General features: G+C 31.0%; 4 protein-coding genes, 1 long non-coding RNA gene and 2 pseudogenes across 6 annotated transcripts; 2 read left to right on the top strand and 5 right to left on the bottom strand.

The window, feature by feature from the left end:
• Positions 1-6,754, bottom strand: part of LOC149511689 (putative disease resistance protein At3g15700) — a 7,937-nt pseudogene extending 1,183 nt beyond the window's left edge.
• A 14,988-nt stretch (positions 6,755-21,742) lies between these two features.
• Positions 21,743-23,402, bottom strand: LOC111275815 (uncharacterized). The gene is made up of 3 exons (XR_016333769.1): positions 23,101-23,402; positions 22,261-22,311; positions 21,743-21,794 (listed from the first exon to the last, which is right to left on the bottom strand). It is a non-coding gene; the product is annotated as an uncharacterized LOC111275815 (long non-coding RNA).
• A 7,298-nt stretch (positions 23,403-30,700) lies between these two features.
• LOC149511690 (putative disease resistance protein At1g15890) lies at positions 30,701-33,618 on the bottom strand. The gene is made up of 3 exons (XM_022861333.2): positions 33,392-33,618; positions 32,859-32,960; positions 30,701-32,492 (listed from the first exon to the last, which is right to left on the bottom strand). The coding sequence occupies exons 2-3, from the start codon at positions 32,882-32,884 to the stop codon at positions 31,049-31,051; spliced, it is 1,470 nt and encodes a 489-aa protein (XP_022717068.2). The 5' UTR covers positions 32,885-32,960; positions 33,392-33,618; the 3' UTR covers positions 30,701-31,048.
• Positions 33,619-38,606: 4,988 nt separating this feature from the next.
• Positions 38,607-41,294, bottom strand: LOC111275809 (uncharacterized; annotated as a pseudogene). The gene is made up of 5 exons (XR_016333833.1): positions 41,174-41,294; positions 40,987-41,111; positions 40,006-40,056; positions 39,493-39,544; positions 38,607-38,803 (listed from the first exon to the last, which is right to left on the bottom strand). The product of XR_016333833.1 is annotated as an uncharacterized LOC111275809 (transcript).
• Positions 41,295-41,524: 230 nt separating this feature from the next.
• LOC111275808 (ultraviolet-B receptor UVR8-like) lies at positions 41,525-47,112 on the top strand. Its single transcript, XM_022861317.2, has 6 exons — positions 41,525-42,391; positions 43,208-43,417; positions 44,630-44,740; positions 45,455-45,823; positions 45,913-46,020; positions 46,595-47,112. The coding sequence occupies exons 1-6, from the start codon at positions 42,050-42,052 to the stop codon at positions 46,934-46,936; spliced, it is 1,482 nt and encodes a 493-aa protein (XP_022717052.2). The 5' UTR covers positions 41,525-42,049; the 3' UTR covers positions 46,937-47,112.
• Positions 47,113-50,172: 3,060 nt separating this feature from the next.
• On the bottom strand, positions 50,173-52,192 carry LOC111275807 (CBS domain-containing protein CBSX5-like). The gene is made up of 2 exons (XM_022861316.2): positions 51,613-52,192; positions 50,173-51,312 (listed from the first exon to the last, which is right to left on the bottom strand). Exons 1-2 carry the CDS (start codon positions 51,990-51,992, stop codon positions 50,466-50,468), a joined length of 1,227 nt encoding a protein of 408 aa, XP_022717051.2. The 5' UTR covers positions 51,993-52,192; the 3' UTR covers positions 50,173-50,465.
• A 16,794-nt stretch (positions 52,193-68,986) lies between these two features.
• On the top strand, positions 68,987-70,401 carry LOC111276509 (stem-specific protein TSJT1-like). The gene is made up of 4 exons (XM_022862254.2): positions 68,987-69,288; positions 69,371-69,611; positions 69,744-69,864; positions 70,015-70,401. Exons 1-4 carry the CDS (start codon positions 69,077-69,079, stop codon positions 70,206-70,208), a joined length of 768 nt encoding a protein of 255 aa, XP_022717989.1. The 5' UTR covers positions 68,987-69,076; the 3' UTR covers positions 70,209-70,401.
• Positions 70,402-72,089: the final 1,688 nt, after the last annotated feature.

The following is a 72,089-nucleotide window of genomic DNA, read 5'->3' on the forward strand; positions in this document are numbered from 1 at the left end:
CTTTTAAGTGCTGCTGTTTCTCCAACTAAACTTGGTATCGGCAACACCTGTCCAATTAGCGAAGGATCATCAACAACCAAACCATCAGAAAATCTACCCTTTACAAAATGTTCTTCAACTTCTTCTATCTTCTTACAAACATTGTTTCTAAGGAATCCACGGGAGTAAAAGCTGCTAGGTCCAAGTGCTTCTGATTCTAGATTCTGTATTTCAACATTTACCCTTTAACATTTTCCAACCACAGTTTAACTTCTTTCTTGACTTTCTTTCTTGGATACAGTTCGGCTTTAATTCTTGATACCGTGTCTTCTTTCTGACCACTTAGTTGCTCTCTTTTTCTCTTCAGATTATTTACATTCTGATCAAGACCTGTAGGGAATTTCCAGTGCTTTCCTATAAAACCCCATACAGTATTTCCAGCTTCAAAAACTTTTCCTACTCGTTCAGTAAAGTCCCTGCATAACACCCAATAAATGGCATTAGAATGCTTTGTCGTAAGAAATAAACTTTAAAATAACTTAGTTATGTAAAAAGATATTTTAAGAAGCCTACTATCGGAAAAAACAAAAAAAAGTTGGCCATTTGCTCAAAAATTTAGTATGATTTCTGATTATTACCTCAATCTTTTGTTACTTTTGGGAACAAATGCTTCATTTCTTATTACTAGTTAAAAATAATTTTTCATAACGTAATTTAAAGAGTACCACTCATAAACCCCAGGCCAACGGTGCAAAAAATAGTAAAAAGAACAAAAAGAACAGTGTCAAAGAAGTCTATAATAGTCAACATTCATAACCTAAATTTCCACATTTCCACAAGATATTTTTTAATGATATACCCATTTTAAGAATCTGATTTTGGATAGAGAATAGAGGTATGCCTGGTTTCTTGAGGAGAATTCCGGATACTTGCAAAAGAATTTGAAATTTACACATCAATCTTCATTTTTAAACTGATTGTAACAACAAATTCCCAAAGTAGAACCCTTTTCAATAATGTTCCAGCAACTTCAGTTTATACTGCATCTTTTTGTTGACTTAAGTTCCCCATCTAAACATTTAATTCTAAAAGATTACATGGGTTTTTCGGTTCATAATTAATCGTTTGATCAAAATATTCATGCATCACGAGCATGAAGAGACCAAAAAATTAAAGCATATGAATAATATAAAAACAAGTTAATAACCCAATCAAGAACAATCAATGTCAAGACTCAAGTCAACATGTAAGTAAAAGGAAGCAAGTAATAACACAGCAGAGCAGAAAAACATTTCATGAACAAGCATGAATGTTCTCACAATTCACAACAGTATAAAAAAAAAAAAAAAACACGTAGAATTGGAAATTAAAATTACCTGATACTTGAAGAAAAGCCTGGCTAATAAAAAGAAGCAAATTCCCTTGCCAACAATAGAACCTAGATAGAAGAGGTATGTATATTGTGGAGCAAAGAAATGGGAAAGAAGAAACACCGAGGAGGAGGGAAGATGCCATGGAAAGCTCAAATGAAAAGAAGAGATAGGACCTTTTTTATACCAGTCAACTTCATGGAAACTGTCATGAAGAAAAATTAAAGCAAATTGAAGTGCTGGGATGGATTCCACATTCCTTATTTGTTGATTTTTATGATATACTACAAATTTTGGCTCTTGCAGGGTCAAAGGTCAACTTTTTTTGTTCTCTTTTATTTTCTCTATCATGTCCATGTTTTAGTTTGTTTTTTTTTCTTTCTTCCCTATGGTTAGGAGTGTTTCATGGGGGAAAGCCCAAGTTGCTTAAGGTCAGTACAAAGGCCAGCCAATCTGCAACTTCCAAATTAAGTTTCATATAGTAATTTCCTTATAGTAATTCCTAGGCTGTATATCATTTATATATAAAAGTATAAATTCTTAAATTATTAATAGTAATCGATCTAAATATTTGTATAAATTTTTAGATTAATAAATTTACCCTTAAATATATATAACTTTTACTAATATATTTAAATTTAATTTAAATCAATTAAAAATAAAAATAAAGTTCATGTAAAATTAAACTATTTAAAATTTTAAAATTTTAATTCTAAAAGTGTTAAAAATAATTGCCTAAAATATCCTTGGTAAATGTTTTTATAATATTTTGTTTAAATGATTTTTTTATTATTAAACTATTTTTTTATAATTAAACTAAAAAAACGTTTAAAGTGATTGATTAAAATGTTCTTAATAAAATTTTAATTTAAAATTTATTTATATTCAATTTAAGTTTTAAATTATTTCAAGTTTAAGTTGATTAATAAATGTTTTTTTAGTTATACTTTGGTAACACCAATAATAAATTTCAAAATAGAATGAAAACATAACACAATAAAAATTTAAGTGCAAAAATAATGAAGGCATTGATGATAATTTTAGATGAAAATCCTTATGCCTAGGTTTGGCAAAAATTAAAAGATATTCTTTTTTTAAGGATTTTGAAATTCGAATTGTAATAATGTTAATATAAATCAATGAGTTTATAATTGGCAATTTGTTAATCAAGTTATTGCTATATAGGTTGAAAGAAATAATTCAAATATTTTATTTGAAAGAAATCATATCATAGTTCTAACTCATTTAGGAAAACATCATAATGTTAAACATTATTTTAATTGTTATAACCTTTTACAATATTCTTTACTCTTTTCAAATGAAGAAATTGATTGGCATTAAAATATCAAAAAAGCCATTTTGAATGATGGTAATAAAAATGAAGCAACAATTAAACATATACCATCTTTTCATTTACTAAAATAAATTTTTATGGAGAATGCAAAATATTCTTTACTTTTTTCCGAATGGAGAAGTTGATTGATATGAAAATATAAAAAAAATTATTTTGAATTACGGTAATAAGAATGAAATAATAATTAAAAATATTTAATGTTTTCGTTTAGTAGAAATTTTTTTCATGGAGAATGTGAAAGTAATTATTATGAATTTAATATTTTTAAAATTATTGTCTATTTAATTTTTATAAATTTTATTTAGTAAATATGTTCTTATTACTTTTATCATATATATATAACAAAATTGTTATTCATAATTGTATATTTAAAATAGAAATATAAGGCAAGGTTTATTACTTCCACTGATAACAAAATACTTCAAAATTTTCAATCTTTTATATACAATTAAATTTGCTAATAGGTATGAAAATATATACACTAATAATTCAATCAAATCATCAATAATATTTATCTTAATATGTACTATTTTACCATGAACTAAAAAATTTAAGGAAAATCTTAGAAATATTGACTTAATATATATTGTATATTTATTTAATTTAGTTTTAATACTTATATTAGTATAAAAAGTTATAATTTTAACTTCTTGTTACATGTTAAGTTATGGATAGTAAATTAAGAGCATTTACTCATTCTTTTTAAGTCATTTAAATTTGAACTTTTTTTTTCTTTCTTTACCTTACAAATTATATCATTTAACATACATTGTGATTACTTTTATATATATATATATATACACAAATCAATAATAACATAGTAGTACATAATTAATAACTTAGAATTAATAAATGAAAACTTAAATATAGTTAGTATAACATAGTAGTAATCATCAATAACTTAGTACTAAATTAGTAATAACTTAATAGTAAATGAATAATAATTTAGTAATAAATAATTGATAAGTTTTTAGTAAATCAATAATATAATAATAATATATGATAATAGCTTAACGGTAAATCAATTATAATATAATTATAATTATATAATAATATAATACTAAATTAAGGATAACTTAACAAAAAATAAGAAATAACTTAATAGTTAATTATTGATAACTTAATAATAATTCAATTATAACTTAATAGTAAATTAGTAATAATTTAATTGTAAATCAATTTTAATTTAATAGTAATTAATTGACATTTGTAAATCATAAATTATTTAGTAGTAAATCAATGATATATTAATAGTAAATAATGGATAATTTAGTAGTTAATTATTGAAAACTTAAAAGTAAATCAATATAATTTAATAGTAAATCATCTATAATATAGTAGTTAATTAGTCATAATAATAAATCATGCAAATTTAATATAAATAAATAATAACTCAATTGTGAATCATAAATAATTTAGTGGTAAATCAATGATAATTTTGTAATAAATAATAAAAAATTAAGTAATAAATCAATTATGCGAATAGTAAATTATTGATAATTTAATAGTATTAATAATTTAGCAGTAAATCACTAATAACGTAAAAATAAATTACTAATAACATAACTATAAATCAATGATAATTTAGTAGTAAATTAATTAATTATTGATAACATTTTAGTAAATTATTAGTAAATTAATAGTAAATCAATTATAATTTTATAATAAATTATCAATAACTTGATGGTAAATCATTAATAGTTTAATAAAAATCATTCATAACTTAATGATAAATCTATCATGATTTAATGGTAAATCATTCATAAATTAGAAATAAATCATTAATAATTTAATAGTAAATTCTTGATAACTTGGTTGTTAATTGACAACTTAATTGTCAATCATTAATATCTTTTTTATGATTGAAATTATCAAGAACTGAAACTTGGTTAAACAAAAACGAAGTAAAAGCTTTCATTTTGACGAACAAGATAAACTTATTATAAATCTATTCAATAAAAATAATTAGTGAAAAATTCTAAATTTAAATAGAATAATAATGTTATTATAAAAAATTTTATCTCATATATTATTAGTGGACTTTTTAAATTTTTAAATTTTATAATTTTAAATGCATAATAACATATTAGTAAATCAATGATAGGTTCAAAAAAAGAGTAATAATTTAGTTGTTAATCATTGATAACTTAATAATAAATCAATGATAACTTAATAGTAAATTAGTGATAACTTATAAGAAATCAATCTTAGTTTAGTAGTAATTAATTGATAAACTTAGTAGTAAATTGTAAATAATTTAGTAATAAATCAATGATAATTTAATAGTTAATTATTAAAATCTAAAAGAAAATCAATATAATTTAGTAGTTAATCATAAATAATATAATAGTTAAATAATTTAATAGTAAATTATGGATAATTTAAAATAAATTAGCAATAACTTGGTAATAAATCATGGTTAATTTAGTATAGATCTATGATGATTTTATAGTAAATAATAAAAAACTAAGTAGTAAATCTATGATAATATAATAATAAATGCAAATAACATAATAATAAATCATTAATAATTTATATGTAAATTATGGATAATTTAGTAGTAAATTAGTTAATCATTAACAGCTTTATAGTAAATTATTGATAAATTAATAGTATGTCAGTTATAACTTTATAAAAAATCATTAATAATTTAGTAGTAAATCTTTAATAATTTATAGTAAATCATTCATAACTTAGTAATAAATCATTCATAAATTAATATAAATCAATGCTAATTTAATAGTAAATCATTGATAATTTAGTAATATATTGATAGCTTAGTAGTAAATTGCTAATAATATAATAATAAATCAATGATAACTTAACTATCAATCATTGATAAATTTTTTTAAAATTAAAGTTGTTAGGAATTAAATATTGGTTACTAGCTAAAATGAAATTAGAAATTTTATCTTAAGAGATTTGGATAAACTTACCACGAACCTATTCAATAAAAAAATTTAGTGAAAAAAGTTCTAAATTTGAATAACACAATACTATTATTATTTTAAAAATTATTTTATATTAGAATTGAATCTATACTTTCTTACAAGAATCTATTATTAAATATGTAATTACTCAAATTTTATCAACAATTACTGAGAGTATATCATAAGTTACTGAAAGTTAATTGCTAAAATTATATCAAGAGGTTATATCAAAATTTTATCAATGATTACAAAAATTATATCAAAAGTTACTAAAATTTTATTAAAAGTTATCAAAATTTATCAAATTTTACTTATATTATACAAAAATCAAAATTATTAAATTTTACTTACAATATGTCAAAATCAAAATTATACTATTATTATTATTTATCATTATTATCATAATATCAAAAAAATTATTTATTAAAATAAATTTTTAAATACGAGAATTGCCGCACATGTCAAAAACTAGTGTGTGTATATATCTATATATATATATATATATAGATATATATTGCTCCCTCGGTGAAAATTAAAGCTTTACACGAAATAAAATATCTGTACTTCAAAATTTTTGATCAAAGGAAATACAATCAACAACTTTGCAGTAGAATTAAGGGTAACAGAATCTGGCATGTTTTCAATGATTAGTATGGAGAGAAATTCATGACATGTTTTTGTGAACAGACAAGACACAAAGTACAGAGCCAACAAAAGTTTCACTAGAGAACCTAGGCAATTCTAGAGTTGGTGAAGATGATATAAGCGAATTCAGAAGACTGGTGTTCTGCAGAGGAGTGAAATTTACAATTCTACTTTACTTCAGTCTGGACTTTACTTCACTCCCAGAGTGAGCAATTTTTATTTTAGTCTTCTTAGCTGCAGTCTTAAATTTTGGAACAACATGATCTTCGAGGTGGTAAGGTACCTAGGAAAAGATATGACCAGAAAAGACATCAATTATAAAAATGTATAATATGAAGTAAAAAGAAAACTAGGCAAGGAGAGGGTGAAGATAAAGGACTTACAATAACTATGCTTAATCCTTTTATTCTACAGTTTGAATTGGTCTTGCTTCCAAAAGAACCAAAGAAATGGTCACCAGGGTCTTCATCAGGCATGATGACTTGACAGGTAATTTAGGGGAGTGTAGAATGGCCAATGATTACGATTGAGAACGTGAGAAGCCACCAGTTCCTTCTATTTTGGAGCAGCATTAAGATGGTGACAAATAGTCTTTCACCTGGTACAACATCTAGGGAAAGACAGAGAGAAAAAGCTTGAAATTAACAAATAAGAAGGGAAAAATGGCAATAAATTAATATATGAGATTGAGTGGTACCAAAATGATGAAATGAAGGACTTGCAACGGTAAACTCGTACAGCATTTAATCCAACAGCTTGCTTCCGTTTTGCTTCTAGCGAAAAGGCTAGAGCCATGCCCTGAAGTGGGTTACGAAGTAGGTTACTAAATATCAAAGGAGGGTATAAAGCATTATCTTGAATTTCATACACAATAATAATAATAAAAAAAACACTTGTTTTTGAAGAAATTATTTATAGCTTCATCCATAGATCTTCAGGCCTTTCACCATATTTCAAAAAGTGCTTACTTGTTTATATGAATTTCAACAAAGCATTATCTCCACATTAGCCTTTACATTTTTTTTTTTTCATTTAAAAATCTTGAATTTCAAGAAAGCAATATAAAACTGGCCAAACAATTTAAAAAAAAAAAAGCATCATAAGGAATCTCCATACAAAGCTTGATGAATAATTTTCTGAGAAAAAATTATTTTATCAAAGATGGTTCGAAACAGAATTCAATCCAAACACACATGAGGAAAATATTTAGGGAGCTATTTAGGAAAATGCCCATACAACTTATATGAGAACAAAAATGGTTTGATGTGATCTATTTACGGAAGGATAACAACCAATGAAGGCAAATAGCGAAGGAGACCAATTAGCGAGCTCTTCAATAACAATTAACGTAAAAATCTACACAAAGCAAAGCTGCATATGGATTGTGATGCAATCAATTTTTATGTAGGTTCAGTGTAATATCCTATTCATGAAATTGCTATGTGGGTGATATTCAATTCAGTTTTCTGATCAAAATCATTCCATATGAAATTGAAAATTTCTAGCCATACCAAGAGTTGGAATCATAACATTAACAAAAGGTTGAAAACCCCCAATGTTGGCCTTCACCATAATCGTAACAACACCAAGAAAATATATCAAACCAGACTCTAACACAATAATTGCATGAACTCTTAACAAAAGCAGAAAATCAATAGTTGACCTGAACACAAGGTTCAACCAATCAAAGAGTTTGACCAAAATTGTCCATGCTTACCTAAATTCTCAGAAACCTCTAAAACGTCAACAAGAAGGATAGAAACAGAGACTTGAAAAGAACATACATCAAGGGCGTTCTGAACATCAAAGTGTGAGCTGCTGCCATCTGCCGCCAAATAATCCTTGACGTGCTAAGATCTCCAGGAAAACTGGAAAGGCCAAGCATGATATTAACATATAAGAAAGTGAAAATGGAGAGAGATTAAGAAGAAAGAAGGAAAGCAAGTGTTAGAAGTAAGCTACCATTGTGGTCAGGCGTTTGATCAAATAATTTCCTCCTGTTGAACGCTGTAATGTTCAGACTTTTCCAAGACAGTATAACAACAACCAGTCCTTAAGGTAAGGCTTCAACAGAGACTTGGCATTTGGCTGGTCCCACTCAACCAATTCCCACTGCTGCTCTGGATTAATTTCAATTCTTCTAAGAGAAGGAGGGGGAGATGGTTGGCCGTTGTCATGCAGGGGAAGATACAGAGGTATCCTCTTCAATGTTGGACAATTACTTATATAAATATACTCAATAGAATCACAAACCATTACTCCATTTGCTCTACAAATGCTTTTCAATTTTGGTAGCCCTCACAATTTCAATTTCCATAATTTGGGAAGAGTAAAATTGATGGCACTTATTCCTTCTTCCTCCGATTCTGATTCTGGCGCTATTATTTCTTCCATATCCCTGCAATCTATAACACTTAAGCAATTCAAATTTTGGAGGTTCTGCAAGACCCAATTGGACGAGAACAACTTCTTTATTTTTTGACAACAAAGTATGCGAATATCAGAAAGAGAGGAAAAAACGTTATACGGTAGTAAGATAAACCGCGAGGAAAATGCCTCTTCTTCTCACAAATCAACAATGTAGATGCAAATTCCCAAGCATTCAACATCAGGTAGGACCTTAATACCATCTGTGCAGATGTACAATGAAATTCAATTACATTTTTCTCCTCCATTTTAAAGCCAAACCCTGGTCGTCCCACAGAAATGTGGTATTGACGAGGCCCTTCTGTTGGAGCATGCAAAGCTTAGATATAATCGTTCCACTCATTCAAGTCATAAAAACTCCCTTCAAAGAGTTCCAACTTCCTTAATCCACCAATTTCCTCTCCTCTCACGAAGCTCTCAACTCTTACGTAAATAAAATTTAGTATTGCTAGGTGCTGAAGGGATGTGAAATTTGACAATATTCCATCGGCCACCTCTGTTATACGCGTCTCCCTCAAATCAAGATATTTGAGATTTACCAGCCTTTCCAACCCATGAGGGAGATCCTTGATTTTTGTTTCTCGAAGGACTAACTTTTTTAAAGCTTGAAGTTTTGAAAAAGATGGCACCTTCTCTAAATCTTCACACTTACCAAGCAACAATGTAGTGAGAGTTTCCAAATTAGAGATGGAATTTGGCAAACTCTTAATAGAATTCCCAGAAAGATCAAGAATCTTGAGTCCATGCATTTGCTCAAAGAAAAACTCTGGAACACTCTCTATAAAGCAATTGGACAACAATAAGGTTGTGAGCTTTTGAGACCTTGGTGGTGACATTTGGGATGCAATTTTTAATCCCCAATTCTCCATCAGTGATACCTTCTCCAAATCTTCATTCCATTCTTGCACATTTGGTATCTCTTTCAATTGCAATCCAGCTCTCACCAAGAATCGTGCTCTTGTGATACATAATGCCATGTCCCTCACAATGTCATGCAGCTTCACATAAAATCTCCATATCTACCGTTTTCAATCAAGCAACTGTTTTTTAGTAATTCCAATATGGCATGCCCCTTGTCAAACACTTTTTGCTTGCTATACATTTCTTCCACAAATCCCTCTGCAACCCATAGATCTATTAGCTCAAATATATAGATTTCATGATCCTTAGGATATAATGCACAACACAGGAAACAACGCTTCAATTTTTCATTGTGTAAATGTGGGAAAACACTTATTTACAGTTGGTTGTAATATTGTAATATGTATATTTATATTTGTATATCTAGAATTAAGTATTTGTATCCCTAGAATTAAGGACAAAAAATTAGGATAGACAATCCTTCAATTATATGATCAGTTTTTAGGAAGATTTAGTTTCCTAATTTAACCCCTAGTTAGTTGTATATAAACCTAAGGTTCTTGTATAATTCTTTAATGAGCAATTTTTCAATATAAATTCAGTTTTTCTCTTAATTTTTCATACAGTTTTATTTTTTAGTTTTTTTTCACATGGTATCAGAGCTCTAAGCTCTTTTTGGGAAGCAAAATTTTTAGCTTTCAATGCTGACTTCTATTTTAGGCCTTCATTATTAAACCCTGTTTAGGCCTTCATTGTCAAACCTTTTTAAGGCCTTTATAGCCATTCTATTTTTCCCTTCTTTAACCTTCATTGCTAAGAGTCATTTCTAGTTATATCTTAAAACTTATTTCAGTTCAAAGAAAGATATCGCTACCATTCAATTTGAGAAAATGTGAACTGAAAAAATCATCGGAGTGCTACAGATGTCTCAGAAACAATGAGAGTTTGACAGAGAAGAGATTGAAAAGCTGAAAAACCTATTGAAAACCCTTGAAAAGCCTATTGTGGTATATTCATTGGGTAAGGTCTCTAGTTCAGGTAAAGCTTCTGGTTCTCATGGATTAAATGTCACGGTTAAGCCTATTACGAATTCTTGGGTCATTGACTCAAGAGCCACAGACCATATGACACATTCCTCACATAAGTTTAGTACATATACCCTGTGTCCTAGTAATAAAAAAATTATTACTACAGATGGTTCACTTGCTACAGTGGTAGGATTAGGAGATATTGAAGTTAATCCCTCATTTGTTCTCAAAAATGTTCTTCATGTTCTTGGATTATCTACTAATCTGATATCTATATAAAAACTTACTAGAGATATGAATTATAAAATGACTTTTTATCTCTTTTATTGGGAATTTCAGGACTAGAGTTCAGGGAAGAGGATTGGACTTGCTAAGGAGAAGAATGGACTATACTATCTTAAGACATCAAATAACACAAGTAATATCAAGAATAGTTTACCTTTGTCATTTTTTTCTAAAAAATCTTTCAATAAAGATAAAATCTGGCTTTATCATTTTCATCTTGGACATCCTTCTTTTGAAACTTTGAGAAACATGTTTCCTTCTTTGTTCAAAGGATTAAGTGTCGAAGATTTTCATTGTGATGTTTGTGAACTTGCAAAGCACAGACGTGTGTCTTTTTCAATTAGTAACAAAAGAAGTTCTACTCCCTTTTACTTGATTCATAGTGACATTTGGGGTCCCTCTACAATTCCTAATATTTCTAGTGCAAGATGGTTTGTTTCATTCATAGATGATTGTACCAAGGTCTCTTGGACTTTTTTACTTAAATCCAAATCAGATGTGAATAGTATGTTCTTAAACTTCCAAAATATAATCTAAAATCAAGTTTGAGTGATAATGCAAGAGATTTATGTCTGATAATGCAAGAGACTATTTCAACCACAATCTATCCACTTATTTCCAAAAGAAAAAGATTATCAATTAGTCATCTTGTGTTAATATTCCACAACATAATGGAGTGACAGAGAAGAAAAATCGTCATTTACTAGTCACAACCTAAGTCTTCTTTTTTCAAGCAATGTATCCAAATCTTACTAGGAGGAAGCTGTTCTCACTGCCACACATATTATAAATAGGTTACCTTCAAGGGTTTTGAGATTTAAAACTCCTATGAAACTACTCTCACAATTTTATCCTAACCTTAACACCACAAACAACCTCACACCTAGAATATTTAGTTGTACATCATTTGTTCATGTTCACAGTCATAATAGGAGAAAGTTAGATCCAATAGTGATTAAATGTATCTTTATGGGGTACTCATCAACTCAAAAAGGGTACAAATGCTATCATCTTCCTATCAAAAAATTCTATGTGTCTGCAGATGTCACTTTTAAAGAAAGTAAATCATTTTTTACTCAACCTTATCTTCAAGGGGAGACTTCATTCATGGAAGATAAAGATAAAGACTTTTTTTTACTTGATTTGTCCTCTTCTTCAACATTTTCACTCATTAATTCTTCTAAGTCGAAACCTGTTTCTACTAAGCCCAAGTCAAACATTGAATTTGAGTCTGAACCCATTCCAAATACAGAAGATGTGACAAAGGATAATATTATTCTTGATTCTATAAAGGAATTACAGGTATATTCAAGAAGAAAAGTTTCAGATCTTGAACCAGTGCCAGTCCAAGAATCTGATCCTAACTCTAAAAATGAGGCAACTACAGTTTTTGACTCTGTTTCTCAAAATGAGCATGAATCTCCTAAAACTATAACTAGTGATTATGATCTGCTTATTGCCATTAGAAAAGGAACTAAAAAATGCACTAAGCATCCACTATACTCAATCTCTAATTTTATGTCATTTGAAAAATTTTTACCATCCCATAAAAATTTTCTTATGAGCCTAAACATTATTTCTATTCCAACTACATTATTCGAGGCATTATCCAGTGAGAAATGGAGGCAAGCTATGAAAATAAAAATTAAGACCTTAGAGAAAAATAAGACATAGGAACTGATGGAGTTGCTTAAAGAAAAAAATTCAGTAGGGTGTAAATGGGTTTTCACTATAAAATACAAGGCGAATGGTACTATTGAAAGGTATAAAGCCAGGTTAATGGCTAAGGACTACACTCAAACCTATGGAGTGGATTATCAGGAAACCTTTGCTCTAGTTGCCAAGATGAATATAGTTAGGATTTTGTTATCATTGGCTGCAAATTACAATTGGCAGCTTCAATAACTTGATGTAAAGAATGCTTTTCTACATGATGATTTGGAAGAAGAAATATATATGAAGGTTCCACCAGGATTTGAAGGTCATATAGAAGCAAACAAAGTATACAAGTTGAAAAAGGCTTTATATGGCCTTAAACAGTCTCTTACGGCTTGGTTCGGAAGATTTGTCAAAGTGATGCTAGCAATGAGATATAAACTGAGTCAAAGAGATCACATATTGTTTATCAAGCACTCTGATTCAAGGAGAGTCACAGTTTTATTAGTGTATGTTGATGATATAATTGTAACTGGAGATAATGCAAAAAGAAAGAATCTCTAAAACAATATTTGGCTAGAGAATTTGACATAAAAGAGCTAGAAAGATTGAAGTACTTTCTAGGAATTGAAGTAGCTCACTCACAGCATGGTATTTTCATCTCACAATAAAAATATGTGATGGATCTTTTGAAGGAAATTAGGAAGCTAGCATGTAAACCTACAAATATCCCTATAGATCCTAATCATAAAATTGAAGAAGCTAATGAAGATACTACTGTAGATAGAAAGATGTACTAAAGATTAGTTGGAAGACTCATTTATCTCTCACATACTAGATCTGATATAGCATATGCTATGAGTGTGGTAAGTCAATTTATGCATATTCCTAAAGAAGTGCACCTACAGGCTATTTATCGTATATTGCATTATTTGAAGGCCAATCCTGGGAGAGGTATCTTATTCAAAAGAAATTCAAGGCTAGTTTAAGAAGCATATACAAATGCTGATTATGCAGGTTCAGTAACTAATACAAGATCTACTTCAGGCTACTTTACTTTCTTATGTGGTAATCTTATGACTTAAAGGAGTAAAAAATAGAATGTGATGGCAAGATCAAGTGTTGAAGCAGAGTTTAGAGCAATGACTCAAGGAATTTAAAAACTACTATAGTTAAAGATTATCTTAGAAGACTTGAAGATCAAGTGGGATGGACCAATGAGACTCTATTATGATAACAAGTCTGCAATAAGTATTGCATATAATCCTATGCAACATGATAGAACAAAACACATTAAAGTATATCAGCATTTCATAAAAGGAAAACTAGATAGTGGGTTGATTTGTAGACCTTATGTATCAACTAAGGGCAACTTGCAGATGTGTTGACTAAAGGTCTCAGTAATGCAACGTTTCAAGAAATTATTTTCAAGCTAGGAATGAAAACCACCTATTCATTAATTTGAGAGGGTGTGTAGGAAAACACTTATTTATAGCTGGTTGGAAGATTGTAATATGTATATTTATATTTGTATCTCTAGAATTAAGTATTTGTATCCCTAGAATTAAGGGCAAAAAATTAGGATAGACAATCTCTCAATTATAAGATCAGTTTTTAGGAAGATTTAGTTTTCTAATTTAACCCCTAGTTAGTTGTATATAAACTTAAAGTTCTTGTATAATTTTTTAATGAGCAGTTTTTTAATATACATTCAGTTTTTCTCTTAATTTTTCATACAGTTTTATTTTTTAGTTTTTTCCATAGTAAACGATCATAACTGAACTGAAGCTGTTGAAACACCTTCCCTTCCATCCCACTCACACTTTCTGCATTTGTATTTAATTCACGGAGTGCATTCCTCCACTGACGATTGTCCCATACACCCTTCATGCTGCTGGCTATTGTAACAATAGCTAAGGGCAAACCACCACATTCTTTAGCAACAGATTCTACAATGGGTAACAAATCCGGATGGTTCAAAATATCTTGACCTACTTTCTCCAAGAACAACCTCCAAGCATCTGATTTTGAAAGAGTAGACATTGTAACTACTTGACAACCCAAATAGTGACACACATCTAATGACCGGGTTGTTACCACTAGTTTACTCCCAGTAGAAGGCTCGGGGATGCCTACTTCTTCAAGTGAAAGTTTGCCCCATAGATCATCCAAGATTAACACATACTTGCCTCTTTTAGATAACATTTCGTCAATGAACCCTGCTCTTATTGCTTCATCTTCAGCTTTAGGAAGAATTACGTTCATAGCTTCCGCAATTCTATTTTGTAATTTAAAGACGTTCACCTCCTTTGATACGGGGATCCATATCACGTTATTGAACTTTTTAGTCTCTTTTAAAAGTTGGTTATTTATGAGCTTCATGACGGTTGTTTTACCTACACCTCCCATTCCCCAAACTCCAATCTTTGAAACACCATCATCCATCAAATATGCCCAAATTTCTTCCATGCAAATCTTTGCAGCATCACCGACGAAAGGTGTTGTAGATAGCTTTTGTCCAATCCTCCCAAGGTCGTCAACAACCAGACTATCTTGAAAGTTACCCTGTTGAAGGAGTTCGTCAACTTCTCGTATCTTCTTGAGAATTCTTTCTTGAAGGACTCCACGTGGGGCAACACTACTTTCTCCATAATTTTGTTGAAGGTTTTGTATTTCTTCGTTTATTTTATCAACATCTTTCAACCATAACTGAACTTCTTCCTTTAGTTTCTTTCTTGGATTCTGCATCTCTTCGTTCATTTTAGACTCAGTGTCTGCTTTTAGAGCCTTTAGTCTCAGCCGCTTTTTGTTTAGGTCATTCATTTTCTCGTCAAGATTTGGTGGGTGTCCGAGAATTCATCGATCTTTCTATGAAAAAAATTCATTGCTTCAAGTCCCTACATACATAAGAATAAATAAGTATATCATAAACCAAATTGATGAACTTTATAACCATATCAATATATGCAGTAAATTTTTAAAGAGCATAATTTAATTTAATTAGACAAGTTAGCTATTAAGGATGTGAATCAAGATATATTATTTAATAAAAGAACCATTAATTTTTTATCCCTACTAAATTAGGGTTAGTATTTTAAAGACCCCAATTGGAAGAAATCAATCCAAAATTGAAAACCGTTTTGTGTGAAGTGTAATTGTACAAGTCATATTAAACAAAAAATAAAAGGTAGGCCATATTTGCTAATTTAATAGTCATAATTAGATTACTTTAAGTATATTAGAAGCGTTAAGTAATTGGGCTACCCGTCCAAGCCTATAGCTTGGGCCTAAGTTTTTAGGCCCTAGGTTTTGTCCATTTCATTATATTATTTCATAAATAAATAAAATAGTTTTATTTTAAAAATATATTTAACAATATTAAAATTAAAATACTTTTGAATTTAAAATAGGTAGGATTAGCCTATGTGCACATCTAACAGTATATGTAAGAATTTTAATTTCTTTCTAAATTTTTAAAAGAGTCATTCTTAGTATGTAGTAGCATATTGGATTTATTTATCTACTGAAATTCCATAAAAAAAAAGTTCACAATAAGAAACTAGTATCTATCATTTTATTTAAAAAAAAAAAATTGGCTGAGAAAAAATAAATTAAAATACGATATATTATGAAAATTTGTCATAATAAAAATGGGTAACTTCACATTAATAATATAAAATTGGTCCCATTTAATTAATATGATAATGGCCTAATCTTAATTTATTGAATTTACAACCTAATGTCATATATAATAAGATTTAGTTAGCAACTCATTTTTCATGGGCGGATGAGCATGCTGACTAGATATAGTAATTTTTATTTTAAAAAAATAATAATAATCAAATGTATTGTATTTGTAAAATGACTTACCTCTCTTCTGGCATCCAATGTCGTAAGCTTATACAAATCATCCACCCCGAAAGATTGCAACAAATGTTCATCTTCTGTTGTTATGATGATTCTACTCCCTACATCAAACCACTCTCTCCTTCCAACCAAGCATTTTAACTGTTGTATGTCATCTACACCATCGATAACCATAAGAATCTTTTTGTGAGGTCGCCTTTGACTTATAATGTCATTTCCTTGATCAAAAATGAAAATTTCTTTCTGTAAGATTTGAGAAAGAAGCTTTTTGCGTAAAGAAACAAGTCCTCTTCTTAAAACTTCCCCAACATCAGAAAGAAAGCTTTTAGCTTCAAAATGAGGGGACATTTGGGCATAAACAACTCTTGCAAGAGTTTTTACCTATTCCACCTGTACCACAAACTCCTATAATACGGACATCATCTCGCCCTATGTTGAGTTTGGAATACAGCTCTTTTAATTGTGAATATATTTGAGATAATTTTGCTACTATCTCTTTAACAATGTCTTCAATGAAGTTCGATTCATCCTTAGAAAAAAGAAAACAAACATTTATAGTTATAAAAAATATAACTTAGTGAAACTGAAAATAACAATGATATCAAATAAGTGATCAATTAAAATCTATATCTCTATTAAACCTAAAGATTTGTTGACACATTTTTTATTTGATAAATTACAAAAAAAAAAATTATTAAACTTTAGCAAGGAAAGAAAGAGTTATAACTACCAATTCACTGTTAATTTAGTGTTACTGTAGTCTGGTCGAGGATTGAAAGTCTTGAGTTTGAACTCCCAAAAGACAAAAGAAGAAGTTATAACTTACTTATCTTTTAAAGACCATCCACTGATATTAGCCACTTGGGATAAAGCATCTCGCCACCTTTGCGTCTTCTCTTTGTTGTCCTTATATTTTTTTTCATGCATGTCAAAGGCTTCTTGAACCGTATCTCTTTGATATCTTAAATGAGAGACTTCAACATCATAGAAAATTGGAAAAACCTGATATCCCCTTTCCTTCTTCCGTTTCACAATCTCGACAAGCTCATCTAAACACCAACTTGAAAAAGCATATCCTTTCGAAAAAACGATTATTGAACCCCATGATTCTCGGATTGCTTTCAAGATCCTGGGTCTGATGTCCTCCCCTCTTTCAAGGTTGTTATCATCCATGAAAGTGTTAATTCCGTACCGATTTAAAGCAGCATATAGATGGCCCGTGTAGCTCTTTCGGGTATCTTCACCACTAAAACTCAAGAAAATGTGATATTTCCATGGATAAATGGAAGAAGATGATGATGAAGATTGAGTTAACATTGTAAGAAGTAGGAGGAGGATAACACGATAGCTTGCAGGGTTTAAAAAAGTTTTGTTTGTCTCAGCAAATAGCCTAATACACCTACAAACAAACTTAAGAATGTCAATTTTGAACATCAAGAAATTAAGAGAGGAACACATCAATATGGTCCAATAAAGAAAGTGAAATAATTAATGCCATTAGGATATCATTTTGAATTTATTAGTAATTTCTTTTATATAGAATACTGAAGGTAGAAATTTATTTCATTTGAATATATTTAATATGTCCCCTCCCTCCTGGCCTAGTGGCCAAGGAGTGTGAACGAGGACACTGAGGTCTCGAGTTAGAGCCTCTCCTCTCCCCTAAAATCCCCTTGTACTCAAAAAAGGAATATATTTAATACAATGAATTTTGAATCATAAATGTCATTTTCAATATATTTTTTACATATTATTGATTTTTTCATTTAGTTTTATCATTTATTGATTTAGATTTTTTATTAACTTTTTATTGAACCATTTTTAGCAATAATAAATTTCACAAATTTCACTTAAAAAGCTTCATCTAAATCTGATCCAAAAGTAACATATTCAAAAAGTGGCAAATCACTCTGTGTATTCTTTCCACAAGTTGCTTTTAAATATATATTTATGAAATGAACTAATACATTTTGAACAATTAAGCAAGTAAATTTCGATTGCATGATAAATTTTATTTTCAAGATTCAACAATCATTCACTCGTGCAAACTGTATTCTAAGTTTACATCTGCTCTTCATGGATTATATCATCTTTATCTTCTGAAAGTAGTGACTTGTACCTAACACTAAACAAAATAAAGGATGCTTCCCTCCCTGCTTTCTTCTTACAACCGATTACAATCTAGCTCTTGATAATTTTTGGCCTTTAAAGGGTAATTTACCTTTTTCAACCTAAATCACCAAAACCATCAGCCCTTAAAAGTGAAGATCAAAGTAAGCATATGACCTAAAATTAAGGCCTAGGATTGTCAAGTAGTGTAAAATTTGCTTTTCTTATGTATGGCATGGGAGATATTGAGATCCATCAACTATCAACAAAACTTCCATATAAATATTGTCAAACAGTGTGGGGAAATTGAAGTTCTAAATATCACATCTCCATGACTCACACAAGGTGACATCTCAAACCTGAGACCATTCGATCCTGTAAACCTAGAAGCTCCACCTTAACACCAATAAGATCTTAAAATTTTTGTTGATTTTCAGCAATACCCAGTACCACTATTATAATTAAATCTAGATCGAATGATTTTATTGCAATTGTTCATCTTGCTTGACCAAATATTCATGTTTCAAATAAGACCATATAAAATCACTTGAACAATGTTTTTAACAAAGTTAAAATACAATCATTGTAAAGTCAACATCATAGGAAATTGGAAATAACTGAATTGAAAATTACCTGCTAATTTGAAACCCCTTGGCAGCTTGATATTTCTGCAAGACCTGCAAAAGGGAAGAAAAAACGGTGAAGAAAAAAAGGGCTAGCAGATAGTGAGAAGCAAACTTCCTTGGTAACTACAAAACCCTGGTAGAAGATATTTAAGGCGCAAAGAAATTAGCTAGTGGTAAAAGGAGGTGGAAGTCATCTTGATTGATATTAACTAAGAAATAATAGAGAGTAGCGAAACGAATTGTCAAAAAAGTAAGAAAAAGACACGGCCAAGGAAATTGCAAGCAAAATGACCTAAATTATTATGAGTTAATTCAATTGTTATGGTCTTGGAGCCACTTTCATGGCAGTTGCCACAAGGCAGACTTAAAGCTGCAATCTCGTAGTAATTTCCAACTTTTCTTATTAGCTATTTCCTTGCTGTCTGCCATAATTGTTGGCAATTGCGGGTCGACTACGGAGTATTACATACTGATTTTTCTACGGAGTATTGTTGGGGATATACCTTCTGGAGGGAGATTTAAAACACGCAAGACAAAAGAAAATGGCCAAGACATAACGAAGTTGATAAATCTACAAGCTCAAGCATAAATCTTGTCTCTTTCTAACATTTTAGATAGCCATTACTTCGGGTTGTTAAAAGATCATTGTTCTGATCAGGAGGAACAAGGGCCAAGCCATCGAACCATCTTTTGCTTCAATAGCTGTCTCTATTGCAATGTCGTAATATTTTGTTCATTTGACATGTTCGATCATCAGTCTAATTCTAATTACGTTATGAAATGCTAGCTAGCATGAGAATTCTAATTACTTTAGAATCTTGTCAAGATGGGCAACCAGTTTACTTGCTTTCTTGGATCTTATATTTGAACCTATGGTACATCAAAAACAAGAGAAATGAACAAAAATTATGAGTTAATTTTTATGGTTTTGCTGTCACTTTCATGGCGGGTGCCACAGTGCATGATTAAAGCAAATCCTAGTCTCGTTATAGACTCCATCTTTGTTAGTCCTCGTTGAATTTTGTGGCTTAAGATTTTGTTAGAATTTGCATGTTAAAGTACTGGGTGATTTCACACTGGCTTTTCCATTGCCAAAGTCTTTTTCCTTTTTTTTTTTAATAAAACTCATTTTCTGATGCGGTGAAAACCTCTTTGAAATCATGCTCACAAATGGAGCCTAAAACTGATAGCATGGCAACGTCAACAGACGAAAAACTATTTTTTTTTTATAAAAAAAAAAAGTAATACATAGAAAAAAGAAACCAATCTTTGTATATTTCTACAGGCAAAAAAGTACTTATCTTTGTATATTTCTACAGTACTTTTTTCAAACAATTTCAGCATGGAAAAGGGATAAAGCCTTGGATTTCATTGAGCAGATTGAAAACTTAGGCATTAGAATTCATTACATTATAATTTACATATAATAAGGTCTAAGCCCATGGCAATATCCTAGTGTTTGATCAAAATCAACTAAAACCACAGAATTTATACTGACCACCAACATCCAAATGCAGTTCTCCTGCTCAATCCGGCCAAGAACTAGAGATATTACAACATTCTAGGTAATAGAAATGTAATGCAGGAGTATAGGAAAGAAAGGCAGACCATAATGGTGATTGCATTAAATTACTTTCAAAATTAAGAATGAGCATTGACCGGTGACTACAAAATAGAGTCTGCTACTTACAATTTTGAATTAGTTGGGGCATTTGTTTCTTTGAACATTGTCATCTAGTAACAACCTAAAGTTTAGAATCTTCTGAAGTCGGGCAACTGGTTTTACTTGCTTTCTTGGAGCTTGGTTTGGATCTATTATACATTTCCTGAGAAAAGATTTGCTTCTGATGGACCTGTCTCTTTATGAACTACAAGGGAAGCTTCTGCAAAGAAAAATGGACACAATAAATTCTCAATTTAAACAGGAAAAATGTTTAAGAAACAGATTAAACCAAATGAACATAAAACCAATGGAATTGGTACAATAATAAATAAAAGGGTCCATCCTGTAAACCAAATGAGAAAGTCACGGAAGCAATTTTCCCAGCAAACGTGATATGCAATTGAAAGAGGTTAACAGAATGAGCCAGAATACTAAATAAACCAAACCCATACCTTATCATTAAACTAATCTAGGCTTGAGGTGGGAATGCCACAAAGAAAAAAACTGACAACAGGTAGCTACATGCTACTAATTTCATATGACTTCTTGCTCATAAGTTTCCCGATTGGTATAAAGGTTTCAAAAATATTCAGAATAATAGACTCAACTTGACCAACCTCAAATAGGTAGATTCTAATAGAATCAGTGGCGAAAAAGATTTTTTGCAGAACCTCTGCACCTAAGACATACAAAACAGGTAGCAGGAAAAAAACCCTTAAAAGAAAATGAAAATAGTAAATGAAGAAAATCTGGTTCCAATAGTATGTTCCCTGTTTTCATAGTTATTCTTCCACAGTTTATTGTTTACCATCATATAAAAACTAATGAAAGGAGATTTAAACTTACAATCCTCCTATGCATTAGGTAAGAACATGTAAAATGATAACAACTAATGACCCCCCAATTAAGCTCAAAGTTAGTATGATAGGGAATGTTGCTTACCATCTTCAGAGAAAACAAAGCAGATCCCAATTGTTTCTTCCTATTCTCCAATCTGTAAATTGAAAAAGATATTTACTTAAAAGATGAAAATCTCATGAACTAAAAACTTTCGCATGTAAGCAATCGTTTGATGTTTATTAAATATCAAATCAGAGAGCCAAAAAATAGCGTAGCTTAGGGCTATTGTAGACAATGAAATCCCTAGTGCATGACAAAATTTATCACAAACTAACTGCTTTTGATAAATGCGTGAGAGGGATGAGCCTAGCGCAATGGTAAAGAACAAAGAGGAAAAAATGGCAGGCAGCAAGAATCATTTAGATACTAAGAATTCTGAAATATAGATTGTCTGGATTAATTGTGAAAGCCAACGATAAACATCAATAAATAAATAAATAAAATGGCAGTCCTTAGTTGTTGGGTAAATATGGTCATCAATGAATAACCTTTCAAAACATAAATAACCTGGAACCTTTCTTGCTCAAGGTTTTACAAGATTTTGCAAGCTAACAACTCACCAGCTTCACTTTTTCATCTATGATTAATATTGGATTCATCGTACCCAGACCCTGAAATTCAATAACAACCTGATAATCACAATATGATCATAAAACAAAAACAACAATGAGATCTTATGCAGAACTGACAATGTAATACCGGTACATCAAGTAAACAAATATTCTTTATCTAACAAATAACCAAGAAACCAAACACTATCCTCTATTTAACTGGAGTGAGGGGAGTGAGGAGTGGGATGCAGAAAAGGGTAGAGCAAGAGTGTACGGATGTAAGCAGCATCTAAGGCATACTTCTAAACATATTATCAAAAGGTATAGTAATGCATTTCAATCAAACCAAATTTAAATTCAGCTGCAGCACAGCTCCAATCAAAGACCAAAAACATAAACAGGCCCAAATTTGATTGAAGCATAATTTATTGAAGTTTGATTGTTGAGGTTTGGTATGAGTGACCGCTATTTATAGTTCTCCTGCTATTTGCGGCCGTTAAGCTATGTGTGTGATTGGTTACTCTCATCTCCCTTGCGTGGATAGCCACCGCTATACTGCTATGCAACCGCTATTTGAACCCCAAGGCTGAGTGAGTGACTCAGTAATACTAACACAAATCCCATTCCACTCACCCCAAGATTTGAACTCAAGATTAAGAAAATATTAAAAACATAGCTTTGGCTTTCAAAGACTAAAACCAAGTAGGAAGAACCAAAAACCTAGAAATCTAAAAACTTCATAGAACTAAAAAAAAAAGGCGAGATTCAGAGCTTACAGAAAGAGTGTAAGGTGCATTTGGAGGAAAATCAATCTGCCCAGAAACAGTTTCAAGATCAAGCAATACATACTCTGTCTCTCCTTCCTCTTCATGGTCATTACCCCTCTTATGTTCCTCCATTACTATAACACCCACAAATTCATTTAAAAACAAAAAACTTGGTGGAAGCTTGTTGCTGTTTGATGAGGGTTTGTAAAGATGTAAAATGACGAAGATGGATAGACGCGCGGGAGATGGACCTGAGAAAAAAAATAGTTTATGTTTGGCGATGCTTTGTAGTTCCAGGTGTCATTCAATTTTCTGACAAAACAGCTTGGTGGAACGACAAGTAGTGCCATCCACGACCAAAGAAAAAATTGAATAAACTTTAATAGATTTCTGCAGACCCGTTTCTTGTTTTGGTCACTGTTATTTATTTGTTTATATGTTCTGACAAAATGAAATGTAATGTAATGTATGCACGCAATAATTTGTTTTATACAGTTATTTCGCCGTACTTTTCATGTGCTTGTGTGCATCTTCTTTTGGTCCCAGAAATAGTCTGAATCGTACTAAATTGGAACTGCATGCTGATTACCTCAAATGCATGCAGTCGAAGAAATATCCAGTTGGAGCATGGAAGTTTGCCTATCGGTTCTGGATCTTTCTAATAATTCATTGACTGGATTGCCTTCTGAGCGTGGTAAGGTTAGCAAATTTAGGATCATTAGTTATTCAATTCTGACACATCCTTTGTAATACCCAGCCCAAAAGATAACAGGGCTAGATTATTATCAGATCCTTCTAGTTTATTAAAAGATTAATTATTAGCAAAAATAATAGATGCATTTTAAAACAAAAAACTTAGTTATCATAAAATAAAATAAAAAAACAGAATTTTTTTTCTCATCTTACTTAGGATTAAAGAGCATTAAAAATTAAATCAAGTTGAAAACTCAAATTCAAAACCTACAATCGAATTAATTTTTTAAATGTGAGTATATACTTTTTTTTATTTAAGAAAAATATCATGTTGATTGTTATTATTTGAAGTTGAAATTATAAGAGAAAAATCAAGAAAAATTATGAAATATTTCATTAATCTTCATGAACAATTTGGACAAATTATTAGGTTTTATTTACTTCATGTTATTAAAATTTAATGATAATTATTGAGTAAATTCTAAAAGCTGAAAGTAGAGTTTTAGGTTTTTAAAAATTGAAGAAGAAATTTTGTTTTTAAATGAGATGTTATTATCTACAACAGTGAATTAAAAATGAAATTTTGTATTAATCAATAGATTATTGCTATAAGTATTATATATTGCTGGAAAGCTTGTTGAATTTATTTTTCAAAGAAATAAATAGAACTCGATTATGAGTTTTTTATGAAAAGCTGTCTGATTTTTACTTAAAGATGTATAGGCTACATGACAGCAGCATCAGTGATAAATTATGAAAATTGTCTTAAATTTTATAAAAGAAATTATAGATTAAGCCTTATGTTTGGAAAGCTTATTAGTTTATTTTCCAACGATATAACCGAAATTGAATTTAATATTTCCTATGAATAAATATATAATTTTTATTAGAAAGTATACATACAATCTGATAATAGCATATGATGTGGATTATTAAAATTATTACAATTAATTTACAAGGAATTAAGAGGTGGGCCATATATAGTTAGAAAACTTATCAAGTCTAGTTTCTAACACATTAAAAGAATCTTAATTCTGAGTTGGATATCTTAATGGTCATTTTAATGAAAGTAGTGTAGACTACCAAAATTGGTTAGTTGAATTAATCTTTGTATAACTTACTTGTTTTTAGCATAAATGATCTCAAAATGAGTTGATTAATTTATGTTTATATTGAAATGATCTTTTATAGTCTATTAATTATTTTGGAGGGAAAAACTTAGTGGAATTAAAATGAGGTAAGAGAAATCTCATGCACTTTGCTTATTTTCGAACCTATTTATATTTGTATGTTTCTAAATGAGTAGATATTTTATTTCTTTATCTTCGATATATGAGAATAGGATCAAGCATATGATTATTTTGTATTTTTGTTGAGTAAATGATGGATCATGCTTATGAATCAAATGAGAAAATGATTTATATTTAAGAAATAATTTTATGATAGCTATGTTTATATATCTCTGGGAAGTGGGATAATCAACACCAGAACTAATTCTATAGCTCTAACTAACGGGTTATAGTAGTTAGCATTAAGCTTTGGCTAATAAATTATAATAATTAGCAATAAACATGAGAATAAAATTGTCGATACGATCAATGTCACGAGTTATAGCAGTGATCGTAACTAACGATAAATTAATGATAATGATGATTTATATATGAAGATGATTTACAATGATTTTTAATGATTAATCAATGATTTAGTTTGATTATAATATTTGTATGCTATCATATTATGTAATGATTTATGAATTAACTTGTTTTAATATTGATTTATGATCTACAAAATGTTTGAAACAATGATGATTTTTGAAATATTTTCACATTTTGATTTAACGAATGTTTTGAATGATCTATATGACATGTATGAAAATGATATTTGATCCGGTAAAGTTTATGAGCTTATACTTGCTAAGTTGTGATTTGCTTATTCTCCTTTTTATTTTTTTATTTTTTTTATAGATAAATAAGTGATAAGTTTTCTTAGTTTTGAAAAAAGCAAAATGATCAAATTTGAAAGATTACCTAGATATTTGAGACATTATCAGCTAGTGAGATCTTATGAAACAGTTTTGTATTTTTTATTAGTTTGTACTTGGGTATATGAAAATTTATCATCACTTTATTGAAAAATTTTAGAATAATTAAAAAAGAAGGTTTTGTATTACTTTAAAGTTTAACTTCAAGATAATATGATCATATTGCATCTTAGTCACAGGGCGTGACATCCGTATTAGGAATGCATAGCTCATGATGCTCTCATGATGCAACAAAAGCATAGGTTTTCACTGACCGTATCTTTTATTTTTACAATCATGTTGAATGTGTTTTAGTCAATCTAATTTGTTGTTCTGTCTAGGCAAGATGACTACTCTGCGAAAACTTTTGCTCAGTGGAAAACTTTTACGAACTCTAAGAAGGTCTGAGGCATTGAGGGAGTTATTTGTTGTATAAGTTCAAGGTTCTTGTTAGTCATGACTTTATCAACTGATTTTTTTTCCCTGCTGTTCACTGGTTTCTGGACCTACGCCTGCTCTATTGAGATACCTTAGAAGTAGACTTTGTGAGGGTGAAGGTAGATTTATTTTCAATGCACATTCAACATAATACCCTTTTAGTTTATAGTCCTTATCTGGCATTTCTCTTACTTCCTCCTCCTTGCTGCTGCTCTTGTTTAAAATTTCAAATTGCCATGATTTCGGGTTCCCTATCATATCTTATTTCAAGTAATAATAATGAAGCTTTTGTTGTAGACGAAGCTAAAACTCCGGCCAGAGAGGAAGTAGTCACTACGGCAACTCGATTGTCTCTCACTTCAAAGGTATTTCCTTTATTATATCAACTTAAAATTTTGTTTTGACATTTGACTCTGATCTTCTATCTGAGTAAATTGTCTATTTTGTTTGAGATCTTGTTACTCTGGATTTAGAACCTAATAGGTCGTTTCAACTAATTACTACCATCTACCCCTCTGTCTGAGGATATTGGCTGATACTCTTTTTTTTCATTGGAACATGGTTTGCGTTACTGGATGCATGGATCCAGAAATATAGAGCATCCTACAAAATTGTGAATTTGAATCACTGCTTAAATAGAAGATTGATTTTCAAATTCTATAGCTAATGTTATCTCAAATTCATATAAGCACTAAATTTTTTTAGTTTCATGTATTGTCTATGTCATTTTCAACAATCCACGTCTAAATTCACTCTTTAAGTTCTTCGCATCCAATTTAAGAACTAACATATCTTGTACATGTACTTTCAGGAACTCTATCTAGAGGGCATGGGTTTGAGTGTTGTCCCATCCGAAGTATGGGAATCAGGTGAAATCATATAAGTTAACCTTTCCAGAAATTCCATCAAATATCTGCCACTTGAACTCTCCTCACGTTTATCCCTTCAGGTATTTGCTTTCTAGTTATCGTTTTTCTATAAGTTATTATTTCTTCCATAAGTATAGATTTTGATTTGGATGAAGTAAAATAATATGTGCATCCATGTTTGTGAATTGAGAAAAAAAGACATTAATTTTGTTGCTTGAAGCTTCCAAAGGACTTTTGCTTGTGAGATCAATTCTGTAGGCATGAAGTTTAGAGTTCATCCTTGACGTATTATGTATGATCTCTGCCTGACTTTTAGCGAATGACAGATTGGCTTGGTGGAAAGCAGATTGTTCCTGCTTTCTTAAATTGTTATCTGGTTTAATCGATGATATGCAACTCTCTGGTAACTCGTATTTAAATTTGCACACTTTAATTTTTATCGGGGAACAATATTAAAGACTGGCCAGTTACAATTTTGAAGTCACTTTCCAATCTTTATTGTTTGAAGCTGGACAATAATCCACAAAGACAGGTAACCAGGTTTGAATAATGATTCTGTCATGTACAAAATACATAAGATCATGTGGGAGAAACATGCAATTAAAACTGTTCTATAAAATTTTTCTTCTCCCTCAAATATTCTTTTTCACCAGCCTTCTAATCCTTAACTGTAGAGGGAGTAATGCATGCTTGTGCTGATAAAATAGTCTAAATTCATGATTTTCTCCTAGATATGTGCAAATAAAATATGCCCAATTGGTTACTGAATGCTATGTTCTTTCAATAATGGATCATCAATCTAAAATGGCTTAAGCATCAGATGATTGGATTGATAGGCACCGGAGACTCTGTCTAAGAACATTGAAATAATCAATTATTGTGGGATTGGTCATGTGTTAAGACATTTAAACTACTGCAATGGGTTGCATATTTCAATTCTTTGCTGCTAGGCTAGATTGGCTATAGGTAAAACTTTCAGGGGAATACAAGGACATATGAAACTAATACCAATAATTGTTTCTGCATCTCAACACATGCATGTTCCTATTTCCATCTGTATGAGCTGAACTATCTCTTATTTACTTGATTATAGATTCCTTCCGATGAATTCCAAGCAATCTCTATGCTCCAGATACGAGATCTAAGTGGGAATGCCGCTTCAATATTAGAGAATCTGGTATTTTCTAGCTTACCACACTTGAAGGAGCTTTATTTGAGGTCGGTGTTCTGAAAGTAATGAGATGCATGTGCACATGCAAAAGTACAGACACATTGATTTGTTTTTATTGGCATTTTCTATTATTATTATTATTATTATTATTATTTTCAACATTTGCTATTTGTCTTACTTCTATGTTGAATTGACAGACGAATGCAGCTACGAGAAGTCCCACCAGAGATAATGAGCTTATGTCAACTGCAAATCCTGGACTTGGCTAAAATTCCCTTCAATCAATCCCAGAGGTGAATATTCTGTTTTAAGCTGAGCCACTTATTATGAGTTCTTACAAATAAGTTTTGCAAGATAATTAAGCATCAATTCCACCGCTTTGATATTTGGCATAAACTGACTTCACTAACGGTTTGTGTAGTAACATCCACTATATAACTGCTATAACTACTTGTTTTCTGTATTAATCACGTGTGAATGTTCTGACATTTATCTGAAGTTGAAAATTTGTCTTAAATTCATTTTGCTGAGTGATGCAATTTATTTAGTGGCCCTTCATCTGCTGTGGTTTGTATAAATCCCTTCTAGAAAGAATTAGAGCTTTCCACCGAAGGCTTTCACATGCTAAAATAGAAGGTTATGTTTCCCATATCCCACTTTGTAGTTACCGCGTATAAATATCAATCAGCGTATCGATACTGATTGACCCAAACATGTTAAGGTTTGTACTATACCACATGTTTTGTGTTGTTGATGCTAATTGTTGGCCTGCATCAAATATTTTTCCCTCTGTTGTTCCACTTCTGACACATCAACTGTTATTAGTCTATCCTTTGTCGTGATTCATATGCAGGGACTTAAGACCCTTACATTTCTCACTGAATTGGACTTGTCTGACAATAACATTTCAGCACTGACCTTTACATCTTTTTTATATTGTTTGGGTGTGTGCGGGTTTCCTTTACCGTGGTCATTGTTCGGATTATGTTTCAGTAAGCTGTTCTTAGATAATGGGTTTTTTGCCAGGTTCTGCTTGAACCAAGCCTCCAGGTTTTGAGACTCGATGGAAATCCGTTAAGAAAGTATTCATTTTGAAAATCCTCACTTTATTTTTTTTTAAATTAATTTTTTGCCGTTCATTGTATAAACTCTTTGGTTTTGTATTCAATAAAAAGAAATAATGCTGAAAAAACTACTACTGCTGAGCTGTAGTTCATTTCAATACTTAAAAATAATTGAACACAGAAGCATTAAAGTTTCCCAAACTTGGTGTGGTTTCATGTTTTCTTTTTCTGTTGGAGTAGAGTCTAGCTCATGAATCGTCATCTGATTTTCTCTTTACCTTGATTTTTCAGCATCAGGAGGCCAATTTTAGACGGGAACCAAAGCTATTCTGAAATATTTGAAGGACAAACTTCCAAAGCAATAGTGTGTGAACACCTCTCGTTAATTAAGACAGCATGCAACTCTTTCATTTGTGTTTGTCTGAAAGCTCTACTGCTTGAAAGCTTGATGTCAAGCAGTAAAGCTTTTGACTTGATTTAAGTTGAGGATGTAACTCTTTCATTTCTGCTTACTTCAAGGGATGTTTTTCCTTAATGTTGTGGAGAATATGTTCCATTGAACGACCTACCTTGAACTTTAAATGTTAAAAACAACTTTGACGATTTTTTCTTGGGGGAAATATAATGCGTTGAAACAATGTAATTGTCAGAAAATAGAGGAAAATTGCATGAAGGCACAGCTCATGAAAAATAATATAAGCTTAAATTTGTAGTGATAAAACAGTAAGTAAATCAAAATATATTACATAAATTGGCAATCAGAAGAACTTTAGGAAGGTCTCCAATAGAGATTTGGCAATGGGATGATCCAATTCCACCCATTCCAACCAAACCTTAGGTCTTATATAGATTTTCTGGATAGGAGGAGAAGGAGGTTGAGGATGACCATCATCAAGCTGGGGAAGGTATAGAGGGATCCTGTTTAATATTCTACAATTCCTTATCCAAATTTCTTGGAGAGAATCACAGACCATTACTCCATTTGTGTTACAAATGCTCCTTCAATTTGGGCACAGAAGACAATCTCAAATAACTTAATTTGGGAAGAGCAAATTTGATGATGTTCCTGGTAACTGTTCCTTCTACCTGCATTTTCTGATCCTGAGGATATTTTTTCCTCCATTTCTCCAAATTCCTCAACACTTAACACTTCCAGTTAAACATGAACAACTTCTTTATTTTTCTAAATTTCTTATATAACTATATTGAAGAAAGGAAATTTTGTTATGTAGCACTGGTTTAAACCATGAGAAAAATGCATTTTCCCATTTAGTTCAGACAATGCAGTTAATAAAACTCAATTGCTGAATATTGGATGGAAGTTGAACACCATCTCGATTCATTCCGTAACCATTTAATTCAATGCATTTTTCCCCAAAGAAACGACTAAAAAATTTCAATTACAATTTTACAAAAAAAAAAAAAGGTAATAAAAAATTGCTTTTGTAATAAAGGTCAAATCATGCACATGACAGGAGGAAAAAGCTTTTTGTGAAGAAATAACAGTGAATTCAGTGCAAAACTGATGATAAATAGAGTTACAATTCAGAGAGTGAGACATGTTTTTGTTCCACCATTTGCCTCACTTGGATCATTTGGTGTTTCAAACAAAGCAACCGTGATTACGAAGGCATTCTCTTCAACTGGGAAGTTCAATTTGTTGGGAAAAAATAGCAAACTATGACTCCCTTTCTTCTGCAATATTTGTCTTCACTTTTGACTGTACTGGCCGCGGCACCTACTCCTTGTTCTTCTGGCTCTCATTGAAATGATGGCTATGATGAATAGAGCTCCCGGGTGATCAGTACAGCCATATCTCTTACAAGATCATGCATTTTGACTCTTCCATTTCCAACATTTTCTAACAAGCAATTGTCAATAAGTCTTCCTAGGATTGCCTGGCCCCTGTCAATGTTTGCTTGCATGTTGCCCATATCATCTATTAATCCTTTTCTAATCCAGTCCCTTATCAGCTGCTCCTTCTGGATTCCAGAATCTTCATCATATGATGCAGTAGTGAGGAAACAATTCTGAATTTTGGGATCATTCAAACGATCGTAGCTGAATCTCAATTGCTGATATACAATGGCTTTAACATCCACATCCATGACAGTCTGTACATTCCTTTTTAATTCCTCCAATGCATTCCTCCATCTAGGGAGGCTATATTCACCTCTCATGCTACTGGCAACTGTGATTATTGCCAATGGCAAACCAGCACAACGCTCCGCAATGGATTTTGCAAATGGCACTAAAACTGAACAACTCATTAGACTTTGACCAACCTTGTCCAAGAACAATGTCCATGCTTCTGCTCCAGGAAGCGGTTCCATTTTTATTACTTGACAATCCATGCGTCGACATACATCCAATGATCGGGATGTTAGAACTAATTTACTCCCATTACTTGCAGTAGGCTCAGGAATTCCAACTTCTTCTAGAGAAAAATTGTCCAACACATCATCTAAGATTAACACATACCTTCCCTTTTGAGCAAATATTTCAGATAATATCCCTGCTCGTATTGTTTCATCTTCATCTTCTGAAATAACAGCACTAATTGCCGGTGCAATCTTATTCTGTAGTTCAATAACACTACATTTCCTTGATACAGTGATCCATACAACAATATTAAACTGGTTTGCATCTTTTAAGAGTTCATTGTTGACAAGCTTGATGACACTTGTTTTCCCAACTCCTGGCATTCCATAAATTCCGATCTTTTGAACCTCATTACTCATCAGGTATCCCATAATTTCATTCCTTTTAAGTGCTGCTGTTTCACCAACTAAACTTGGTATCGGCAACACCTGTCCCATCCGCAAAGGATCATCAACAACCAAACCATCAGAAAATCTACCCTTTTCAAGAAGTTGTTCAACTTCTTCTATCTTCTTACAAACATTGTTTTTAAGGAATCCACGTGAGTAAAAGCCGCTAGGTCCAAGTGCTTCTGATTCTAGGTTCTGTATTTCACCATCTACCCTTTCAACATTTTCCAACCACAGCTTAACTTCTTTCTTGACTTTCTTTCTTGGATGCAGCTCGGCCTTAATTCTTGATGCTGTATCATCTTTCTGACCATTTAATTCCTCTCTTTTTCTCTTCAGATTATTTACATTCTGATCAAGGCCTGTAGGGAATTTCCAGTGCTCTCCTACAATACCCCATATAGTTTTTCCAGCTTCAAAAACTTTTCCTACTTGTTCAGTAAAGTCCCTGCATAACACCCAATTTATGGCATTAGAATTCTTTGTCATGACAATTAAACTTTAAAAGAACTTAATTATGCAAACAGATATTTTAAGAAGCCTGTAATTGGGGAAAAAAAAAGTTGGCCAATTGCTCAAAAATTTAGTATGATTTCTGATTATTAACTCCATATATTATGACTTTGGGAACAAATTCTACATTTTCTTATTACTACTTGCTAAAAATAATTTTGCACAATGCAAATTAAAGAGTCCTACTCATAAACCCCAGGCCAAAGCTGCAAAAAATAGTAATAATAACAAAAAAAAAAAAAAAAAACAGTGTCAAAGAAGTCTATAATTGTCAACATTCATAACCAAAATTTCCACATACATGAGATTTTTTAATGATATACCCATTTTAAGACAATGAAGAATCTGATTTTGGATAGAGATATAGAGGTATGCCTGGTTCCTTGAGGAGGAATCTGGATACCTGCAAAAGATTTTGAAATTTACACATCAATTTTTACTTTTAACTGATTATAACAACAAATTCCTAAAGTAGAACCCTTTTCAATAATGTTCCAGCAACTTCAGTTTGAACTACATATTTTGTTGACTTAAGTTCCCCATCTAAACATTTAATTCTAAAAGATTACATAGGTTTTTCAGTTCATAATTAATTTTTTTATCAAAATATTCATGCATCATGAGCATGAAGAGGCCAAAAAATTAAAGCATATGAATAATATAAAAACAAGTTAATAACCCAATCAAGAACAATCAATGTTAAGACTCAAGTCAACAAGTAAAGGCGAGAAAGTAATAGCAGAGCAGAGCAGAAAAATATTTCATGAACAAGCATGACCTTTTCGCACAATTCATAACAGTCAAAAGAAACATAGTATTGGAAATTAAAATTACCTGATAATTGAAGAAAAGGCCCAGCTAATAAAAAGAAGCAAATTCCTTTGCCAACAGTAGAACCTTGGTAGAAGATGTATACAGACTGTGGGGAAAAGAAATGGGAAAGTAGGAAGAAATACCGGGGAAGGAGCCGAGGAAAGTTCAAATAAATAGAAGAGAAATTACCTTTATTTGTACCAGTCAACTTAAAGGAAACTCTCTGTAGAAATATTAAAGCAAATTGAAGTGTAGGGGTTGATTCCACCTTCCTTGTTGATTTTTATGATATGCTACAAAATTTGGCATTTGCAGGGTCAAACGTCAACTATTTTATTTCTCTTTTATTATCTTTATCATGTCCACGTGTTTTCTTTTTCCCTATGGTTAGGAGTGTTTCATGGGGGAAAGCCCAAGTTGCTTAAGTAAAGTATAAGGCATTCAAGGCCAGCCAATCTGCAGCTTCGAAATTCCAAATTAAGTTTCATATTCCTTTGGGCTGTCCAATGAAGATAATATGCTAATAGACTTGATTAAACGTTCTAATATACGCGTTGTTCATCGGCCATGTCCGAATTCTGACTTTAGTTTACGTTCTAAATATAATCGGTCCATTGCTTAATTGACACCAAGCAAGTCCACTGACCATGTCTAACATGAAAAAGGTATAAAAGGTAAGATCAAGCCACAGGCAACACATTTCGAACCTTATACCATCTCTCTTTCCTCCTACCTTCCTTCTTTCTCTTAATACTTTTTCTGACTTAACTAACATTGGCTATCTAGCCAGCCTTTTGACAGGATCTCGATATCCAAGACCAGAAAACATAAATATTGCTCTCCTTGGTGGAAATATAAGCTTTACACGAAATTAAATATATGTATTCAAAAATTTTGGGTAAAGGAAATACAATCAACTTTGCAGCAGAATTAAGGGTAACATAATCTGCCATGTTTTCAATGATTAAATACGTAGAGAAATTCTTGACATGTTTCTATTAACAGACAAGAAACAAAGTGCAAAACAGACAGACTCAAAGTACAAAAACAACAAATATTACACTAGGAAACCTCGGAAATTCCACAGTTGGTGAAGACGATTAAAGAAAATTTAGAAGAACACTGGTGTTCTGCAGAGGAGTGAAATTTACAATTCTACCTTCACTCCCAGAGTGAGCAATTTCCCTTTTCGTCTTCTTAGCCACAGTCTTAAAATTTTGAAACAATATGTTGAAATGAAATGGTATCTAGGAAAAGATAAGACCAGAAAAGGCATCAGTTATAAGAATATAAAATACAAAGGAAAAAGAAAACTCAACAAAGATAGATTGAAGATAAAGGACTTACAACTATGCTTAAGCCTTCTATTCTACAGCTTAAATTGGTCTTGCTTTCAAAAATAACAAAGAAACGGTCACCAGGGTCTTCATCAGAGATTCTGACTTGACAGGGAATTTAGGGGAGTGTAGAATGGCAAATGGTTACAATTGAGAACGTGAGTAGCCACCATTTCCTTCTATTTTGCAGCAGCATTAAGTTGGTGACAATTTATCTTTCACCTGATACAACATCTGAGGAAAGACAGACAGAAAAGCTTGAAATTAATATATACGAAAGGCAAAAAATGGTAAGAACTAAATGAGATTGAGTGATATACAAATGATGAAATGAAGGACTTGTAACTGTAAACTTGTACCATTTAATCCAACAGCTTACTTCCATTGTGTTTCTAAGTAAAAGGCTGGTGTCATATGCATGTCATGAAATAGGCCAAAAAAAAAAACATTATAAGGAATTTCCGTATAAAGCTTTATGAATAATTTTCTGAGAAAAAAATTTTCTTTTATCAAAGATGGTTCGGAATAGAATTCAATCCAAACACACCAGAAAAATATTTAGAGAGCTATTTATGAAAGTGACCGCATAACTTATATGAGAACAAGAATTGTTTGATGTGATCTATTTATGGAAGGATAACAACCAATAAAGGCAAATAGAGAAGGAGACCAATTAGTGAGCTCTTCAGGACCAATTAGCGTAAAAATCTAGACAGAGGAAAGCTGCATATAGATTGTGATGCAATCAATTTTTAGGCAGGGTTATTGTAATATCTTATTCATGAAATTGTAACAGGGGTGATATTCAAATTCAGTTTTCTGATCAAAATGATTCCATATGAAATTGAAAATTTCTGGCCATACCAAGAGTTGGAATCAAAACATCGACAAGAGGTTGAAGACCCCCAATGTTAGCCATCACCATAATGTAACAACACCAAGAAAATACATGAAAACAGACTCTGACACAATAATTGTATGAACTCTTTGGAACAAATTCATCATAGATCGACACAAAAGTGGAAAATTAAAATTTGACCTAAGCAGAAGGATCAACCAATCAAAGAGTTTGACCAAAATTGTTCACGCTTACCTAAATTCTTAGAAACCTCTAAAACATCAACAAGAAGGATAAAAACAGACTTGAAAAGAAAATGCATCAAGAGAGTTCCGAACATCAAATTGTGAGCTGCTGCAGCTGCCGACAAATAATCCTTGACGTGCTAAGGTCTCCAGGAAAACTGGAAAGGCCAAGCATGACATTAACATATAAGAAAGTGATAATGGAGAGAGATTAAGAACAAAGCAGGAAAGACTTAAAAATGAAGGACAAAGTAAGCATATTACCTAAAATTAAGGCCTAGTACTGTCTAGCACTGTAAAATTTGCTTTTCTTATGTATGGCATGGGAGATATTGAGTTCCTTCAACTATCAACAAGACTTCCATATAAATATTGTCAAATAGGGGAAATGGAAGTTCTAAATATCACATTTCGGAGACTCACACAAGGTGAGATCTCAAACCTGAGAACATTTGATCCTACAATCCTAGAGCCTCCACCTTACCACCAATAAGATCTCAAACTTGTTGATTTTCAGCAATACCAGTACTACTATTATAATTAAAGTTAAATCAAATGATTTTTTCACAATTGTTCATCTTGCTTGACCAAATATTCATGTTCCAAACAAGACCATATAAAATCATCTGAATAATGTTTTTAACAATGTTAAATTACCTGCTAATTTGAACCCCTTTGATAGCCTGACACTTCTGCAAGACCTCGAACAGGGAAGAAAAAACAGAGAAGAAAAAAAGGTTGGCAGATAGCAAGAAGCAAAGTTCCTTGGTAACTATAGAACCCTGGCAGAAGATATTTAACGAGCAAAGAAATAGTTAATTAGCTAGTGGTAAAAGGAGGTGGAAGCCATTTTGATTGATATTAACTACGAAATAATAGAGAGAGTAGTGAAAAGACTAGTCAAAAAAGTAAGAACAAGAAACTGCCAAGGAAAGTGCTAGCAAAATGACCAAAATTATTATGAGTCAATTCAATTGTTATGGTCTTGGTGCCACTTTCATGGCAGTTGCCACAAGGCAGACTTAAAGCAAAGTGCAATCTTGTAGTAATTTCCATCTTTTCTTATTAGTTGTTTCCTTGCTTTCTGCCATAATTGTTGGCATTTGCGGGTCTACCAAACCATCAGCTCTTAAGAATAAGAGACAGTAAGCAGATTACACAAAATTAAGGCTTGGGATTGTCAAGTACAGTAAAATTTGCTATTCTTATACATGGCAAATTGAGATCCATCAACTATGAACAGGACTTCCATAAAAAAATTGCCAAATACCAGGGGAACGGAAATTGTAAATATCAGATCTCCAAAGACTCACATGACTGAGAATCAAACCCGATCATACTATTCTCGAGCCTCCACCTTACCACAGGTAAGATCTTAAACATTTTTGTTGATTTTCAGCAATAACGTTACTGCTATCATAATTAAAGCTAAATGGAATGATTTGATCCCGATTGTTCATCTTGCTTGACCAAATATTCATGTTCCAAACAAGACCATAAAATCATCTGAACAATGTTTTTAACAAGGTTAAAACATAATCGTTGTAAAGTCAACATCTTAGTGAAAGTGGAAAAACAAAAACAAAACCCAAACAAAACAAACAAGGCATGTCATGATAAGCTTGAAACTGAATCAAGCAAGCAATTTTTCCCTGTTATGAGCGGAGATTAAAAGGAAAAAAAACTTAATTGAAAGTTACCTGCTTTGAACCCCTTGACAGGCTAACACTTCTGAAAGACCTCGATCAGTGAAAAAAAAAAAAACGAAGAAAGGAAGACCTAGAGCAGGTAAGAAGAAGCAAAATTCCTTTCTAACTGTAGAACGTGGTAGAAGATATGTATGGAGCAATCAGCTAGTAGTAAAAGGTAGTGGAAGTCTATGCTACCATCTTCACCCATATTAATTAAGAAATAACAAAGACAGTAGTGAAAAGAATAGTCAAAAAAGTAAGAGAAAGAAAGTGCCAAGGAAAGTGAAATGAAAAACAAGAGAAATGACATAAATTATGAATCAATAGTTGTGATGGATCCGACCCTTTACCCAATACCGAGCATAAAGAGAGCTTCATGCCCCTTTTTTTTTTTTTTGTTTTACTTATGGTGTTGCTGCCACTTTCGCAGTTGGTCGCAAAAGGCAGAATTAAAGCAAAGTGCACTTCCGTAGTAAATTCCATCTTTACTTATTAGTTGTCTCTTTCGTCTGCCATAATTGTCGGCATTTGCGCGTAAGTTACTGAGTACTGCATACTGATTTTTCTTAGTGTAGTATTTGGATACCCTCTGGAGGGAAGTATAAAACATGCAAACCAAAAGAAAATGACTGAGACATATCAAAGTTGATAGATCTACAAGTTTAAGGATAAATCAACAAGCTTAAACATAAATCCTGTCTATTTCTAATATCTTAGATAGCGATTACTGCAGGTTGTCACCATGAATAAAAAATTTTAAACAATTTCGGCATGGAAGAGGGAGGAAGCCTTGGTTTTCGGTGACAAATTGAAAACCTGTATTAGGCATTCCAATACATTATATCAGAATTTACATATGGAATAAGGTCTAAACCCATGACAATGTCATTGTATTTTATCAAATTCACTTAAAACCACCAAGAATCTTTACTGACCACCAACATCCAAATGCAGCTCTCCTTCTCAATCCGGCCAAGAACTAACAGTATTACAACATTCTAGATAATAGATATGTAATGCAAGAGTACAAGTAAAGGCAGAGCATAATTATGATTGCATTAAATTACTTTCAAAATTAAGAATTAACATTGACCAGTGACATCACATCAAATTAGAGTTTGCTACTTACAATTTTGAATTAGTTGGGGCATTTGTTTCATCTTGAACATCGTCGTCTAGTAACAATCTGAACTCTAGAATCTTGTGAAGTCAGGCAACTGGCTTTACTTGCTTTCTTGGAGCTTGGTTTGGATCTATTATACATTTTTCTGAGAAGAGATTTGCTTCTGATAGACCTGTCTCTTCATGAACTATAGGGGAAGCTTATGCAAAGAATAATTGACACAACAAATTCTTAATTTAAACAGGAAAAAGTTTGAGAAACAGATTAAACTGAATGAACATATAAACAATGGAATTGGGACGCTAATAAATTAACAGGTTGATCCCGTAAACCAAATGAGAAAGTCATGGAAGCAATTTTCCTAGCAAACACGATATGCAATTGAAACAGGTGAACAGAATGAGCTAGCATGAATACTAATAAACCAAACCCATGCCTTATCATTAAACTAATCTAGGCTTGAGGTGGGAATGCCCCCAAGATAAAAACTGACAACAGGGAGTTACATGCTCCTAATTTCATATGAGCTCTTGTTCATAAGTTCTCCAATTTGTATAAAGTACAAAGGTTTTAAAAAAATTCAGAATAATAGACTTAACTTGACCTCAAAATGAGGTCGGTTCTAATCAAATCGGAGGCCAAAAAGATTTTTTTTCAGAACCTCTGCACCTAAAATCTGGTTCCAGTGGTATGTTCCCTGTTTTCATAGTTATTCTTCCACGATTTTTTGTTTACCATCATATAAAAACTTATGAAAGGAGATTTAAACTTACAATCCTCCTATGTATTAGGTAAGAATATGTAAAATGATAACAAAAGAATGAATGAGAGATAACTAATGACAACCCAATTAAGCTCAAAGTTAGTATGATAGGAAATGTTGCTCACCATATTCAGAGAAAACAAAGCAAGTTCCTATTGTTTCTTCATATTCTCCAATCTGTAAATTGGAAAAGATATTTACTTAAAAGACAAAAATTTCATGAATTAAAAGCTCTCGCATGTGAGCAATCGCTTGATGTTTATTAAATATCAAATCAAAGAGTCAAAATACAGCGTAGGTTAGGGCTATCATGGACCACAAAATCCCTAGTGCATAGTAAAATTTATGACAAACTAACTACTTTTGATATATGTGGGAGAGGGATGAGTCTAACAAAATGATAATGAACAACGAGGAGAAAATGGCAGGCGGCAAGAATCATTTAGATGCTAAGAATTCTGAAATATAGATTGTCTGGGTTGATTGTGAATGCTAACGATAAACATCAATAAAAAGTAAAATGGCAATCCCTAGTTGTTGGGTAAATATGGTCATCAATGAATAGCACTTTAAAAACATAAATAACCTGGAACCTTTCTTGCTCAAGGTGTTAACAAGATTTTGCACAAACAACTCACCAGCTTCACTTTTTCATCTATGATTAATATTGGATTCATCATATCCAAACCCTGACATTCAATAACAACCTGATAATCACAATATGACCATAAAACATATAACAACAATGAGATCTTAGGCAGAATCGACAACAGAATACTGGTACATCAAGTAAACAAATATTCTTATCCAACAAATAATCAAGAAAACAAACACTATCCCCTATTTAACTGGAGTGAGGGGAGTGATAAGTGGAACACAGAAAATGGTAGAGCAAGAGTGTAAGGATGCAGGCAGCGTCTAATTCATACTTCTAAACATATTATCAAAAGGTATAGTAATACATTCAATCAAATCAAAATTAAATTCAGCTGCAGCAGAGCTCCAGTCAAAGACCCAAAAACATAAACAGGCCCAAATTTATTCCATCCAACAACACACACACACACACATATATATACACAAGTTTTGTATAAATTGAGTTCTCCCATAGTTAAAGCACTTGCATGAATACCAGTGATTGTGAATGCCACATCTGCGGCAATTGATAAGGGCAATATCTTCACACCACCTCCAATTCAAATGTTCAAAAATGCGAGGAAAAAAGGGTAATTTTAAGCGAATATATTTTACTTACCTTGAATTAATTCCTTCTTTTACGTTGATTGAAGCATAAATTTATTGGAATTTGATTGTTGTGTTTAGCATGGGCAGCCGCTGTTGTCCTGCTATTTGCGGCCGCGAAGCTATGTGTGTGATTGGTTGCTCTCATCTCCATTGCGGTGGATAACGGCCGCTACACCGCTATTTGAACCACTTGTGTCAGTACAACGAACACAAATCCCATTTCACTAACCCTCAAGACTCGAAATCAAGATTAAAAAATATTAAAAACATAGCTTTAAGTTTCAAATCTAAAATCAAGTAGCAAGAACCAAAAATTCAGAAATCTAAAAACTTAATAGAATTAAAAAAAAAAAAAATTGAGATTCAGAGCTTACAGAAAGAGCGTAAGGTGCATTTGGAGGAAAATCAATCTGCCCAGAAACAGTGTAAAGATCAAGCAATACATACTCTGTCTCTGCTTCCTCTTCATGCTTATCACCCTTCTTATTTTCCTCCATTACTGTAACACCCACAAATTTAAAAGAAAATTAAATTAAATTAAAAAAAAAAAAAAAAAACCACCTTTGTGGAAGCTGTCGCTGTTTGATGAGGGTTTGTAAAGATGTAAAACTCTGCGTTTTATTGATAAAGTTGGATACACGTGCGGGAGACAAACCTGAGAAAAAAAATATAATTTATGTTTCCGACGTGGCTATGCTTTGAACTGTCATTCAATTTTCTGACAAAACAACTTGGCGGAACGACAACTAGTGGCATCCACGACCCAAGGCAACACCGAACAAACTTTAATAGATTTGAGCAGATCCGCTAATTAATATCAGTTAACCAATCACCCTCCGACACGTCACTTAAATAAACTTTCATATGCATGTTGAAATGTGACTGATTGCATTTACATTGTTATCTTAAGACCGAGCTTACTAAATCTACCATTATTTTCTTCAGATAAAAAAAAAAGCTTGAGAGTTGTCACTGATATTTCTCTTTATGTCTTTTGCATTTCCGTTTGTCATTTTTTTTTAATTAATAATAATTTACAAAAAGCAAAAAAAATTTTCTTCTTTCGGTGGTGATTGAATTTCAGTGATTTTTTATCGTTGTTTTCTTTAATTTTTAATCCAATTTGAAACTCATATAATTCTAATAATCCTCTGTTTCAAACCCATTTTTTCACAGATCAAAAAAGAAATCCCAAATTTCCTCTTCGCAAAAAACAAAAATCAACGGTGATCTAGTGATCCGATCCATCCCATCTGATGATTAGTTTCCAATCAAAGCATCAGTCGCAATTAAGTTTCTCAACTCTCCTCCCTTCCGATGCATTCTTTATAATTTGCTTTAATTGCTTAAGATTTCGCCTCAAAATTTGAATTTTTATTCAGAACCCTAAATTCCCTTCATTTCAATTCCACAAAAAGAAAAACCGATTTTGTTTCAATGGCTGAAAGGAATAGGTTATTTTCAATTGAGGATTTACCATCCCATTTGATTTTGGAGATTTTAACGTCCGGTAAACGGTTAAGTGCCGTTGACCTAGTGTTGTTGGAGTTGACTTCGAGAACATTTGGAGGTAGTCACGGGGTTTATCCGACGAAATTCAGGTCATTGGTTGATTTAGCGGCATTTCAGCTATGCACGGCGAATGGGATATATATAGGGATGAGTAGGAGCAGTCAAAGGGAGCTCTTTGAAAGGTGTGATAGGAATTGGAAGAGAGTTTTGAGGTTTTTGCAGACTGTGGAGCAGTCATCGGATATGGTCCATACCTCTGCAGGCAATGTAACTATTTCTTCTTTTTTTTTTATCAACTTTTGATTATTTTAATTGCTTTAAGATTAATAAATTTTATGTACTTTAATTTTTTTATGTTAAACTTGAGAATTGGTTTAGAATTTAGTTTAGATTTTGATTCCTTTTGGTCTTTAATGGTTTGCTATTTTTTGGCATGTTTGAGTATAAAAGGAAATGCGTGGTTTAGTTTTATATGGAATAATTAAGATTTAACCAATGATCAAACATGGTTTACAGCAATTTTTGAAGTAATGAAAAGGCAATAGCATAAAGTAAGTAACTAAATGAAGGCTTAACTTATGGTTAAGTTGAAATTTGACTGAATTCCACCCTGCGTTAACGGTGGATTATTGAGCATTTAGTTGGGTTGCATTTTTACCCAGTTTTAACAATCGGTTGTTTGATAGTTGTTATTGTATTTTTTTGGCAGAAAAACAAAATTTTATTTCTGGTATGTTCTTGCTTTTAGTTTTCTATCAAGCTGAATTGTGTGTGTTATGGTTGCTGGTAGTGTTTTGGTGAGGAACATATGACTTTTGCTCGTTACACTATTCTATAATATCAGGAAAGAGAAAAGGAGTGTCATTTGAGCTTGCAACAAGAACCCAAAAGCAATTTAGATGAATTTGAAATATTAGGCCTATTAGAGAAGAAAAGATGAAAAGTTGTCATTGAAGTTTATATCTCTTTTTTCATGTCCGCAGCATTTTTAGATTTTCTTATGTTTCTGCATCCAGCTGTCATAGGTGCTGCTATAAAAAGAGTTCTGGTTACTCAACACTTATTATCAGTTTGGTTTACCAGATGCAGATAACAACTGGAAGGTATCACACATTGCTAATTAGCAACTCATCAGTGTACTCTTGTGGTTCCAGTTTGTGTGGTGTCCTCGGACATGGTCCTGAAACAACACAATGTGTAGCATTTACGAGGATTAACTTCCCTTATCCTGGTAATGTGATCCAGGTGTCAGCTTCTCAGAATCATGCCGCATTCATTTTGCAGTCTGGAGAGGTTTGTTGCTCATTTCAGTTTGCCATGTTTTTTAGTTAGCAGTAGCATACTCAGGGTGCATTTTGTACAGGAGCCACATGTTATCTTTCCCTAGCATGTGATGTCAATTCTTTGTAATTTCAAATGCATGTTAGTGTTTGTTGTGGTTGTGAATGTTTGATCCAGCTGGCTTTGAAAAAGTCAAATGTTACCTCACTGTGAATGCTGATAACATCAGTGATATGATTAATGGAAAGGTTGCATTTTTTACTTTTGAGCAAATATACTCAGAGATAACTGTTTAGAGCTACATCTATTGAATACCTATTTAACTACTATTTGTCATGGACATGATAGCAAATGCCAATTGCAAATACATAGGTAACATACCATGTAGCATGTTGGCCTACTTTTCTATTGCATAGTTGGGTTGTTTGGGTTCTTAATGCATTGACTGAACAAATGAGAGATTTAGCTTAAGTCTGAGCACCTGATATGCATCTTTCTGAAGTCTAGACGTAATCACTCTAGGTCTTATTTATTAAACAGGGCGAGTCTTTTAGTGTATTAAGTGCTCAATCAATTGCTAGTGTCTTGGTTCAATAAAATTTGATAATAAATTTATGAAAATGTGGACCTTACAGAATATTTTCTTGGGGATTTGAGGGGGAAGGATTTTTAATGGTAACAACCTCTTTATGGCCTTCATAATTAAATTCAGGGTAGAAGTGAGCTGAATCTAGGCTAGAAAGCATATTATATATATTTACTAGTCTGAGTTGGTTATATAATGGCTGTGTTAGTATGGATGGCCATCTATGAGCTTGCATTGCTGGCTCTGATGATCAATTAGTTGAGCAGGCCTTTGGTTGAAGTTGATTTGTTCAGGTGAAAAGTTTGAAATTGGCACACTTCAGCCAAAGTTCATGCTTTGTTGAATTAGCACAGGTGAGTTCTAATCAATCTTGGCATGAAACAAGATCGTGTTGCTTGATTGTTATACAGCCCTGTAAACATGTTTTCTCATCTTTGAACATGCTTTGTGATCATTGCATTTGATGTATATAAGGTTGTATTTTTTTGGGTAATGTTATATGTTATACACCCAAATTTCTTTGCGGTTACAATTTGTGGATGCATGCATATTTTACAGTTTGTCAACAATGAAATACATATGTGATCAGGTATCAAGTAGTTGCAATATTCATATTGCGTCACCAATTACTTATGCAGGTTTTCACATGTGGAGACAATTCATCATTTTGTTGTGGCCACAGAGATACAAGCCGCCCTGTTTTCAGACCAAGGCTTGTTGAAGCAATGAAGGGAATTCCTTGTAAACAGGTAGACTGCATATAACCCTCGTTATGGTGTAACATGTTAATAATAGTTTTACTTGAGAGTGGCAGCAGTTTGTTCTCTACGTTGTCCTATAAGCAGATCTTTAACTTCTTTATATATTTATGTTAATATCTTATTTGTACTGGTTGTACTTATTGTCACTTCTGTCATTGATGTTCTTTTATCTTCCTTATTTTCCCTGTGTTATTTGAGAAGCAGATGCAGTTAAATTGTTCAGAATGATTGGCTTATGGTTTTGTTCCGGCGAAGCTGCTTTCTGTCATCACTATAACTATTTAGCTTGCTAGGTTGATGATTGTCATGAAACCTAACAAACAAGATGCATTACACTTGCATGTAGTTCATAGCATGTAGTTCAGAAGTCAATATGCAGTATTTTGCGCAAACTGCAGTTTAAGCTTGCTGGTGAGCGAGGTTTAAGCCCTCAAAAGCCAAGTTGTCTTTGATAGATTAAGACTTAATTTAATGTTTAAGGTCTGAGCAGAAAGCATTTTTGCAATAAAGCGTCCTTAATATAATCTGAATGGTTGATTTGAAGATATACTGTTACTTTTGTTGTGGCAACTGGCAAGAATTAGTAAGTTGCTTCTTCTTCTTTGCAATCATGGTTTTGAAAATTTCAAGTCACTTTGCAGGTACCTGTTTTCTTCCGAAATTTGTTCTTATCTAATATTAGAAAGGTTGAACTTGTTTCAGGTAGCTGCTGGACTGAATTTTACTGTGTTCCTTACAAGACAAGGCCGTGTATATACATGTGGAACTAACACACATGGCCAGCTGGGTCATGGAGACACTCAAGACCGACCAAACCCCAAAATGGTTGAACTGCTTGGGGGGGTTGGCTCTGTAGTTCAAATTGCTGCTGGCCCAAGCTATGTTTTAGCTGTAACTGACAATGGAGTGGTTTACTCTTTTGGTTCTGGTTCTAATTTTTGCCTTGGCCATGGGGAGCAGCAAAATGAGTTCCAGCCACGTGCAATCCAGACATTTAAGAGAAAAAGTATTCATGTTCTTCGTGTCTCTGCTGGTGACGAGCATGTTGTGGCACTTGATTCCAGTGGATACGTGAGTCACTGCATTTGAGTTGAACTTTGTGGTTGTTGATTATGCCTTTTTTTTTTTTGTGGTTTCACAATTTTCTAAGCTGATTGTAGGTATATACCTGGGGAAAAGGTTATTGTGGTGCATTGGGCCATGGAGATGAGATCGATAAAACTCTTCCAGAACACTTGATCATCCTTAAGAGTCAGCTTGCTGTTCAGGTTAGTTTCATCCATCATTATAACATTTCTGAAGTGGTAATATGTTTGAGTGAATCAGAAAATGCAATATCTAACTCTAGTTGTGCGGAAGACCTATATTGAACTCTTCATACTACCCATTTTTTTTTCCTTTTTATTGTTGACGGGTTTTAAGATTCAGTCATTTAACTGTGTCTTGGATCTACATTGAAACTCGTAGAGTTTTGGAAACTGTGAGGCCTTCTCCTTACCACCTATGAAGCTTCATTATTAGCACACATCAAGCTGGCTCACCTGCCTAGCTGGTTCACTATTGTATTGCTTTTGGAGCACACCATCCTCTTAATGAATTCATGAATTGGACTTTAATGTGCTTCAATATGTAATTTGTAAATGCATATCAAAGTTTGCTGACATGCCTATAACCATAAGTATATTGAAGTTGACATGGATGCTTGTCATGTCTAGCCTCCACTGTGCATGTATCTGTTTTCATTACTATCCTTGTCCATGAGAAGAATCCGGTTGATTTTGTTCAATTAAATGACATGCTTGGCATCCATGATTGAATGACTATGGTTACTGTTTGGTGTAGGTTTGTGCAAGAAAGAGGAAAACATTTGTTCTGGTTGATGGCGCTTCTGTCTATGGCTTTGGGTGGATGGGATTTGGGAGCCTGGGATTTCCAGACAGGAGCGTATCTGATAAAGTTATGAGACCTAGAATCCTTGATAGCTTGAAAGGTCACCGTGTTTCTCAGATTAGCACAGGTCTGTACCACACTGTGGTGGTAACTCACCAGGGGAGGATGTTAGGATTCGGGGACAATGAGCGAGCACAACTTGGCCATGACACATTGAGAGGTTGCCTTGAACCTACAGAGATTTTTATTCCGGAAATGGAAGAAAAAACAAATCTTCTTTCAGAAAGCAGATGAAATGCATTGAACTATCATCTGCTTTTGTGCAGGTTTGTGTTATATTCTGAGAGGTGAAACACTGTTTTTCCCCCTCATTAAAACTTTGTAGAATTACACGTATCGTAGCTGTGCATGCTGGATACTAATTGTTGTATTTTAGAAAGTTGAATATGTAGCTCCTGATGTTGCTTTTTTCCCCTGCTTTCATCGATTATTTTGCAAAACAATCAATCGGTCTTTACTCTTTACCATGCCTTGGGTGGATTCTCCCCAAAAACATTTAAAAAAAAACCTCGTTCATTTGTGATCCTTGGACCTGGTTGATAGTCAAATCCCTATGTCTCAGGGTTGAATTGCTACTTCATATTGGGCAAAAGATTTCTCTGCCTCAGTAGTTGAAGTTCAACTAAATGATAAACTTGAAGCTCCAAATCTGAGTAGCACAATAAAACACATCCTGGAAAAGCTATTAACGGATAAACTTTAATGTGAACTTTCCGAATGAAATCAAAACGTGCTCAGTTGTTAGCCAAGTTACATTTCTATTCAATTACATTTTCAAGTCTATATTCACGTGAAGTTTGATCCAAGACCAGGTGGCTTGAATCACGTATAATGTATTTCTTCAGCTTCCATCTTTCTCTCTGTGTATCACTCGGGCCTTCGTTTCTGCATATACGCACACAAATTTCCTGGAAAATTATTGAAGGAGACAGAGGTAGTTAACCAGGTTTAATATAAATTCCAAATCTGGTGAACAAAACTTGGCTTTGCATGACTCTAACTCAGATCAGGGAAGGGTTAGTTTGATTCATCCTTAGGTATTTCTGTTAGCCATCCTTTTCACATTTCTATATTTCTATAAAATAAAAAACCACCAGCTGGATGATGAGACTGGATTTGCAAGATATAGCACTACCATTTTCTTCACACAATTTCCATTTTCCAGTCCTCATTTAAATTAGTCATTTGCCTGATTAGGGATATACAGAGAAGACAAAAATACTGAGATAATAGGTGGAAACTATACATAGGATGCTGTTTCGATCAGAAAGTGGAGCATTTAGGTTTGAATTTGACATTTTTTCTCTTCTCAAATAGCATTGGGGCAGATAGGAAGGAAAGGTATTCACAATCTGGCCTATCTAGTAGTTGGAAGGCGATTGTTATTGTCATTCACATCTTGCAAAATCTGACCTTAAGACAACTTCGAATGCAGGTCATTTCCAAGATTAAACAAATCTAAAAATATGCAGCAGCTTTTCCCACTTTGTGAAAGGCTCTCACCTATTTGCACAGCTTGAAACTGATATAAAATGTGATCAAGTCAAAATTCTTTCTAATTGATGAACCTTAAGAACTGTAACAAATTTTAACATAACTGATAACCCTTTCTTACCTCATTTACCTACCTCACCTAGGTTAGTGTCAAGATTCAAACTCAAAATCTCGATAAATTTTCAACCAATCCAAGTTTCTAGTAACAGAGGAATTATCATTTGCTAGCTTTTTTCCCCCGATTTCAGTTGATCCATATGTATACTACACAGTTTGTTCCTCCAGGCCATATCCAGAATTTTAGGTTTCCAATGGTTCACAGATTCTTCAATGAGGAAGCAAAGATTCTATCTTTTTGGTATTATCAAGTATAGTATCTGGAACCTGAAAAGAGAAATTGTATTCTTTCTTTATATTGTGATCAGTCACCTGCTTTCCGCTAGGACGACCATAAAACGTACAAGATTACACCTAAGCCTTCAACCAGATAAATGAGATTCCAAGGAAAGCAGCTGTCAATAAGATTCAATAGTTTTATTATATAAAAAGAAAATTAAGGATACAAATTTTATCAGTGATTATTAAAAATATATCATAAATTATTAAAAAATTAATTACTAAAATTATATGAAGAAATTATCAAAATTCTATCAATAATTACCAAAATTATATATAAATTACCAAATTAGTATCAAAAGTTATCAAAATCAAAATTATATAAAAAAGTTATCAAATTTTATTTATATTATATTAAAATTAAAATTAAATTATTAATATTTATCATTATTCTCATAATATAAAAAATTATTTATTAAAATAAATTTTTAAAAATAAAAATTATAAGTGTATCGTGCACAAACCAAAAACTAATGTAATATATATTACTCAAACTACAATTCTACAACTACAAAAATCTTGTCTAGCCGATCCACTTTTGAAACTTATTTTGCTAAAAAAAATTCTATTCAGAAAGGTGAAAATCCTGAAGAATTATTCAAAATCTCTAGAACTGGTAATTTGGAGGATCGGGAAGGGTATGGATTTATTTTAGGTTGAATATTTTTGAGTTGAATTATTTTCTCCCTCCCCAAACTTTTTTTTTTAATATGTGAAACTGAAAACTCACTGTATTAGTTCCGCGTATATCAAATGCGAAATTCCAGCTATGATCAAATTCAATAATGGTTAAAATAATGCTAGTAGAAAGAACAAGAATTAATCAAATTATATGAAGTTTTGGTTGGTACCAACATATGATACTAGTAAATATAATACTGGTTGAAACAACAAAAAATAATCAAATTGTGCTGACTTTGTATTGGTTGGTGCCAAAATATTATACTGATAAGATCAAAAAAAGAGATTACCCTACATATCTTCTCTTTTTTGAGCTTTTGATTAACAGGTTGGATCTGAACTAGCACAACCAATGGCTGGTGGGAAACTTTCATCATTAAAAAGCTTTATTTGGATCTCCTCTTCTGCTACAAATGCCAGCCCCACAATTTAATGGGATATGCCCTTTTCCACTTTCCTGCCATCAAAACACTGCTTGGAAAAACTTTGACATATCTCAGCTGTTTGAACTTTGAAGTTTAAACTGAATCCATGCCATGCCCACAATCTGCAAGCTCAAGCTGCTTCTTAAAGTGTGAGGTCAGTTGATATATTCATATACATACTTTTGTAACTGCAGGCAAGATCATGAGCTGTCATCATGAAGAATTGAAATAGCTCCCCCACCAAGTCTTTAAGATGTGAAACTGATAAACAAGTCCATTTGCATTTGTGTCCACATGTTATGGTTCACTTTTTTCAACTAGCTGGTTTTCAATTCCTTAAGATCATTGACCTACAAGAACTACCTTTCAAACACACGAGAAGATTTTTGTTTTTATATTTGAGATTATCAAGATTGAAGCTGATCATTAAAATTAAGCATTCGGCGCACGAGAAGAATCTTATAATCAGAATCATGAAAGAAAGGCGGAGATCATCCGCTTTTTTTCACATAATCTTCAATTAAAAGACAGGATAAGATAGGAAAGAAAATATAAAGAAGGCTTGCAAATTCATACAATCAGATACCAAACTTCTCATGTCAAATGACAGAAGAAAACAAAATAAGAAAGAAAATGTTCCATATTCACACAACTTTCCCAAATTTTTTATTCTTCCTCTACCAGCCTCAGCTTTCTAAGCATTGTTAGCATCAACAAAGCCTAGCAGATGATTAGCAAAAACTTTTAAACAAAAGCTTCTCATCTTGTCAGGCCATGGTTTCCATATGTTCCCTGAAAACTTTTAACATGTCAGTAAATGTGACAATTCCAACCAAGCTACAATCATCCTCAATAACCCAAACATAGTTCACCCTGTGAGCAATTGCTTGGATCATCACTGCAATTAGTGAACTCTTGGGATGGCAAACAATTGCCTCAGCTCTTCTCACCATCCTGGCTGAATAACTCATTGACTTACTATGCCTTCCTGACCTTGGCAATGGTGACATTGGAGTTGTCATGGATTCCTCATCAGATGAAGATGCAGATGAGAATCCACAGGAAGACATAGACATTGTGAAATGTTCCAGCATTCCATTCAAGTTTCTCTCCTTCAACCTTGCTGATACAACCCGGACAAGGTCTTCTGGGGGACCTCCGCAGTCAATGTAGGCCATTAAATCCCCAGATGACAAGGTCTTGAGTGCTGCGGCGACTGTCTCGTCGCAGCAGGCCAAGTTGAAGGGAGAAATTTCTCCAATCAAAGTTCCTTCACTATCAACAACAGCCACCGAAGTTTGGTCCACCAGGGCACGAGAAATGGCTCCTATGGCTGCAGAGGCAGGGGAGTGGTACTCAATGGTGAGGATTTCAGGAGTAATGATGCCAAAATTGTCAATGGAGAAGGCAGGGATTGGTGAAAATAGGCCAATAGAGCTGAGTAGGAATCTGATCACATCTTCTTGAGTTAGCCAGCAGAATTCACGGCCTTTGTGGATAGTAACAGTTGGTGAAGGCTTCTGGTATTGTTTTCTCTTGTTGCTGAGCTTGGTTTTGATTGGTACCACAAGGTTTTGAGCTCCTTGGAGTATAAGATCAATTGCTTCTAACAAGCTTAAAAAACAGAACAATTATGATTAATTACTTGAAATTATATCAAAATTCTCATTGATTTTATATTTAATTAACAAAATTTCAATGAAGAGAGACTAGAACTGGGACCATTAATCTGCAGTCTGACAAAAAAATTTGTTTTTCTTGATTTTTGAAAACTCCCAAAGATAAAACAAAAACTGTGAAATGTAAAAACAACCCATTTAGCCAAAACATTGAAAGAAGTGAAGAAAAATCCAGAAAAACAACAGACTAATTTATAACTCAAAAGAAGAATCCAAACATTTCGATTATCTGTACCTGCAAGATGGTTCCACATGCATAACAAGGCCAGGAATCTTAGGTAAAAGCACAGAAACAGGCTCCTTCAAAGCAACAGAAGGAGACACCAAATTTTCATCTTTGCAAAGATAGCAAATCACATCCACCATGCAAACTTTGCCTACACATCTACACTCATCATCATCATCGCCATAATCATCAGAAAAACCAGCAGCTGATTCAAACCCTAAACTAGTTTTAGATTTATGGTCACAACTCCAGACACTAACAAAGTTATCATCAGAGGTTTTCAAGACCTCAAGGGCCTCAGCAATGGTGGATGTTATAGACAGTGACCTCAGCGCTGGCTTACCAAGACAGAGGTCAGATAACTCATGCGACAATAACCCCACTGCCATGCAAAAGCTATGGAAATTTGAGTGAGTGAAAAAGGGGAGGAAAAAATATTTTTCTGATTTTTTTTTTTTTTTTGTGTTCTTGAAGACAGATGGAGAACTTGAAGAATTGGGGGTATTTATATGAGAGGTGCCGGCATTGCTTGGAAAATGAAGGGAAGAGGGTACGGTACATGGTACCAAAGGGCCATAAAAAATTGTGGGCTCCATGTTACAATGTGAACTTGATTGAATATTTAAGATTACAGATAAGCCGTCTAGTTGTGTTTCACAGCGTTTTAAGACTTCGTCTAGAAAATGATTTTTATCATTTTGGAAATCATATGTAATTATTTAATCACCAAAATGATTTCATTATTAAAATAATTTTATCATTTGTAAATTAAAATCATTTTATTTGATTAAAAATTATTATATTTAATATTATTAAAAATTAAAAATTATTTTATTTAAAAATATTAAAATAATTATACATATTATAATAGTTATAGAAGTTAATAATTTTTGTGTTATTTAAAGATAATAATTTTTATATAAATTATTAATAATATTTTATTTATTTCATAATAAATATAATTAAATTATTAAATTAAAAATATTTTTATTGATAACAAACTAATTTTTTATAGTATAAATTATGTAAAAAAAATTTAAATTAGAAAATGAAACTAATATATTAAAATCAAAAGATTATATTTTAAATAAAATTTTAAAAAATCATATAAAATATTTTTGAACTTGTTATAGTAAATATTAATTTGAGGATACAAAATTTATAATATAAATTATTAATAAGAAGTAAATTTTTAATTTACATATTAAATGAATAATATTAACTATTATTAGTTTTATATACTACTTCATTTTTTGTCATAAAAATTTTTTATCTTTTTAGATGAAAATTAGATCATCCTATAAAATAATAATTTAATCACTCTTGATGATTTAAGATCACTGTCATATACTATTACTAAGTGATTATTAAACACGATACTTTAATGATCATGTGTAAATTACTATAATTTTTTGAGTGATTATCCCATACCAAATATTACCCAAAATTTTGAAATTATACCTTATAGTTTATAGTGCAAAGTAAGTTTTTTCTATTTATTTAGAAGATGTTAGAATTTAAATTATTATCATTAAAATTAACATTTTAAATTTTATCAATAGATTATGCTATTGTTGACTAGCGCAGGGTAGGTTTATTACGGTAATTCTTTGCTTTAGGACATCGGATAAGTTCTTGCAATGTAGGGCTTTATCATCTTCACTTATTGTTTTTTATGATGTTTTATATATTAGTATAATTGAATTATACAATGAATGAAAAGTAGTTCTCTCATTTTGTTTTATAATTTTTTTTAATATTGTTAAGGGTATCTGCAAATGATCTTTTGACCATTTTTTTCATGTTGATTTATCACATTTGAAATTTTATTCTCGAAATATTTTACATGATTGAAAGGAAAAGAGAATTCTTCTCTTTAACCATGGAACTAACATTGTCAATTTATTTTTTTTCATAAATATCTAATCTCTAGTGAAAAATAAATTTTAATTTAAAATTCTTGATACAACCATATCAAAAATTTGTTACCAAATAAATTAGTTATAACTTTGGTTTGATTTCACCATTAAGCTTTATAGGTATCATCATAAAACTCTCTAGATATTGTTTCATAATCAATTTACATAATTACTAATCTTGTATCTAAACTTAAAATGCAGCAACCTAATTTCTTCTCAATAAAAGTACTCACTTACAAAGAGTTATCAATTATAACTCTACATAATTGAATAAACAATTTTTTTTTCTTCTTATAATTTTGTTTATACCAATTTTATGCATGGGTCTTGTTGTTATTGCACCATCATTCCATTCTTAATTTATGAAAGTTTTCCTAATTGAAAAAAGGAAGAGTAAGTCAGTTTCTATTTCAAGCTAAAAATAAAAAAGTGTGATTGAATTGAAATATAAAAACGAAACATAAGAATATGAATTTGATTTATGGCTTTTTCCAAATTTATTAGGCATACTTTAATTAGGTATTTGTGTCATGTAGTACTTTAGCAGTAAAATTTTGTTTTCAAGTCATATCAGATAAAAAATTTAGTTTATGAGATAAGTTTATAGTTAAGAAGGCTCATACACAAAACAGATTTTTTTTTTTTAAATTGTAATGTGGTGGCAGTGATTAATTATTATGATTGAGGCTTTGACTTCTTGTACAAAAAAGGCTAAATTTAAATGTGATTAACATTTTTGCTAGGGTTTTCCTTAGGCATCATAGTTTTTCAAAAAAGAACAAAGAGAAAGAAGAAAAATAGTGGGACCAAGAAAAAGAAATAAAACATTTTTTATAATAAAAATGTAATAGTCCAATGTCATATAGTATATTTGGAATTAGAGAGAATTTTATGGTATAAATAAAGAAATTTAAATTCATATTTTTAAGCCATTTTTTAAATAATATTGAGAGATCTTGGGCTTAAAGTAAACAAATATTCAAAATTAATATGATGAAAGTTGGTTTTCAAAAAAAGTAAAATAAAAAAAAACAAAAATATTCTCTAATTAGGATATAGGGAGATAGGGAAAGAGGAAAAAAAAAGTTTCAACTAGAGTAGATAAAAAATTTAATTTGAAACATTGTAATTTATTTTATATTCTGTTCCAATTTTAGTAATTAAAGTTAGATAAAATGCCAATTCCAAAGAACAGTGAATGCCTCAAATGAAAGCTACAAGTTAAACATTATCTATTCTATCTCTTAGCAAATTACTCATCAATCTTTTCACTTTTTTATTGTGAAATTGACCATTCAAATTGATTTAGGCCTCTAATCTGATTTTGTCCTTGTTACATTTGGGTGGCATATAATTGTAACAAGTAATTCCAATTAATATTTGTGTGGGTATTAATAGATGAATTTTAATTAGCATATTTCTTAATTATATCACCAAAGATATTTTTCTATGTAATTTTCAAATTTCAAAAAGGAAAATTCCAATCTTTTTTTTCAGTAAGAAACAAAACAATTATGGAGTACAAGATGAATGAAATCAATTCACAAAACGATAACTTCCTTCCTCAAAGGTACATATGGTCATCCATGACCATCATTTTTTTTTTTTTTTGGTAAAGATCTTCAATCTTCATGCCTTCTATCTCTCAGATATTTTTTTTTAAGTAAGACTGAAAATGGTTTTTTTTTAATTTTCAATTTTTTTTTTGTAATATTACATTAAAAAAGTATCAAATAGTGTAAAATTTGAGATTCGACCCTTAAACCTACTAATTACCCTTTCACCCGAAGGAATGACAAAGCCAATCTGATCAAAGTTAGATTTGCTTTTGTTTTGTTTATCTTTATTAAACAATATAATTCAATCTCAAGATTGAAGGTTTGGATTTATTAATATAGTTTAATGAGAAGATGTGATAGAAAATTTAATAAATTTGTACCCTTCATTTCCATAGAAAACGATAAAAATTTTTAGCCATTTGTTTCTTAGGAAAGTTTCTTTATGATGCTATTTAATAATTTGACAAAGGAATTGATGGAACATTTAGAATCAGTAACTCCACTAATTTTAGGGCATGGCGGCCATAGATAAATCCTTCCAAGAAATGTCATTAATTAAATTCCAACTTTTTTCCCCCTTTTTTTTTTTTTTTTTTCACTTTTCGTAGTTCAGATTATATAGCAAGTGGAACTTTTCCAATTGATTAATGATGTGTGGATTATAATCCACTTAGGTCTAATCCCAAAACATGATTACCCCATTTTGGGATTTTCTTCAATGAAATCAATGTCTATTTGATCGTTTTCTTTGAATTGACACCTTTAGCTGGTAAGACAGGTTTTGTCACAATTATGATGGGCATAATTTTTCCATGATTATTCCCTCCAAATTCTAACACAATGTGGGTAAAATAGTGAAAGATAATTCTTGTAATCCTTTTTGAACAAAGTTTTAAAATTTATTTGGCAAAGAAATATAAATATATATAATTGTAAACTAAATTATGTTTTCTACTAAATTTGCAATCTTTGATTACAACTTATTTTACCCAAAAAAAATGAAAATTGTATGACAAATTAAAATAAAAAAAGTCTTATATTTGGTATAAGTTGCTGGCCACATTAAAATTATTCACAAGATATTTGTTGCAATATTTGATTAAAAACTATTACCTGATTGATTTTCAAAACTCTAAGATTTGAGAGCCCAAATTAAAAAATATATATTAAAATATTAATTTATGAATATTTTAATTGTATTTTAAAACTAAAATTAAATAAAATTTAACTTTTTTAATTAAATGGTAATCCGTGTTTTCTCATACCACCTAAAAACCTTATTCAAAGCTCAGCCTGAGTTGAACCGGATCAAGCAGCAAACCCAACCTTAGTTTGGAATCAAAAGCAGCTCCAGTCACAGTGCTTTTATTATGAAAAATTGTGCAAATGACAGCTTTGAAATCCAACTACTATTGTGGCGTAGTGTGATTTCCTCCATTTGTTCATTGATAGGTAGGATTGCATTCTACCACCGTTAGCTTCAATATTTTTCTTTTTCCATATTTCTCCTCCTCTCACTAGAGCCACAAAGGAGTTGAATATGCTCTTTTTGTCATTTCGATTTAAGTTAACAATTTTTGGCTTTTTATTTTTTATTTACTTTTAATGGTTTTTTATTATAATTTATCTAATCTTCTTCGTTATTTTTATATTCAAATATATATTTAATCATTAATTTTAAATTTATTATTATTATTTTTTTAATTTTATTAAAATAAATCTCATTATTTATTCAAATAGACTCTTAATAAAAAAATTATAAGAAATGTACATGAAACCATGTTGTGAGATTCATTTGCTTAACCTTAAATTTCATTAAAATAATTTTAAACCATTAAATCTCATGTTCAAATGTGACCTTGAATTTTTCTTCCATATTTTTATTGTTATTCCTTTTCAACATTTTATTAGTGATACATTTTAATCTTGTAACATAAAGAATTCAAGAAAAAGACAAAAAGAGTAGTGACAGCCTTGTCATACTCGGATCTTGTCATATTTCTTTTTACAAAAAAGAATTATAGTATAAAGATAAAAAAAATTATAAGTATTAAAATTAAAAATTAAAAATTACTAAATTTATATTTTAAAAATAATTATAAAAATTAATTAAATAAAAATAAAAATTTTATCATATTTTATTAAATACAAAACGATTTTTTTTATTAATTCTAACTATGTCTACAAAATTTTACTACTACCATCTGAAACTCAAACAAAACTTTGAAATTTTAATGGTATTTCTTTTGCTATTAAAAGCCTGCAGGACAAAGCTACCCCACGTGGAAGGCCCTAGCCATCCATAAGTCTAGATCTCTCTCTGACCCTTGATCCCTAACTGACACACAAGATGTGGTGGGGTCCTCCACGTGGAGGTTAGCAAATGACGTTTTGTCCACTTTATCCTAGGCCCCATTGTCCGTCCATACACGTCTTTGGAAATTTGGTACCCTTGCCTAGTTTGCCTTTGTCTTAAAAAAAAAGAATCAAGTATTTGTACCAAAAAGATTTTATCAAAATGAAAAAAAAAAAAAGAAAAATAAATATCTTTGTATTGTACAAAACAAACATTTTGATCCAAAATGCAAAATAAGATGTCCTAGCAAAATATGATGATGATAAATAATAATATAAAAAGAAATATGTGTCACGTGTAATCGATAGTGGTAATTATCCTATCAAAATAGTCATGAAATTGATGGGTAATAAATAATTGAAATTATTCATTTTTCATCGTGCATAAAATTATTGCTTTTTACTATGCTAGTACTTGTAGGTGAATCATGTCAAAATTGAAAGTGATAAATATTTTTTAGTTTTTATGCTTTTTTAATGAGGATTTTCTTGAATGTAGCAGTTAATTTCAACACAAAAATTTTTATATCACGTTTCTTTTATAATAATAAAAAAATTTATTCTCAATTAAAATTAAATTAAATTAAGTTTAATTAATTATTAAATTTTTAATCCAAGATTCATCTCGACTTGATATGTGAATCTTGATCATGTTTGCTTAATATTTATAAAATATTTAAAAAAATCTTCTTTATATTAACATTATATATTTTTTTAAAATTATATTAAATAAAATTTATTTATTTAATAATCATTTGGTGTAGACTTAACTCAAGTATCAAAATGCTTGTTAAAGGCTCCATTTGTAGACATATCTAATCCGAAGAAGATTCACTCAAATTAAAACTTAACATATAATGATATATATAAAAGATATTAAATGAAAAAATTAATTTTGGATTACAAAAAAAAAAAAAAAGATAGAAAAAATGTCAATGTTAATTGTTAAATCAATATAATTCAATTCTTACTCTTTTAGTATTTTTCTATCGTTTAAAATTAATTATAAATTCGGAATATAATTCCTACAAGAACTACCCTCAATTAGAAAATTAAACATTTGAAAAAGCCAATAAAGTTTTCTAAACAAGGCAGTAAAAAAAAAAAACAGAAAAAGAAGAAAGAGAGCGGCACCCTGCTGGGGACGTGACACGTATGTTCAAAGAGCTATGTACTTCTTTGAAACCGCATATTTATTGGTTATTTAAGTTGATCACAACAAAAAATATAAAAAATTTAGTAATGAAAAATAATAAATTACTCGTTTATTTGATGTATTTATAGTTTTCTGACAGTAATTATTATAAAGTTAGGTATGAAACCTCAAGAATTTATTAAAAAATTAAATAGTTAAATTTAAGTTTTTATTTAGATATATTATATATATGCTTTTATTGTACTAGAAGTTTTTATTACTATTTCTTTATTTTTCCTATCTCTCTTATCGTTGTTTTTTTGTATAGTATTTAATATACTTTTCGAAGGTGGGTAGATCAAACAATTTGACTTGTTTTATTTTTCTAGTTATGATAATTTATAAACAAGTTGATTTAATTAATTCATAGCCAAGTTTAATTAATTAATTACATATACAAAAATATATCGGAAGAAAAAGAATTTGCAAATGCTAAAAATTAAACTCTAATATTATTGAAATCCAACTTTTAAGAAAAGTGAATAAACTATTATGTTCTTGTTTGGTTTCCTTTAATTATATTATTAATTATTATTACTTATTATAAGGAATCACTTCCTATTTTCCATAAAAAAATTTTTGTCTTAAAACCCTAAGAAATTAAGGATTAAGAAATTGAATTAAATGCTTTGACTTTAATTATACTTATTAAGTTTTACCCCTATTAACCTTCTCTTCTTTGTCCTTACTCCTTAGATAAGAGACTATTGTTACTACATGAGAGTAGTTCTTACTTGTTATGGAGCAAAAAAGGAAGTCTATCAACATCATGATTGTGATAATGGCATCATAATCCTAGATTTATGTCACATTTTCCATTTTTTTTCTTGTACTCAAATCATTTCTTTGGATACCTTCATTGATAATTACTATTTATAATTGTACCAAAATAATAATTACTCTTTATTACAATAAAAAGTTCTAAACTATACCTTTTTCCCATTTAAAATGTTTAGCTAATGAATCATTTTGTTTCCCCAACAAAAGCCATCAAATTTACCACTTCCAAGCATAGCAAATGAGATATCTTCCTTTTCTCATTATTTGATTGAAACTTTGAAGATGGAAAACATAATGGCCTTCTTTTAAGAAAAGCAACATTTCACTAACAATAATGCAAATGGTAATTTTTTTAAATGATTATTAGAGGAAATTAGGATCTTATCTTATTTTAATTATAACCCTAATTGTTTTATATTAAGCTTTGATGAACAATACCTAATTAATTAAGATATAGGTAATTAGACCTGTTCAAAGCTCATTGGATACTCTTATTTGTAATGATAATCATCATTTTCTTTTAGAAAAGTTGGTTAAATTAACATTTCTTTTTTAAAATTGTCACTTTTTCTTTTTCAATTAGTTATAATTTTAGATGTGGTTCACTACTTTGGTTGAATAATTTACCATTCTTTTTTCACTTACCACTTTAATAATGACAACCACACTTCCAATAAACTAATCTTTTAGAATATGCAAATTTTTAGTTTAATTTATAGTTAAAGGAAATATTTTTATCTCTACATAAGCAATAAATTAATGTAAAGGGAGAGTGATTAATTAACAAATCAACTAATATAAAAGAGAGTAATTAATTGACACATCTACTAATATTAAATGTATGCTTCATAATGTTGATTCTTGAGTGGACAACAAGCTCTTGACATGCATATAATATCATGTTGCTATGTTTGGTTGATAGGTGAGCTCGACCCACTTTGGGTTAGGCTTCGGACAAGGTTTCTTCTAGTGATCAAGGTTTTTTGTTTCGATCAAAGCTCTGCTCGAACTAATATTTAATTAATAAATAATTATTTTTATTTAATTTTAAATTTAAATTTAAATTTTATTTTTATTTTTAATGTTAGCCTCCCTCAGCTTGGGCAGGGGTTTTGAAAAGCCAATCGAATCAGCTTTATTTCAAACATGGACCAAGTAAAAATGATAGTATCGTTAATTTTTAGGATTAAATAGATGATTTTCTTTAGTCAACAATTTCTTGGATAATAATGCGTTTTTCGCAAAAATATATTTTATTCACTATTTGCATTGATATTTCAACAACTAACCCTCCCCTCCTAAAACAACAGTTTCAAATGTGAATAAATGAAAAGTGCAAGCAAATTTTTTCAATTGTTTCCTTTTGATAGTTTGAGAAAGGGGAAACTTGAAATTGAAGCCTTAATTATTCTTAGAGGAGAGAGTATGACCTTCAATTAAGCAAATGATTATTCCCATTAGCCGAAACTTTTTGGGTTGAATTGATGAATTTCTCATTTGCAGTAAAAGGAAAATAAATTACCATGGACTACAAAAAATTCTTGTATTATTTCAATAGAAAGGGTCATCATCCAAACTTTTTTGTCAACCAAACGCTCCCAAACCCATTAGCAAATCTAGAAAATGATTCATCCATGTCAATGCTTAGAAATTATTTGATCAAATCAATGATTTCTTATTACCCAAAATGTTCTTTAAACCATTTCTTTATTCTTTTATAACAAGGATCAAATGAGTAGGACAACTTCAAAATACAAAATCTGAAAGTCATGCCAACAATCACATGATCTAATGATAGAGCATTGAATTCTTAAGTTTAGTGGGAACTGAGTTTAAATCAAAACAATCTCAAATAAATAAAAAAAAAAAATCTAAAAGTGGAAGCCATTGCAGATGCATGTGTGAAGTCTGAACTGTCTAATTACATAAGGCGTGCAATGCTAGCCCATACATAACTTTTCAAGCTTCAACCAATCTCCCATTCTCGATGTTGATGCAAACCTTTACTTTTGTTGTTTTTTTGCCCAAAAAAGGAGAGTAAGAAAATGGAGGAGACCCAAAAAGTTTAAGTAACCATTTGAAGAGGAAAAGAATCAATGGAATGGAAAGAAGTAGTACTATTTCTTTTGTCTTCCATGTCCTGATCGCTAAATATTGATGCTACATCTCAACCATCTCCTAATGATTTGAACCATTCATAAAGCTAAATTGTTGAAAATTTATCAGATTTTCTTTACCAAGAATGACTGAGGGATCTTTTCAACCTCATGTGGTATAACCCTGGCAACAAATTGGTTGAATTACAAGATACTGACACGAGAAACGGGAAAAGCTTTAAAATAGAGGGGGTAATTGGTTGGATCATGTAAGGATTAGTTGGATTATTTTTTTATTCGATAAAATTTGTATGATTCGGATTTTTTTTAAGTTAGGATCGATCAAATGTATTTTTTGAAATTTAAATTTTTTTAATTTTTATATTAATTATTTTGAATCAGATTTAAATTCAAACAAATCGAACATATTTTTTAATTAAAAAATTCCATTTGCATCCCCAAAAATACAAGAAACTTTCAATCCATCTTATTAAGTTTCACATCATCAAAATTTATTTTAACAAAAAGAAATCACTTACTCATTGTTCTCATTTTTGTCTTTTTTTTTTTTTTTTTAACTTCACCATTTTCTTTTCATAGCATTAGTTAAAGCATCTAATTCTACACAATGCAACGCCAATTCAGTCCTTCAAAGTAATGCTATTGGCTATAGCCTTTCATCTCACAATCTAATTGAAAACAGAAATGGAATTAGACCAAAGCTACTTGTATGCATGATTAGCAGTCAAATTGTCTTCCACTATGAACCCCAAGAAGAATCAACCCAAATCTTACATTTTCCAAGAAAAAATATTTTTTATCAATAAACTATGAGACATTGCACTAATTTTTAACCCATTCACATTAAATTTTTTGTCCTCTTCTATTGAAGATTGATAAGTTCTACATTATAAAATTAACCTTATTGATACCATATCACTGCTGAATCTGTCCTCTAAAGAATATTCTCATATGCTTTGAAATAAAAAAATGAAAAATAAAACATTTTACATAATAGTTTCTAGCCTTTAAATAAATGCATAGCCACAGACACTTTTTCAGTTTGAGTAATTATTCACATGATGCATCTAATGAATTTATTTTATAAAATTTAATAATTTATATATTTATATCAAATTTATTTTACGTTAAAGATATATAAAATATAAAGATTATTATGATATAAATTGATACATCAATCATGAAATATAATTTTTTTACTTTTGTTTAAATATGATTTTTTTAAAAATTTTAAGTCATATAATTTTTATATTTTTTTATTATTTTATCTTATGGTGTTTAAAATTTTGTTGTAAAAATAATGAAAAGCAAACAAAATTTTCACCAACTAATTTGCAATCATGTATGCAAGGTCAGGAATCTTAATTGGCATATACTTTTGGGTTCGGTTACATAAAGAAAAAAAGAAAAGAAAACAAAAGATTATGTCCTTTAGCCATGCTTTTTGAGATGAAAGGAACAGGTTGCCAAGTTTAGTTTTTAGGGTCTGTTGTTCTTCCTAGAGTAACATGGGAAAAGAAAATATAATGCTTTTGCTTGTTTATTTATGCAATTCACGTTGTAAGAATGTGATTTGATTCTGTTCATGGCAAAATTTATAATGATCGGTTGCATTCAACCGAAAGACTTACAAGATAGAGACAATTAAAAACATTAGAAGTTTAATTTCTAGATTTGTTTTGACGATTAAATTAATATTTAATAAATGAATAAAATATAAAATATAAAATATAAAAACAAACAATACCTCATAATTAGATGCGGACTTACAATCTTTGCATCAACAAATTGAATCAAACCCTGAGTTTTTAGCTTGTCCATAGTCAATCCATTTCATTAAATTTGAAACTTAAAAACCAGTTATAACATTCTCATAACTCAGCTCCAGGGAAGTACATCAAGCTCAAAATTTGCAGAAATAATCAAATTTGGTGTTGTTCTCAAGTTACGTCGAGCTGAACTATAAGTTCAAGACACCATGTTCTGGACCCAACTCCATCAAGAAAAAAATGATAAATTAAACCAAAACTCACAACTTGCCAAGTCACTCACACTTGTGCAGTTCAATGGAAGTCTATTCCTATTCGTTCTGCAATCTGCATGTGCCTGATTCTGATTCATGTCTCTTTCTTTTCTTTCGCAATCCAGTTTATTTTGCTTTGTTTAGTTATGATAAATGGTCACCGACAATAAATTGACTGGATGATTAAGTTGGTACACCTCGTTGATAGTGATTTTGAGTTCAAATTTTATTATGATCTTATGTTGACGTTAATTTCAATTAATACATAATTCTTATGACATACAATATATATTGTTGTGGCTCGAAAAAAATGAACAATTTATTTACTTGAATTTTGAAAACAAAAAGAAATTTGTGATGAATGATGCATATAAACTCTCAATTTTTACATAATAGTAATCCTTGAACTACAATAATTCATATGAATCTAATCATTCATTTTGGAAGAACCAGAAGTTGTACAGAATTGTCCAATACATATAGAAAATTTTCTTGTCCAATACCTTCCTTATCGTTTGCTATGTAACCAAAGATTCCTTGTTGGATTTTTCTTTTTCTGACAGGACAACCTTGGCCACACAAAAAAGTTGACATTAAAATAAATTATATTTCAATCAACTAATATGTTTTCTCAAAGTAAAAAATTGAGGGCCAGCTCATCATGCTTTGTTTCCTTGTACAAAAAAGTGCAAAAAAGAAAGAAAGAAAGGAAGGCCAATTCATCCGAATTTGACAAAGAAAGAAATCAAAATGAAAAAATCAAAATGATAATTGCTTTTCAGTTTCAAAGATTAAAAGGTCAGCAGACAGGTTTTGTCTAAATGATGATTTTTTTTTTAGAAAAAATGGAAAATATTTGCGCTTTTAGAAACAACAAAACCCTAAATTTTAGGAACGATTCGGTCTATTTTATTTGAAAAAAATAATAATTAATTTAATTAATTTTTATTCAATAAATAAAAAAATAGATAATTTTTTTTAAATAATCAATCATAATTAAATCAATCAAAATTGATTCAATTAAATAATTGATTTTTTAATTTTTTTCTTCTTAATATGATTAATTATTTAACTATAAATTTAAATCAATAAAATTCAAATTCAACTATTATTCAAATTAAATCACTAAAAAATTTAATAATTTTAATAATATTTTATAAAAGAATAAAATACTTATATCAATTTTTTATTTTTTTATTAAAAAATAAATTCATTCGATCAATTCGATTATTAATTTTAAAAATAAAAAATCGATCGAATTAATCAATTTAATTAATTTAAAAAATTAATTATTATTAAAATCAAATAAACTGAATCGATTTAATCGAATTTATTCAATTTCAATTAGTTTAATTGATTCAAACAAAATTTTTTTTGCCCCTAATAAATTCTAATTAATATATCAATCAATTGACTATGACTCAATTAGCAAAGTTCTTTAAAAAAATTTAGATATTAAAACTTAATATTTAAATTTATTAAATATTATTTTTAAAAATAATTATACAAATCAATATACTTTCCAAATATGATTGAATTTCACAAAATAAAAAATAGATTGAATCGTTTGGTACCAGACAAAAATTAAACCAAATCTCCTACCTATAATTGCGTTAAGTTATTTTATTTTATTAAGAAATCAAAGAAGAAATGCTTTTGGAGCTTTTGAGCTTTGGCAGTACTTGAACCTACTTTCCACATCAGCTTTACTATAACTCATGTTCTGAGTTCAACCAAATGTGTATGCATAGGATTTTGTATTCCAAGTCCCATGTGATCAAATCCAAGGGGAACTCTTAGAAATAGAAACAAAAACAAACCCAATGGGGACACTTAGAAAAACATTCAACTAAACAAATTTTAAAACAACGGCAATCCGCAATCATGCATGGTTGTCTCGAAAAAAATATCTCAGCAATTAAAGTTGACTATTTCACAGGAGTTTGAATTCAAATCTTAAAATAAATAAATAAAAATTAATAAAATGAGTGAAAAGTATTCATCGACATACAATCGATGCAAATGTTAAAGAAAAAAAAAACGCATTTCTATGATAGGCTATCATAGAAATTGAAAGCAAATAGAATTACTTGACTACAATTTTAATGAACAAAGGAGAAAAGATTTTATGAAATAATTACATCAGGTTACTATATATTTTTTTTATTTAAATCATGTTATATAATTATATTGTTAAAAAATTATCTGTTACATATTACATATGATAATTAAATAATTATTTTAATAAATTAATACATTATTTTATAATAAATAAATAATTTTTTAAATAATGTAATTATATAATATTATTTAAATAAAAAATAAATATAGTAATATAAGGTAACTGTTTTATATATTTTTTTTCAATCTAAATGTATTAACCACAAAAAAGTGATATGGGGTGGAATAATCAAAGAAAATGAAAGCAAATTGAGTTGTTTTAGCATAACTAATGAACAAAATCCAAGTTTCTTAACCACAAAAAAACTAAAGAAAATTAAAAGAAAAAACAAATGGCGTTCGATGGAAAAATCAAAGTGAAGCAGGAAACAAAAAAGAGAAAAAGACAAGAGACAAGTGCAATGAAATCCAGAGAGGATGACGATGCTGTCAAGATCCGTACGTTTCACATGTGACAGATAAGCCAATATACGGTGTGATAAGATTAGAACAATATTTTTTTATATAAAAATTTTGAAAAGAAAATCATAGAAAAAAAAAAAAAAAAAACATGGGGGATTGGGGGAGGGTGAGAAGAGGGCTAACTTATCGCTGTATTTGTCAGTAAACATCAACCACAATAATAACAAACATTGAATTTAATAAGAAGAAGATACTTATAATGTTTTTTCGGATCTTTGTTAGTAATTGTATGTGGCTTTTTGTTCTTAGTATTTGTTGTGAAAAATCAACATTCTCGGCTCGTTCTGTGAATAAATTGATAGATCCTCAGGCCCACTTTCTTTCTTTCTTTCATCTCCTCTTTAGAGAGGAAAATTTTGACTTAATCCCCGTGCTAATATATATATATATATATATAAGAATTTCAAATTTTATTTTTTCAAAAAATTATGTATAATTATTAAATAAAAATTTTAAAAACATAAGACATAAAGTTATATACTCGTATTTTAAATACTATTAGTGTAATTTTTAATTCGGTTCGAGTTAACGGCTGCCAATGAGTCTTATTTAAGTTAATGTGCATCAATTATAATTTTTTTATAAATATTGAATTAAACAGTGTTAATAAGTTAATATCTCTGTTTGATAATGTTATTAATAATAAAGTAAATTTTATGAAACTATTGATTTAGAAAAATAAAATGTTGTATATCCTAGAATTTAAATATAAGAAAGCTAGTGTGTTGAAAAAGTTTAAGCTAAAAAAGTTGGAAAAGGCATAAGGTTATAAGCCTGTAGAGTAATAAAATTTAATTTGAAGAGCAATTTTTTTATGTATCTCATAAAAAAAAAAAGAGAAACTTCTCCTACAAATTGAATCATATCAAATATAAAACCAAGCATTTATTTTCTCAAAAACGAGGAGGGGGGGGGGGGGGTGGGGTGAGGATGGTCAAATAATAATTTACATTTGAAGGCAACTATCCAAAGTAATGAGAAAAAAGTTCAGTTTAATTGCCATTTTCAATTTTTCATCCTCAGCTTCACCCGCATAATTGCAGTGTCGATTGGACTCAATTTGGAAAGGATCAAAATGAAATACTTGAGAAAAGTGTCCATATTGAGCCCACTTCAAATGCTCCATGGGCTAGTTCTTCCAATCCATGTTCATTAACTTTCTTGAACTCCACTTTCATGCTTTATCTCTCGAGAAAACTAGACAAATTAAAGAGAAAAGCTCATTCATTTTGCAATAATTTTTTTTTTATAATACAGTCAGGTTCAGACAAAATCCTAAAGATGTATTCTTCTATATCGGTTTATGCATTTGGAATTTTATTTTAAAAATACTTTCCACAATGATGGAATCCTAATTGATAAGAAAATAGGGCCTTCCATTATCAACTGGACTAATCCTAGTGGGTTTCTTGCATTTGATAAAAAGGGAAAAAAAGAAAAAAAAAGGAAAAACGGCTTTTAGTTAAAATCTTTGCAGAATGGGCTTGGGCATAAGTCTATCAAAGTGGTTGGGTCAATAGATGAAAATGGTCAATATCTGTCTCCTCTGGCAACCTTCCTGTAGTACATATATTTTGAATTGAGCAAAGCCCAATGACTCTTTCCAAATCCTGATGGCCTGATTCTTCTGTAAAAATTAGACACACCCTTTTCTGATTGGACCGTGTCTTAAGCATTTCACATCATCAAAATCCAATGGGCTTAAGACAACAGTTTATGAGAATGAGACAGCAGCGAATAGACAGAAAAAGTCTTAAAAATATGATGTCATGTCAACTTTCAAATCAAGCTCTATGTCATTGTTTTCCATGTCATTTCCTTGGACCTAGAGGCTTGAGATCAAGAAAAGCAAAGTTGCCATACTTTCAGCTGGCATGAACCTTAGGTGCCATTTAGGGGAGGTCAGTTCCAATCAAATGCAAATGGTGAGGTGGTGTGGTGACTGCAATTATTGGGTGGGGCATGCACTAAAGGTTAAAAAATAAAAGAGAAAAAAAAGGATAAGGCTAATTATTTTCTTCAGTTGTCTTTTCTTCCTATACAATGTACCATTCATCCACAGAACTATGAAAATACATTGGGTGTTTTTGGCTGCAGATTGATTCTGACCTGTGTCTGGTTTTACTAGTTTCTGATATGCCTAACATGCCAAAACAAATCCAACTTGCTCCAAATTTTGATATTTTAATACATTAAAAATTGAAATTAAAAAACAGACTTTCATGGGAAAAGAAAAGGGAAGAAAAAAAAAATACAAAGAAGAAGGAAACGAACTTTCAGCTCATCAATTCTAACTTTATTCGCATGTTCACAAATCAAAATTTGATTTATTTCGAGCACCCTTTATCTCCGTCTACTCCTTTAATATGTCATCTTAAACAAATTATTTCACTTTGGGAATTGTATTCGATAGCTGTCTTAATAATGAAAGTCTTTAATAATTTCAGGCTGAACTGCTTAATCTTCAGATGAGTATTATAGTTCACCTCAAATAAAAAAGTCTAATTATGGCTAATCAAATGAGATAATCAACAGGAAAAAGACAAACAACTCCACCAATGATGGCAAATAAGAACGGAAATCAGCAATTCCACCAGGGTGGAGACAATACTGTATCATGTCAGAAAACTAACCAAAGAAATTTTCTGTAGATAAGAAAACATTGGGGTCCGAGAATCCTTATCCATGATACCAAGATCAACGCCCCCAATAAAGATAATACTGCCTGCCATTACATACTCGAGTTTAATGTCCCCACAAATTAAAATCCTATAAATGGTGATTGAACCCTTCAAAGCCATCTCTACTTCCATTTCATTTGGCATATATTTGTATATACATTTAGCAAAATTTTCTCTCTGGTTTGAAGAGTTGAAGAGAAAATGTTGGCTATTTTCCACAAGGCATTTGCTCATCCTCCTGAGGAGTTGAATAGTCCAGCCTCCCACAAATCTTCAAAGAAGCCTAAACTTCCTGAAGAAACCGTGAATGAGTTCCTATCTCATCACCCTCATAACACTTTTTCCATGAGCTTTGGCAACGCTGCTGTGCTAGCTTATGTTCAACCAGAAAGTCCTTACTTGGTTCATCAAAGGTTTCCATGTCTGTTCAGAGAAATAGTTTATATGGAAATTGCTGATAAGAAAATCAATAGTTGACATTATTTGCTTTTGCAGGTTGTTTTGTGGATTTGATGATATATACTGCCTCTTCCTGGGGAGCTTGAACAATCTTTTTATGCTGAATAGACAATATGGTCTGTCAAAAGGGAGCAATGAGGCCATGTTTGTGATTGAAGCATATAGGACCTTGAGAGACAGGGGTCCATACCCTGCTGATCAGGTTGTTAAAGATCTTGATGGAAGCTTTGCCTTTGTTATCTATGACAGCAAAGCTGGAACTGTCTTTGCTGCACTGGTAAGTCATTGTTCCAAGTATCAGAATTGACTTGTGGTATCAGGAAAATGGAATTTTTATCCCAATTGTACCGTTAAATATTGTTTGTTAGCTGCTTAAGTACTGATTAGAGTTGCATCTTTGATATTCCAGGGTTCTGATGGTGGGGTTAAACTGTACTGGGGAATTGCAGCTGATGGCTCAGTGGTCATATCTGATGATTTGGATGTCATCAAAGAAGGCTGTGCCAAATCCTTTGCTCCCTTCCCAACAGGTACTTGACAGGTTCTTTTTCTGGTAAAATTGGTTCAAACTTGCATTGATTCATATCTAATTAAATGATTCGTATGAAATCTGTCTGATAAAATGTTAAAATGGTGATATTATGAATCTGATACAAATGTTGATTTGCGGGGATATCCAGGATTCATGTTCCACAGTGAGGGAGGTTTGATGAGCTTTGAGCATCCAATGAACAAAATCAGGGCAATGCCAAGGACAGACAGTGAGGGAGTAATTTGTGGAGCTAATTTCAAGGTTGATGTCTACACAAGAGTTAACAGCATTCCAAGAGTGGGAAGTGAAACAAATTGGACTCACTGGGATTCACAGCAATAAAACTAAAACACCTTTAAAAAAAAGGTTGTTATGAAACTTTGTTCTCCAAGAGGATCAAAGCTTAAACAAACACTAGGACTTCTGCCTTTCTCTAAGTTCTTGACTTTTTTGGTACTTTTCTTGTTATGTTTTCTGTGTTTTTGTTTTTTCTTTTGGGATTATAAATAATAACCAAATGCCTACTATTATCCTACTTTTTTTGAAACTTTTTTGCCAATCTGAAGTATATTGATTTTAATGTGTAAAGGACCTAAAGTGGATTTTGAAAATTCTTTTAAATGTTTCGATTTTAACTCTTTTTCTTATATTCAAATTGTAGCTTCTATTATAAAAAAATATAAAAGTATATTGAAAGTAAATTGGTATGAATATGATTAAAGTACTTTAGATAAAAAAAAATTGAATTTTTAGATCACATATGAAATTAATACAATATTACATAAAGGTTAAGAACTGCTGAAGCAATTGACTGGACCTATTCTTTGTCTAAGCTTAGAATCCTATGTAAGGTCCTTTGGGATATGAATGAATGATATACAAAAGCTGCGAAATTTTGACTGGCCCATCTCATCCAACTATGCGAGTACAGATCACTGGAGTTGCATAAAGATAGGTCAAGATAGTCGTCTGATTCATAGATGAAATCAATAAAACATCCTTTCACAAGTAAATCAGAAAGCTCTGTAAAACTAACATGATCCCCACTTTGTATTTCATTCTTAAATTTCCAAGAGCTTATCCACGTGATTGAGTACTCGGCTTCAGGAATTCCTACGAAATGTTTACAATAGGTCCACTAGGTGTCTTTGGTCTCATTAACAATTTCAACACAAGGTAAGAAATCAAATGTTTTGTCAGAATCAACAAAAAAAAGAAAAAAGATGATTGATTTTAGCCAACTAATTTTTTGTTAGAGGGCGCTGTAAATGAAATCTTAGACCTGATGCCCAGAGCATGAAGACCAACCCAACCCATTGGAGCCTCACGGGTTGAATCAAATTTGCTAATTATCCCACAATCATATAAGACCTGTTGCATTGAGTAACGAGTAAATTTCATTATTTGTTCCTAATTTGTTAATATGTGGATAAAATTTGAATAGAATTTATCATGTGTATGTTCAGCAAATGTGATGCGGCAAATTCTGTTCGTATTTCATCCAAATTCAAAGGAATATAGATAAATGAATGTCTTTTGAATAGATTCAAAAAAAAATTTAGAGAGAAAATAAGCTTTGTAAGGCTGATAATGCTCTCAGGCAAGCTATGGATTGGGCTTCTGCTTAAATTTAAAGATTCCAAGTAAGGTACACTACTAAGATCACTGGGCATAACATCATCTGATAGTCTGCAATTCTCAAGACTCAACCAAAGAACATGGTAAAAATTCCCAAAACAAACTCATTTCTTTTCTTCTTTTTAATGATAGCCAAAACAACCACGAAATTGATTCAAATATAGCAGTTTCATCCAAACCAATCACCCTCAATGATTTCATACGCTGCAACTCCTCCGGTACATGATTAAGTCTTAAGCAACCATATAAAATTAACTCTTTAAGAGATACCAACATACCAAAGGTAATTGGAGTTTCCTTATATTTTTGTAGTCTTTAAAGTTTAAAAAATTGAGTGTCTTTAGCTGACCAATGGATTGATCAACCTCAATAAGATTTATGCAATCTTTGAGCATCAATATCTCAAAAGGCTAAGGAATCCTAAAAAGTTTGGGATTTTCATAAGATCATGTGTGTGGAGATTCGCACCCAACTTGGGAGGTATTGTTTGCTTTGACCATAAAATTTCATGATTTTGTCCCACATAAGGGATCTCACAAATTTGGGTTTAAGCCTCCATATATATATATCATAGCAGAGTCTCAA

This window comes from Durio zibethinus, chromosome 25, assembly GCF_047325235.1.
Source record: "Durio zibethinus cultivar Kanyao isolate XHJ-2024 chromosome 25, ASM4732523v1, whole genome shotgun sequence".
NCBI lineage: Eukaryota > Viridiplantae > Streptophyta > Magnoliopsida > Malvales > Malvaceae > Durio > Durio zibethinus.

Coding starts and splice junctions, on each gene's coding strand:
- LOC111275807 (XM_022861316.2), bottom strand. CDS start 51,992: ATGGCAGTGGGGTTATTGTCGCATGAGTTATCTGACCTCTGTCTTGGT. Junction 51,313..51,612: donor CATGTGGAACCATCTTGCAG/GTACAGATAATC, acceptor CTGTTTTTTAAG/CTTGTTAGAAGCAATTGATC.
- LOC111275808 (XM_022861317.2), top strand. CDS start 42,050: ATGGCTGAAAGGAATAGGTTATTTTCAATTGAGGATTTACCATCCCAT. Junction 42,392..43,207: donor TCCATACCTCTGCAGGCAAT/GTAACTATTTCT, acceptor TTGGTTTACCAG/ATGCAGATAACAACTGGAAG. Junction 44,741..45,454: donor AGGGAATTCCTTGTAAACAG/GTAGACTGCATA, acceptor AACTTGTTTCAG/GTAGCTGCTGGACTGAATTT.
- LOC149511690 (XM_022861333.2), bottom strand. CDS start 32,884: ATGGGTATATCATTAAAAAATCTCAT. Junction 32,493..32,858: donor ATATCATTAAAAAATCTCAT/GTATGTGGAAAT, acceptor GGTGTTATGCAG/GGACTTTACTGAACAAGTAG.
- LOC111276509 (XM_022862254.2), top strand. CDS start 69,077: ATGTTGGCTATTTTCCACAAGGCATTTGCTCATCCTCCTGAGGAGTTG. Junction 69,289..69,370: donor CCTTACTTGGTTCATCAAAG/GTTTCCATGTCT, acceptor TTGCTTTTGCAG/GTTGTTTTGTGGATTTGATG. Junction 69,612..69,743: donor GAACTGTCTTTGCTGCACTG/GTAAGTCATTGT, acceptor TTGATATTCCAG/GGTTCTGATGGTGGGGTTAA.